This window comes from Cavia porcellus, unplaced genomic scaffold (assembly GCF_034190915.1).
Source record: "Cavia porcellus strain 051 isolate PalLab524CR breed Dunkin Hartley unplaced genomic scaffold, mCavPor4.1 scaffold_6, whole genome shotgun sequence".
Taxonomy (NCBI): domain Eukaryota; kingdom Metazoa; phylum Chordata; class Mammalia; order Rodentia; family Caviidae; genus Cavia; species Cavia porcellus.
Window position 1 is genome coordinate 43,916,194 of NW_026947489.1, and position 72,089 is coordinate 43,988,282.

Below are 72,089 nucleotides of genomic sequence, written 5' to 3' on the forward strand. Positions count from 1 at the left end.
GCTGTCCATGACAGCTGCTGTTAAGTAGGAGCACATCTAAATTGCTGGTGCTGTATAGTGATTTCACAACACTGATTCCCAGAATGCTGAAAGCAAGTCTTCTAGCTTACAAGTTGGAGATGCTATTTCCAGTTAAGTAACTGTCTGTACCTGCAGTCACATTGCTTTAGGACTCCTCACTGATAAAACGTGTATCATACCAACTCAAAAGGCAGCATCTACGCTTTAGCATGTTCTTATTGACCTCATGCCAATTCTTAACCATGAAGCAATTCTGCAATCACTGCCAATTAAATACCTAGATGTCTGGTGGATGATCAGTCAGATGATACTATTTTGACTTTCAAATTAGCAAGGCTTGACTAGGTATCCTTAAGGGTTGATGATTTTAGATTTTCAAGTTGTATTCACAATGTAGAAAATACTTATTTTCCTCCTATATGATTATTTAGCATTAATATACTGAGTATCAGAGCCCAGTCTAAGTTTCAGCTACAAATTCTCTGTGTCAAAGTTAGATGCTATTTGAAGGCTGCTGACCTGAGGCAGATTCTTCAAGCAAGGTTGGTTCTTTTAATAAATCAAAAAATTTGTGCATATAGTTATTGAAACATCTGTAGGTTTTGATCTGAGTTCTAGTTCTACTAGATAATTTTAGGTTAAAACTACTGTGACTGAGAGAGAAATTCATTAAAATGTATTAGTTATTTGGAAGTATAAAGTAAGTTTTGAAAGTTGCAGAGAATGCATTAGGTTACCATTTGTTATCAAAGTAGGAAGAGAAAGAATAAAGCCATACATTGTGACTCTAGATTTAACTTAACTGTAAGTCTATGCCAAGGATCTGAGCATTTGACATCAAAAATAAATACAAAATGTAGGAGTTTTGGTGTGTATGCATATATAATCAGAGATCTTTAATGATGAAAAACACAACTGGAAGAAATTAGTATTTTAATCCAGACCCATGTCCCTTAAATGATATTCTTTCCTATTGAAATAATCCAAGAGAATTATCAACCTCAGCAGTGTCACATGGAGAGATTTTAAAATGTACAATACTCAAGAATCAGATGTGATGGTGGTGCATGTCTATGATCCCAGTTATTTAGCAAGCTGGGCATGAGGATGGCAAGTTCAAGCCCAGTCCGATCAACTTAGTAAATTTATGGAGCCTCCCTCAAAATAAAAAAATATTAATAATAAAAATAAATAAATAAATAAATAAATAAATAAATAAATAAATGAAAAGGAGCTGGGGATGTAGCTCAGAGTGAAGGCTTTAAATTGAATTTTAAATATCTCAAAACTACTACCCAGGTATTAGCCTTGAACAGTTAAGTTATAAAAAGTTAAGATGCAGAACTCAGCCATCAGTAACTCCAAAACTGGCTTTTGATTCCAGTGTGCATCTAAAGTTGATAAACTCTGGAATACATACTGCTTACAGGTAGTTTAAGGGAAGAAAAAAATAATATACATTACTCTATCTGCTAAATAACACCTTGTTTAGTTTATTCACTAATACTGAGCTTTGCTAACGACATTGAAACTAGTAGTATAATTTTGGAAGTCTGTTATAGGGGATTCCTGTAGCTTCAGTCCTTGGACAGCTCCAATTTTATTTTATTCTTATTTATTTATTTTAAATAGAACAGAACAAAACAGTACAGTCAGAGCAAGACAATGTAAGTAACATAGGATTTCTAAACAAGAGAAAAAGAAAATTAACAGTGGCTACCATTGTATCTCTTGTTTTCTTCAAAATAGTTGTCCATACCTTATACACAATAAATTAATACAAAATAAAATAGTGTAAAACTAATCAAAGAATAAAAGCATTATTGGACTTCAAAAGAAAGTGATAGGAAATCAGTGTTGGCTACCATGATGCCTAATTTTCTTCAGTGTATTTGTTCATGCCGTATACATAGTAAAATCAATTCTTGTAAACTCTTTAGGACAGGTTCTAGGCATGTATAAGTCTACACATGTACATGTGTCCTTTCTGTATTAGAGGGAAAAACAAAACAAACAAAGTATAAGAAAAGTAAGAAACAAAAATAAGCAAATAAATAACTAACCAACAGCCTAAAACAATAACAATGTAGGCTTTCAAAACAAGGTGTTAGGAACATAACAAACTTAGTTTTCTGCATAGTTATTTTGAAAAGACTTACTTGAATTACTAGATATGGACACGCAAAATTAATCTAATCCTATAGACGTTAACTGTTTTGTTCTAAAAACTAACTGAATTGGTAATACAGTCATCTTGGTAATCTTAAGTGTATATATATACAAATTTATATCTTTTTTCTTTTCCTTCTTTTCTCCTTTTCTCTGAGTTATTTTTTCCTCTTTGAGCAGTTTCTTACTCTTTCATCATATTTACTGAAGATTTTGTATCTTTTTTATTCTTTCAGTTTCTTACACTAGGGAGACAACACAGTATTTACACATGTGAGTTTGATTTATTTCACTTATGAGTGTGGTCTCAAGTTGCATCCATTTATCTATAAAAGCCTCAATGTGGTTCTTCTTTACAGCTGAGTAGTCCTCCATTGTATAAAAATGCCACATCTTTTTTTATCCGTTTCTCAGGTGATGGGCATTTCAGTTGTTTCCAAGATCTGGCTATTACTAACTGTGCTGCTATAAACAGTGGTGCGCATATATCACTGTAGTATATATAATGTTTTCAGTTCTTCTGAAAATATGCCCAGAGGTGGAATACCTGGATCAAATGAGACCTCCAATGCCAGCTCTTTGAGGCACCTCCAGACTGATCTCCACAGAGGTTGCACCAGTCTACACTCCCACCAGCAGTGCAGGAGAGTTCCTTTTTCCTCACAGCCTCTCCAGCATTTGTTCTGGGTAGTTTTCTTGATCTTGGCCATTCTTTCTGGAGTGAGATGGAATCTCAGTGTGGTTTGAATTTGCATTTCTCCAATGGCCAATGATACTGAATGTTTTTTCATGTGTTCATTTGTCATTTCAATTTCTTCAGCTGAAAAGTGTGAATTCACCTCAGATGCCTATTTTTGGATTGGGTTTTTGAATTCTGGTGTTCTGAATTTTTTAAAATTCTTTATATGTTCTAGATAGAAGTCCTTTGTCTGAGGGACAGTTGATTAAGATTTTTTTCCCAATTCATGGGCTTTCTTTTCATTTTGCTGGAGATTTCTTTTGACATGCAAAAACTTTTTAATGAGATTAAATTCCAGGTGTTGATTCTGTGAAATATTTACCATGCAGTTTGATTTTTGTTCATGTATTCTCTGCCTACACTTACGTCTTCAAGATTTTTACCTACTTTATCTTCCAGCAGATTTAGTGTTTCTGCTTTAATATTTAGATCTTTGATCCATTTAGACTTTAGTTTAGTACACAGTGATAGACATAGATCTAGTTTTAGTTTTCGGTACATGGAGAACCAAGTTTTTCAGCATCATTTATTAAAGAGACTATCTTTCTTCCAGTGAACGTGTTTGGCCCCTTTATCAAAGATAAGGTAGCTGAGTGTGTTTGTAATTGTTGTATCTTCAGGTCTGCTTTTATTCCAGTACCATGCTGATTTTATCACAGTAGCTTTGTAGTATATTTTCAAGTCAGGGATTATGATGCTGTTGCCTTGCCTTTCTTGCACAGAATTGCCTTTGATATTCTAGATCTCTTTTGGTTTCAGATGAATTTTAGTAATGATTTCTCTAGATCTGTGAGGTACGCTAATGGTGTTTTGGTTGGAATTGCATTAAATCTGTATAACAATTTTGGGGAAATGGCCATTTCACAATGTTTGTTCTTTCTACCCATGAACAAGGAAGGTCTTCCCATTTTTGTGTCATCTTTTTCTATTTCTCTTTTCCGAGCACTGTAATTTTCACTGGATAGATCTTTTAATCTGTTACTTCCTTTGTTAGATTGATTCCTAAGTATTTCATTTGTGGGGATGCTATTGTGAAGAGTGTGTTTTTCTTATTTCTCTCTCAGTGAGTTTGTTGTTTGTGTATAAGAGTGCTATTGAGTTTTGAGTGTTGACTTTGTATTCAGCTACATTATTGAATTGAGTTCTTACACCTAGAAGTCTTTCAATGGAACTTGGGGGTCTCTTATGTAGAGTATCATGTCATCTGCAAATAATGATAACTTCTTTCTTTCCTAACCGCATTCCTTTTAGTTCTCTTGTCTAATTGCTCCAGCTAGTATTTTCAGTAGTATATTGAATAGGAGTGGTGATAGTGGAAAGTCTTGTCTTGTTCCTGATTTTAGAGTGAAAGCTTTCTAGACCATTTTATATGATGCAAGCTGCTGGTTTGTCCTATATGGCTTTTATCAAATTGAGGTAGAGACCACCTATTCTGGTTTTCTTTAAAGTTCTTATTATGAATGGGTGTTGGTATTTGTCAAAAGCTTTTTCTGCATCTACTGAGATGATCTTGTGATTCTTGACTTTGGCTCTATTGAAATCATATTACACTTATTGATTTGCATATGTTGAACCACTCCTGCATTCCTGATATGAATCCCACTTGGTTGTGGTATGTAATCTTCTTGATAAATTGTTGCATTCTGTTTGCCAGTATTTTATGAGGATTTTGCATCTAATGTTCATCAGTGTGATTGACCTACAGTTCTCTTTTTTGATTGGGTCTTTCTATGGTTTTGTTATATGGGTAATATTCACTTCCAGGAATGAATTAGGGAGACTTGCTTTCCTTTCAGTTTCTTTAAACATTTTGAGGAGTGTTGGTATTAGCTCTTCCTTGAATTTCTTGTAGAATTCAGATGTGAATCTATCTGGACCTGGGCTTTTCTTTGTTGGTAAGGTTCTAATTACATATTCAATTTCATTAATTGAAATTGGGTTATTCAACAGTTTTACATCTTTTTGATTCAGCTTTGGTAATTCATGTTTCTAGGAATCTTTTCATTTCTTCTGTGTTATCAAACCTATAAGAGTAAAAGTTTTTGAAGTACGTATTGATGATCTTCTGTATTTCCACAGTGTCTTTAGTGATTTTGCTTTTTATTCCTTGTTGCATTATTTTGAGCTTTTTTTTTCCTTTTTAGAATAAGATTCCTTAGTGACTTATCAATTTTATTCATTCTTTAAAAGAATCGTCTTTGATTTGTTAATTTTTGTATTATTTTGTTAGTCTCTATTTTTTAAATTTCTGCTTTGATTTTTACAATTTCCTCCCTTCTTTTGGCTGTGGGCTTGACTTGCTCTTCTTTTTTTAGATGTTTGAGGTATAGTATCAGGTTGTTTCTGTTTGTTCTGTTTTCCTGATGTGGGAGTTAGTCACAATAAATTTTCCTCTGAGGACTGCTTTCATTGCATCTCAAAGGTTCCAGTAAGTTGTATTTGTATTTTTGTTTACTTATTGATATTGTTTAATTTCTTCTTTAATTTGTTCTGTGACCCATTGATTGTTCAGGTGATTTTTTAATGTAATTTCTATGTGGTTTATGGGGTTTTTGCAGTTTCTTTTGTCATTAATCTCCAGTTTTATAGCACTATGACTAGATAGTATGCATGGAATTACTTCTATTCTTTTGTATTTATTTAAGCATGTTATATGAGTTAGTATCTGGTCTATTTTAGAGAATGTCTTATGTGAAGCTGGGAAGAATGTATATTCTGTTGTTGGGTAGAACAGTCTGGACACATCTATTAATTCCACTTTTTCACAAGTTTGATTCAGTTCTTTTATTTCGTTGCTGATTTTCTGTCTTGCTGATCTGTCTCTTTGTATCAATGGGATGTTAAGATCTCCCATTGTGTTATTGCTTATTTGAATTTTCATTTCTATTAATATTCGTTTTACATAGCTAGGTGCTCCTATATTTGGTGCATATATTTTTAAGATCGTTGTCTCTTCCTCTTGAAGTTTCCCCCTAACCAGTATGAAGTGATCTTATCTATCTGTTTTGATCATTCTTAGCTTGAAGTTCACACTGTCTGCAAATAGAATAGTACCTCTGCTTTTTCTGGGTTCCTGTTGCATGAAGTATTGTTTTCCATCCCTTCACTTTCAATCTATAAGTTTAATTTTAGGTTAGATGAGTTTCTTGTAAACAGCAGATGGTTGGATATTCTTTCTTTGTCCGTTTTGCCAGTTTCTTTTAGTTGGTGGATTGAGGCAACTTACATTAATGGTTATAAGTGATATTTTTGTCATGTTGTCTTTCTGCTGTTGGTTCTTTACCTTTCCCCTCTTTTTAATTCTCTTCCCTGCTTGGTGGTTTTTTTCTATTGGTGTTTTGAAGATGCAGTTATATTTATGTCTATCTAGAATATCTTTCAATATTTTTTTGCAGGTTTGGTTTGGTGGTCATGAAGTTCTTCAGCTGTTCTTTATCACGGAAGTAGCTTATGTCTCCATCCTTTAAATGATAGTTTTGCAGGGTACATCAACCTGGATTGAAAGTAATTTTCCTTTAAGATTTGAAATACTTCACTCCACGCTCCTCTTGACTTGATCGTTCATGTTGAGAAACCTGCTGTGATTCTGATGGGCTTTCCTTTATAGGTGATTTGTTTGTTTGCTCTAATAGCTTTTAATATTCTGTTCTTATGTTGAATTTCTGGGATGTTGATTATTATATGTCTGGTGTATATTTATTGCGGTTGTGGCTGAAAGGAGTTTGATATGATTCACCTATCTGTGTATCATTTCATTTTCCATGTTTCAGAAAATTTCAACCTTGCTTCTGTAAATAGTCTTTTTATATCATTTGTGTTACCTTCTTTTTCATTTAAATTTATTAATCTTATATTGCTTTTCTTTGCATCACCTTGCATTGGTTAAATTGTTATTTCCTTATTCCTTGTTATTTTAAAAACATCTTTCATTTCCTGTTCACCAGCTGTAATTTTGTCCTCCAGTTCTAAAAGTTTATCTCCACATTCATTGATGTGATTTTGCCAGCTTTCAATGGAATTTTTTATTTCCTGTATATTTCCTTGGATCTGTTTCATGCACTGTAGTTTTTTCTTATATTGTTCAAGGTTTCAATTGTTTGGCCATGTTTCTGTATTTTTTTAAACTATGTCTTCTTTAAATGTGTCCAACATTCCTTTCATTATGTTTATCATTTCTTGTTTTACTTGGGAGATTATTTCTGATCTGAATTCCTTTATAGATTCATGGCATTTTTTTTAATTTTAGTTGCTGTCATTTCAGAGGTTTCAAGTGTGCGACTTATTATTTCTTCTATGTCCAGGTCTCCTAAGCTTTGGGATGGGCTGGAGGATTGAGATTGCATTTTGCTCTTTCATTTTGTCACTTTCCTGTATTCTCCTGGAGCAATTGAATGCAAAGTCTCAATTGTTTCTTGGATTGAAGATGGCTGACTGTACTGCAGGGAGTTTTCCCAGTTGAATGGGGAATGTTAAGCAGGCCTGATTGGGTTCCCTAGTCACACTCAAAATCTCACCAAATGGAAAGAGTACATAAGGTAGACCTTCAGCACACCCCATGGGGCTCAACAAAGCTTCTCAGCTGCTTGAAGTCACTAGGCAGAGCATCATCAGGTTCTCAGTGGTGTACCAAGGCTGAGCAGTAGATAGAGTACACTAGGCAGGCCTTCAGCTAATGCCACACAATGCACCAAAGCTCCTATGGGTGGGGCCCAAGCAGGACCCAGATGATGAAGCAAAGATCCCAGGCTGTTTGGAGATGCTGGGTGGAGTCTTACCAGGTTCTGAGCAATGTCCCACAACTGCACAGCTAAAGTTCTCTGCGGAGACCTTCAGCTCACACCCTCCCCAGTTTTATACAACTATGTGTCAAACATTGCACAGTTGTTTCTTTGGTGATCAAAATCAATTTTCAAAATCTTTCCCAAGAAGTTGCTATCACAGTGCTTAAAAGAGCAAAAACTAGGGGATGGTTTCACCTATGTCTAACAAAAAGTCAGCTGACTTGTATTGTCAGAATCATATAGCTGCCCCCCTGTCCTACCTCCCTGGCCTTAAGTCAGTGAGGCAGAATTCCTGTAGACAGGGTACCACCTTTAGGTCTCTCTACACAATATGAACCAGAAGCTGAGTAAAAGCAACCGATTATGAGGAACTTTCCACACAGCTTATGTAGTTTTTAAAAGAAATGAAAATAGTTGATTTAGTTTGACCTCTCTTATTAGTGATTCATCTCTTCACAATAAAAATGATGTTAACCAAATTGAATTAGCTCCTTCCTAAGGCAAGATTGACTATAGAGTATAAATAACAGGTTCTAAGCATTTTTATACTGATGTTTCTTTTTTTTACCCTAGGTAAGAAAAAAACTAAAAACCATATTTCAATTCATTTTTGTAGTTGAAATTATAATTTTAATGTTTTCTCTGCATTACTATACAAAAGAAATCTATCAAAGACTAAGAAACTTGAAATACCTCTAGTACCTTCCTAATAAATGGAGATAAATGATCAGGGGCAACTGGCTTTATTTCCCAAATACTTTTTAAAACTAAAAGAAAAACAAAACCAACAAATTACAAATCCAAAGCAGAACTATCATGGTGGAAAGGTACAGTGCTAGAGCAGAGCCTCACGTCCTTTTAGCCAGGAAGTCGATAAGGATGAAGATTTTAGAGAGAAGAGGACCAGGGACAAGCTACAGTATCCCAAATCATGCCTCCATGACCAGATATAGTAACCTAGACATGACTACACTTACGCAGAAATATCTGGAAGTTTGCTTTACTTATATCTTGAGCGACTGTAAAATCAATCATGTTGACAATCCAGTTTAACTCTCATATTCTACCCTTTGTCAACTTGATACCAAAATACATTTCCTTAAACTGCACTTAATCTCCAAATAAAGCCAAGCTCACAATTATGTCTAACATTACTATCCCATGTACAGCCAAAAATGCACTAATGATCTCAAATTGTCAAGACTTCAAGCATTGTTCAAAAAATTCACAAAGTGTTCTCTAAGACTGAAGATATAAACTCCTGAAAATAGCAAAAGCAAGTTGTAAACTCCCAGTACATAATGGTACAAGCTAAATATTCCAACTCTGCAAAGGAAGAAAAATTAGAAAAGACACCCGCCTGGCAAGCACACGGTCCTGAGTTCTATCCCTGGTATGAAAAAAAAATATATAGAAAAGAATGAGATAATCAAGATTACTGAAACAAACTCCATCAATGCAAACTTTAAGTCCTGTAGCTCCATGTCCTGTAAGCAATACTCATGATGGTAAAATGTGAATTTCAGAGGCCTTGGGCAGCTGCCCACCCCTAAGGCCTCACTGGCTGCTGCCCACTTGCTCTCTCTCTTGGGCTACCTCTGGTTGTATCCTGTGATTTTCCTTGAAGACATTCCATGTTCCTGGCATTACTGACTGCCTGGGATCAGTTTTATTTCTACAACTTCGTATACTTCTCAGGGGCACATTGTCCGGATTACTAGATGTTAGTTTTAAATCCAGGTGGAAGCCTTTTTTGATCCCATATCTCTTGCATCCTTCATGTCTGAACAACTAGTATCTTATGGATGATGACAAAGTGTGCCACGAGCTGAAACAGAAGCTAAATGACTACAAGGACCTCTGAATGCTTGGATAACTGAGTATAGTGAAATGGACCCTGAAGCACCAATTTACCAAGTGGACTTTCTTGAGCAGGGTCCCAAAGACTTTCTTATTAAATGAAAGTTTGAATTTTTATCCCTTAGAGCCCGAAGAAGTGGTGATCTTGTCAATTTGTGTGGTGCCTTCAAGGCATCTTTCTTGTTTCAGTTTAAAATAGGTTTCTTTCTAATGGCACCAATCTCTTCGGCTCCCACACCTTCTTTGACTCCAAAGTTATGAGTATTCCTTTTCTGGATGAAGTTAAGAGGTTACACTTTTCCTGCTCTGATTTTCTCCTTTCCAGTCCTCATTATAAAAATGATTGAAAGCATCCAGTAATACCTGTGTCACACACTGAATGTTGATTGCCTTGAAATTTCAGGATCAATGAACGTACCACCTTTAAACTCCATCTCAGAATATGAGCAAAATACACACAAGCTACTTTTCAGCAGAACCTAGCATGCATGACTTCTAGCCTAATTCTAAGACAATGGTTATTCTCAGCTGAAATCTCATGGGCCTGGTCTGTATCTACTGCCTTCTTACATTCTGTTTCTGTGTTTCAGCATCAAACTATGCACACAACATTCCAGGGCTTTGGTAGCCTGAATATCAAAATGTCTCCATACTCCTCCAAATCCATTCCAAAGAAAGTGCAGGACTACCTGGAGAAGAAAGCATTTACTAAGAGCATCTGGTTATTTCTGGGTAGGAATCACTGCAGCAGCACGTAACTGGCCATTTATCTTTTAATGAGAAACTTTACTGTTTTGCCTTTCTGTCTAGCCACTAATGTGATGATCGGCTGTGGGAAATGGAAGTAGCCGCCCATCTTTAATTCTTTTTTATGAGAAACTTAAGATTTGACTCTTTTTCTATCATCTTTTTATCCTCTGGATTTAGCAATGTTTATACACTGCTTTCTCTATTGAAGTAAGTACGCAGGCCCTGGGAATATATTGCCACTTGGTGATGATTTCAATAAACTTTTCATGTCCTTGAACATCTCACACTATATTCCTTTAAGCCTGTTTCTCATGAGTTTCTTGAGAAGAAGTTTAGTGGCATCAGAATGCAGGGTTTTTCATGCTACTGTCTCCATTCCTAATACAATATTACCTATGAATATTTGGCAGCATTTCAAAATTTCAGGGATGTATCACGTATTTAAGTGTTACAATGTTGTGCATTTAACCGTGTATGACCACACAACTGTATGCTGAGAAGATGAGGGACAGTGTCCTGTAATTATGTGAATATTATTTGTCCATCACTCGGTTATTATTTATTCTTCCAACAAGATGGCCATAGAAATAAAATGCAATTTATTCAAATTAGTCATAAGAATCAGATTTTGTTTGGCCACTGATGTGTCTAGAGAGAGGAACATTTGACCAATTCTCAATAGTGACAAGAAAATTTGGGGTTTCTGGATTTTTTTCCTCCCATAGAAACATTATACAAGCACATCTATCTCTACCTTCCCTGTTTGGATACTGCTGTGTGAAAACTTGATGTGTAAGACTGCTACATTCATCTTGTGATCATGAGAGGTGGGAATCAGATTTCAGGGATGATTATTCAGAGCCTTAATATCATCAAGCCACTGAATGCTCTCTCGAATGGCTTCACTTTGTACTTCTTTATGTTTAAGAAAGTATCATTTACTTAAGTCTCTGTGAACATTATCTTTTATTTGTTTTGATTTTGATTTTCAGATAATAGAATTTGAGTGAATTCTAACTGGTCATTAATAAAAGTATATCAAGTCTTTGTCAAATAGAAAAAGGCCTCCTTATTTACTTTCTGGGCTTATTTTAGAATGTAGACTCTGCTTCCCCAAGGAAGTAAAACTTGATCCTATGTTTTGATAGGGAAGCAGATGAATGACTCTTGGCCCCAGCTCACCAAGGATGGGGAGAACAGCCTGGCTTTCTTAAGCCCTAATTAGTCTCACCTGGTTCACAGCCTCAAGCACAATTGCCTAATTGATTTTTTTTAAACCACCAAGTGCCCATGGCAATTACCATAATATTATGACAGTGTTAATACAATGCTTCCCAGCTGAAAGGCAGAGCACTCTCTGGAGAGGGAAGAAGAGAGGCTTTCGGTTGAGCATGTTCTGAGCTTTCTGTCCTACTTGACTCCATCAGAGGTCAGGGAGACCACATGATGCTCAGCACACTATTTGTTTTCAAAATTCTCCATTGTTGCTATGGTGTTGGCACACTTACTAGCTCTAGAGATGCAGCTTCTGAGATAGTGTTGCTCAAACGTACCATGACCATCTTGGCTGAGTGTGTTGATGCACAGTGACCGCTCTGTGGTCACTGTAGCCAAGGACAACTCCCCCAGCTGTGGAATTGTTGGCTTATTGAAGGCATTTTAATCTCTTTCCCTTTGTACTTTGCCATAAGTCCAGAAAGTCTTTGTGCTGGTATCTCTTTTAGGTTCACAAATTATGTGCAAAAGGCATTCTGTGGGAGTTGAGTAACCTGGGGGATGTTTATATTTTTCACCAAGAAAGGGAATAAGGATTAATAGTTTAGTCAGATTGGAGCTCTGTGGCCATACTATTAGGCTAAAATCCTTTAGATTAGGAACTTGTACCTTGTAGAGTGAAGAACAAGTGATCTCATTTGAGAAAGCTTGGAACATGAGCAGGTCAAGATGCTGTGTGGTTTTGTGAAGACATGGTATTTACACTGGGGCAATAGGGCATGGCATTGTGCATGTCATAACAATAAGTAGGGACAATGCCAGTGACTGTGTTCTATATTGGGTTCTCCAGTCATCAACTCTTACGCCAAGGTTCCTATCTCTTAACAATAGAATAAATTAGTAATTGTGTTCAACTACTGACTTAAAGTTGTAGCTTGGGGCTACCAATTCAGATTCACAACAAGCTTGGAAACGACTTGAAAAACTTATTTTTGTCTGTGATTCCAAAATTTCAAAAGATCTTTGGGAATGCTTAATATTACCTTGCCAGTTTGATGGGAATTCTGGTCTACATGATGACTGCGGTAAGTCTGAAACATTGTCTGTTTGTCTCAGGACTGGGATTTCTTCCCAAAAGACCTTTTACAGACAGAGCAAGAGGCAAAGTGAGACAACACTAGAAATTAGGATGTGGGAAGGAAAGGGATGCCTGGAGAAAAACGAGGAGGTAACTAAGACAGATTTCTACACAGTAAAGACAAGCAACTAGATTGGAAATATATCATTATTTTGGACATAGAGAATATTCATTGTGAGGCTGAGGTTTAATGTAGAAAATAGGTGGAGCAGTATTCAGGAATTTGGGGGCCTCAGTTGCAAAGCATAAGATCTCTACCACTGGGTGGTGTCCTTTGGAAAGGGTAACTGTATTTTCATGGCAATCATCCATGCCACCTGAGTCAGTGTTAGTGAGCTTGCCACACTATGAGAAATGCCCAATATAAATCACCATATAAAGAGGGAAGGGTTTATTATGACTTATAGTTTCAGAGGTTTAAGTCCCTAATTGATTGGCTGTGTTTCTTTGGGCTTGTGGCAAATCTGTACATTATATTGGAGAACATGTGGTGAAACAAATCTGTCTAGTTCGTGCCTGGAAATCAAAAGCAGGTAGCAGCAGTACAGCTATCTATTCTCTATGCTACTAGTTTCTGTTCATCAAAAATAGTTTATGTTTTCATTGTTGATCATTTTTTATGCCTAAATCTTGTAATCTGGACAACTACTTTCAAGGTAACCATATGCAATAGATTAACTAGTGTTAATTTCTTGCATCTTTTTTGAAATTCTGTATTGCTTTAGTCCTTTTTTTGTGTTTGTTTTTGAAACTAAAAAAAAGCAAGTGGCAGGAAGCAGCTAGATACCTATGATCCCCTTCAAGGAGATCCAAGTACTCCCATTAGGCCCTACCTTTTAAAGGTGCTGCTATCTGATAGTGTCAACCTGGAGACCAGACATTTGATGTGTGAGGCTTTCAGAAGCACTGCAGATGAAGCTACAGCAATTATGGTGATGACTTGGAGAGAGCAAGCTGGGAACATAAAAAAGAATGTAAGTTGGAAGTTGTGATTTTGGGGAGTGTGAGAGAGACACAGTAAAAAAAAAGACTCAGAATTTCTAAACTTTGTGTTTTATTGAATGTAGATTAAATTAATAATAAAAATCACATGATCTCAATAGACACAAAAAAAGCCTTTGACAAAATGTAACACCCTCTCATGATAAAAACCCTGATGAAAATAGTTTTAAAAACTGATAAAAGGCATGTATGATAAACCCACAGTCAACATCGCATTGCATGGAGAAAATCTGAAAATATTTCCTCTAAAATGAAAAAAGGCAAAAAGTGTCCAATTTTGCTGTTCCTATTCAATATTGTACTCAACACTCTAGCCATAGAAATCAGAAAAGATAAAGAAATAAAAGGAATATAAATAGATAAGAAAGAAGTCAAATTATCTCTGTTCACAGATGATATGATCCTTTGTACAAAAGCTCTCCAAAGCTTCACCGGAAGTCTCTAAACAAACCCAGTAAAGCATCAGACTAAAAAACCAACATACAAAAATAATAGCATTACTGTATGCCAATAACAAACCCACTGAAAAGGAAATTAGGGAAACAATTCTGTGCATGTTTGCTTAAAATAATATTAAACACCTAGAAGCAAATCTAGCCAAGAGGATGAAAGACCGCTAAACAAATATGATAGAGCTCCCTCAAGTAAACTGGACAGATTTAATTTGGTAGCAAGGAAAGTTTGATTTTTCACATCATTAAAGAAACTGTAGTAGTATTCAGGTGAGCAAACTACATCCCTGACTGAGGCTACATGGAAGTTGACTTACATGAAAGACAAATTTTATTCTGTATTCTGTTTCATTCTACATTATGTGATCGACATGCAACAAATACTTTATTTTTGATTGATTGATAAGACTGGAAAAGAGAAGGTCAGAGCTTTTGATGAGTTGATGTAATTGATTGAACTTTGACAAAAATTAAGATCATTTTTAGTGCCATTCTAAAAGTTCTTTGGGTCTCGTTTTGTTGTCCATTTATGCCATCTTTTTTGCAGACTCCATACATCCCCAATCATTTTGGTTAATACAACAGTTAGATTTTGGTCACAAAACACTTTTAGGTACAGAAGCACAGTCCTGAATGACTTAAAAGTTGAATCACATTCTCATATCACATGTTACACTTTTAACCCGTTCTGAATCTCCAGGATATAGAGGGGCTGAATCCAATGTGCTTTCTGCTGTGTTCCCCTCTTTCACTGCTCTCACTGTCTGGATCTCATATCTAGGAGGTAACCCAAGATTGGAGAGGGAGAACCTAGGGATAACAGAGCATGGAGCTGATGCTTATATAATTGATGTTTCATGAAGTTGTCTGACACTCAAATGCTGAGCTCATTTTGGGAGACTTCTATGTCCAACCCTCTTCAAATGTATCCTCTCTAAATAGCTTTATCACATAGAAAATGAATTCTGACTAAATATCCTCCCTGTTTGGATCCTGCACAAAGGAAAATAGTCTAGCATTTATCCCTTTACTATTTACTATTGGAACCAGCATCTTCACAAGGCATGTGCTACGATTTGAATGTGTCACCCAAAGTTCTTGAGAATTTATCCTCAATACAGCAGTGTTGGAAGTGGATCCTAAGAAGGTATAACAGAAAAGCTGACTGATGCACCTTGTCTTCTCTATGTAGGCTGAAGGTAGTGGATATATAATAGCAATCTACACGGTAGTAAGTTTAGTGATGATAATACTGTTAATATTTCTGGGTAACATGATGATATCAGTTGCATATTGTTTAAAGCTTTAGCTAAGAATTTAAGGTAAAACTAACATCACTCTCAATATCTTAGTATAAATTTATTCAACCAAATCATTTACTAGTTCTACCAAGTTGTGCACAGCATTCCCAGGCACTGAGTATCACAAATAAAGTCTTTGATTTCATAGAATTTACATTCTTTTTGGAGTGTTCCTCGGGGAGGAAAATTAAAAGAAAGAGGCAAGGAGCAATTAGGAGAGGAGCAAAATTCATATTCATGTTAACTATGCAGTTGAAACAAGATCCAAATAATCTGTCTTGATGAACAAGGCAAGCTACAGTGGAGAGCACAAAGCTATTGAGCGCTGATATTCACTTAACATGTTAAGAGCATTAGGAAGCACAGATAGAATCATAGTATAGGATTGGGATAGTAAACTACGATATGCAAAATTGTACTGAAACTAACATCTGTGGTGTCAGTGAAGTTTTGTTAGGCATAGTCACCCCGAGTTGCTAACATATTGCCCATGACTGCTTTCATGCAACAATTAGAGTTGAGTAAATGATACAAAGACTGCATGGTTTGCAGTGCTAACATATTTGTTTTCTGGTCCTTTGCCAATAGTTTGATCATCACTTGCAATGAGAAAAAAATGTCATGGAACGAGAATTCGCTAAGTTTCTTAATAACCTGCCAATGGAAGTTCTTAGGTGAATTTGTCATATTTACTCTTGTTGTTAATCAATCCACCATACAGTCACTGAATTCCTACTTTAATTTCCTTCATCCTGGTTATAATCATTAAATGTATTTATTGAATAGGTGTCAAGCAATCATGGGCATTTGCTTGAAATACCTGTTAGCTATATAATATATCTCACTAAGGTAGAGTACTTAGTGATTTAGATGATCCAGAATCTGTCATAAACATCAGAGCATTCCATTAAAGAGTTTCGATTCTCATTTACATTTTGCCTTTCTAATTTGTATCCTGTTACCAAATGTTTGTCAAATATTGATTTTTCTTTCCACAGTTCGGCTGGATTGCAACTGACGAGTGTTTTGTTTCCTAACTTTGATTCATGCAGCTCCTGTTGCTGTGGAAGTTCTCTTTTGTGTACTAGATTCATCCGCTGACCTCAGCTTGGCTCTGGCAACAGGGTTTATTCAGAGGCTGCAGCTGGAGCATTACACGCAACCTCTTCCTAGTATTATGAGTTATGCCACCAAAAAGCCTTTCATCTGTGATCTCAAAGCCTTCTACTAGTGTTCTAATGGAGATGACATAACAGTTCTCTTGAAGATGTAATTATGCTCCTCTGTTGTGTAGAAGCAAACAAGGAAGTAGAGGAAATTGTCTAAGTTCATTTACTAGTTCTTAGCTTTCCCCAAACCAAAGCCTAGGATCCTATTTTCTATCAAATATGCAAAGGTCATTTGCCCCTTTTTGTGGTCATAGTTATTTCTTTTATGATTCATAGCATTCTATCTGTCATTTATGTCTTTCTGGTTTATACTCACCAATCTTTTTTCACCTTGCTGGATAATTTCTTTGAAGTGACCCTAAAAGTATGTTGTTTATGCTGATTAATGTGCCTTTTATTATTGGATTATTTTCATAGATTTCTGATTATATTCAAACAGGTGTATGTGTCCAGCTTCTACCTTGTGACACAATTCAGACTCAGGATTTCTTTTCACTAATTGTCTGTAGTTGCATCAGACTCTTGTGATGTAAAGTCTCTGGTGTTTCTTTTCTGAAATTTTTGTTCTTTTATAATTTTTGGACTTCATTTATATTGATAAGCTTCTTTCTATACTCTTTCCTTTTTTCGGATTAATTCTGTGCTAACATCTATTATCACCTATATTCCTTCAAAGCATCCAATGTGTTGCCTGTCTTCAAGAGTTCTTTACATTGAATGTTCTGTAGCAACCACATTAATAAAAGAGGAATCTTGTCTGGGAATCATGAATATTCACATATCACTTGTCTGGGAATCAGAATATTCCACTTTCTGCGAGTTGCAGCTATTACTCTCTGTATTATTATGTTTTTATTGTAATAAAATGCAGATACAATTTACCATTTTAACCATTGTTATGTGTTTGGGTTGGTGGTATGAAGGACTTTCAAAATAGTGTGGAGCAGCTAACATCCATCTCTGTATCACTTTGTATTTTGTAAAACTGAAAATGAAATGCTCTACCCAGTAACTAATAACTATCCATGTACCTTTCCTCTCAGCTTCTAAAATATATCATTCTATTTTCTATGACTATGTTTTTGACTACCCTAAGTATCTCCTAGAAATCATGCAACAGTTGTCCTTTGGTGAATACCCATTTCATTAACAATGCAATCTCTGAAATTCTTTCACCTTTAAGCATGTGTCAGAATTCCCTTTGTTCTTGGCTTTAATAATGTTACACTTTTTTGCTACATTTTGCCTCTCCATTGTTTTGCAGTAAGCACTTATACTATTTCAATTCCTATGGGTAATATTGTGGTTACACAAACTGTCCTTTGCAAATTTGGTATTCTTGACACCTTTCTCAGAAATCATTTGCCCATGTGCATGAGAGTTTAGTTCTACAATGTCTCTTCTGTCTCATTGGTTTATATGTTTATCTTTATACTGTCCTTATTTTATATCATTATAGCATAATTTTAAAGCAAGAAGCAAGAATCCTCCAGCTGTGCTTTTTTTATTTTTCTGAGATAATTTTGGCTATTCAGAATCACTTGAAATTTATATGGAGCTTTGGTTGAAATTTTCTATTTCCTCAAAAAAATCATCATTGAGATATAATAGGGATTGGGCATTTCAAATTTTAAGGGATTTGAACAGATCTTTCCTTTATAGATTTTGTTAATATTATATGTTGGAAACATATTTAAAGAAAATCAATGATAGCATGAAATTATATTAATCAGATATATCTCAGAAACCAGACAAAATATAAGAAAACATAAATTATATATTTTGAAGTTCTTTTAGCTTAGAAGTATATATCATCAGGGGAGTATTAAGTTAAACCTCAGAATAATTTTTACATTTTTTATTTTACTTTCATGGTTTTGTTTTCTGTCCCAACCTCCCAATCTTTTTTAGAAATTACTTGTCTTAGTAAAATGTGGATTTTAGTTGATCATTGTTGGGTTGTTTTTCAGCTTTATAGGAGGTTTCATAAATATATTCTGGGTATTAGTTCCTTTTTAGATATCTCTTTTGCAAACATTTTCTTCCAGTCCTTTCTACCTTGCTGATATGGCTTTTGCTGCAAACTTAATACAATTAAAATGTTTTGATGCAGTACAATTTGTCTTTTTTTATAGTCTGTTATTTGGTCTCTTATTCAAGAAATGATTTCTAAATTCAATTTCATGACATTTTGCATTGAGTTTTCTTCTAAGAATTCTTAGAATGTCCATCATTCCTTCTCTGGACATTGTTCAAATGTTGAGGTCCACAACCTAAGGTTGTTAATTTGAATCGTTCATACTCTGTCCATCTTGCCTGTCTGTTTCGGACACCCTCTTTGTCTTCAATGCACCTGCCCTCTATAATTTGTAATACAGGGAGGAGCAGTTTTCATCTAACAGGATTCAGTCTGTCCATCATGTCTTCTATATCATGGTTCCCTTCTTTGTCAAAAGCAGACTATCTTTTCCCTTTTTTTTTTTTTTTTTTTTTTGCTAAAACAATGTGAAGATAAGACATAAGACTGACTTCTTTGCTCACCTAAATAGAATTATGTATTAGTAATGGGAAGCCTGGGAAAAGATCCTTGAAATCAAGTATGAGCATGGAAAACATCACACTCCAAATAAGTATTTGGCTTTAAAAGTCTTATTAGTCCATGTCACAGTACATAATAATTACATTCATTGTGAGGAGTTGGTACATGTATGTGACACATCTTATTTCATTTTTCATCTTTTGGAATGGATGAACTATGCTCAGCCCCATGATGAACTTAAAGGGTGTGTAGAATACAGATAGCTATCTTACAAATCAACCTTGTTTTATTGTTTCTAATCTAGCAAAGCCTCTTGAACTACAACCTATATGATTGCAGTACCACACAAAATATTGTGACACTAAATTATATGTCTCCTTCATTTTAGTTCCTGTTTCTCAGTTTTTGCTTGTAACAAGCCCAGATAGCACCGCTGATATCATCAGTGTCAATAACTGATGCTATAATGCTTAGTGAACTATTGGAAACTTTTTCTAAATGAAGTACTTGTAAGCAAACTGTTTTCTAGTTCAATGATAGTTGTTGTCAAACACCTTGAGACAAAGAAGTGTCCTGAAATAAGTATTATTTTTTAAATATTGAAAAGTCATTAATTTCCCCAAATACATATCCAGTGTATGATGATTTATAAACATAGAAAATATAAAAAATGGAACAGAAATAAATTAACTATTTCCTGCTCTCCTTTTCAGAAACTGGGTATTGCATTTATTTCTCTTAATAGCTTTCAGCATATTGTCTTTCTATGGAATATTTTGAAATAACTTGGGGTAATAAAAATATACTACATTTCATCTCTAGTTTCTCAATTGAGAGTCAGAATATTGAAACTAGAAGAGATTACCAAAATAATATTAATCCAAATAGTTCATTTCACTAATGGAGAAACTGTGGAATCAAAATACCACACATCTAATGAAATGTGGAGTCAGAGTTTGGTGTGTATATATAAGAAATAATTTTTGCTATGGAATTTAAAAGGATTTACAACCAAAATATTTTTTGTATTAGTCATTTTGGGTTAGCTTCAGTAACGGCATGACCTGATTAAAGAAGTACCTGTAGACTACCATGCACAAATAGAAGCCTACTATTTTTTTCAGTGTACATAAGGTTTTATTAGAGTTAGCATGTTATGCATTCATAAAATGTAGCAAAACATCTAGGGGAATATAAAAGCAAAATTCATGTTGCTTGGAAGGAAAGTTTTTTGTTTTTGTCATTTCAATAAATTGCAAGGTTGCTGTATTGGTGACAAAGGTCAAAAGAATACTTAATAGTGATGTTTCACATTTCAGAACAAAACTCAAAGGACTTCCTAGGGAAAGAACTGATCATCTCAGGGTGTTTCCAATATTAATGTTTGTATTTCTTTGTTTTTAGGTGCCAGAGTAGTCACATCATTAGGTAAGAGAGTGACAAGGATGTGACAGAGGACACTGCACAGAGGAAGTGCACCTATTGACTCTCTCATGTCTTGATGGAAACTGGAAATCTAAATCTACAAAGTAGAGTTTCCATTTAGACTTACTGCTATGTAAGCCTCTTTTTTCCAGTCAAAAATGTTTAATCTAATGGCTGCAATTTACTTACTGTGTTGTTAATCTTGATTCTCCCTTTCCCCGTCATTGATGCTTAGGTGTGTATATATAGAACCTTTCTCTCTTCCTGTCACCATCTGCTTCTCACTGAGCTCAAACTAGGTAACAACCGCCTATTTGTGATCAAACTCCAAGCCACACATCATGACAGTTGTGAACACATCAGGCTGGGGAGGAAAAGGCAGTTTATTTTAAAGAATGAAAGCTGTGATTTGGACACAAATAGGTTGTTTACAGCCCCTGAAAGTACCTACCTTTTAGATTAAAGAAAAGAAAAGCCACACAAGCACAGTAGTTAAGATATAGTTCCGATTTCAGGCTTGTGGGATGGTAAAGAACTAACAAGCATCATTTTTATGATATCATACCAGCAAGAAGTGTGACATATTGGCAGCGTGTGTGTTTATATGGTCCCTAATTTGGTACCTACTGGGCTCAGTGGAGAGGAGCTCCTCATTATGTGGTGGTTCTCCCTTTCTCCAAATGGACTTATCAAACCACAATGACTTCACTTTATGATCTCAGTTGCTGCTAGTTCCCTATATTCTCAAGACTTATATTTTAGAAGTTGAGCATATTTTGCTTTAAACCTTCCTCATGTACAAATAGGAATCCTAGCCATTTAATATAGTGTTTTGACTTCCCCAGTATAGTTAACTACCTTTAATGGACATGATATAGTACATGGGCTGTAACCAGCACCAGATTGGGACAGATCATCACATTGTCCTGGTGCATGGATGTGAATTCACAAAAGTATTCTTTTTGTTTAGTAGCCACATTATAGGATTGGATTTCATTAAACTTCTTTCCTACTAAATTATCTAAGATCATGTGTTACATCCCAAATCCATTATTTTGGCATATAATTGCTTATGTTTTATTTTATTAGGGAATTTTTGGATCAGAAACAAAAAAAAGTTGTGGGGTTTTGGAACACTCAATGATCCCAGATGATGGTGGAGATACTCGGTAGCAGACATATTGACCATCTGGAGTCTTGTTTGGGGAGAACATGTTTGCTTCTACCAGTTTTTATCAGGATACTCAATATAGTACATTTAACTCAGGGCATGATATATAAAAGCTCTTAGGGTCATAAGATCTATTAATTATAGATTTGACTGGAAATTTACTGGAAGGTTTTAAAAATATATTTGAACTTTTAAAATGTATGCAAACATGAAAGTGATGTAAGTCCAACATACCTAATTTTAAAATTCACTGGAACTCAACACTCATCAGCATGCAGCCAATCTTGTATAAGTGATACTCCTACACATTTTACTTGTATTGTTTTTAGAGCAATTCCAGATGCAATCTTTTTTTCTATGATTATTTCTGCTATATGGTTTTAAAATAAGTGTTTTGACCAAGCTACAGCATTGTTTTCATATCTGAAAAGGTATTAACTAGAGTTCCTTAGTATGATCAGTACTACAGTTTGGGTCAGAACTGACCCTCTGAGGCCTGTGTGTAAAGGCTGGTCAGCAACCTATGGTGTACTTGAGACACGGTAGAATTGCTGAAAGGTGCAGCCCCTGAAAGGAAGTCTGATCATTGGGACCCTTGTTCTCTTTCTGGCTCTCTTTGCTTCTAAGCTGCAACGAAAGAATTATTTTCCTCTGTCCACACTTCCATAATGATGTACTATGAAGTCATGGGCTTAGAAAGTGTGTTTGTTACTTTTCTCTTGTTGCTGGGACAAAATGCCTGACATCCAAAATTAGAGAAGGAAAAATTTATTTAGCTCACAGTTTATGGAGGTTTCAGTCCATAATCATCTGGCTCCAAGGCACGGTAGGGTGGCAGAGGAGCAACAGTTTATGGCAGCTAGAAGACAGCAAAAACAACAAAAGCTAAACGGAAGGAATGTGGAGAGAAGACTCTGTCTGTCCCTTATACTGTAGGTAGGCTGCCTGCCTCAGGGTGCATGTAGCACTCACACCTGTAATCCCAACACTGCCTCATCAATCAGTCACAAACTCTAGAAGCCTGCTTCCATGACTGCGAGAGACTCTGAGATGACGTCCAGATACAAACCATAATAGAAAACAACAGGCCATCTGATTATGGACTGCAACTTCTAAAATGAGCCAAAATAAATCTCTCCTCCTTAAATTGATTTATCTTAGGTATTTGTTACAATGAGGCCTAACACTATCAGCTATCCAGGTAAAGTTCACATTTCCAAAATTGTCTTTTTTGTTTGTTTGTTTGTTTGAACAACTCACAACTAACTCACGACTGTGTGCTTACAAGGCAGTCACTTATGCTGCTGAGCTAAATCCCAGGCCTCCAAGATTGTCTTTTATATTGATTTTTTCTCTTTTTCATCTTTTTACTTTCCTTTCCTTTTCTTTTTTCTTTTATTTTCCTCCCTTCTCTCCTTCCCTTCCCCCTTTTCTTCCTTTCCATTTCATTATTATTATTTCTTTGAATCAGTATGCAAATAAAGCATATATACTACAACTGGTTCAAATGTCTCCTTTGTTTCTCAAAAGTTTGTTCATCTTGATCATTTTGCGGTTTTCTTCCTTTTTCAGTATATTGTTTTAAAAGAATCCAGATGCTGATTTTCATCATGTAGTATTTCCCACAGTCTGAATTTTCTGATTGAATCCAGATGATATAATTTAATATGTTTTATATGTTTCTCTGTCTTTCAACTGTTTGCTACTTTGTTATGCGGACTTGATGAGACTCAGTTTTCTATTTATTTACTTCCTTTTGCAAGACTACTTGTAGATAATGCTGTGCTGTGTTTTTCCATCAGTATGTGTTGCCTTTTTTTCTGTAATTTTAGCAGCCATCAATGGTCATTGCACAAGTGCCTTAACCCTCTGGCCACTATGTGATGGTCAGATTCTAATCCTCTCATTCACTTTTTCATTCCACAACTGGACTACTTACAAAAAAACAAATATCTCTTCCTCAACTATTAAATTACTAAGAGGTGCACATTATTTAATTTGTCTCTTCCTTGGTTAATGGCCATTTCATCTGGCTGATCAATCCCTTTCACAGGACTCTGCCTGTCTGTAATAATGTCATTGCTTTCTGATAATCCTGTGGCTGTCTTTATGTGAAGAATGATGAAGAAATTATAAATAAATAGATCTAATAGAGGGAAATATTCAATATAACTTGTATAATGAAGTGAAAGGAAGCATTTTCATAGCCAAGGAATTTCTCAGTTTTGCTCCCTGAAAAGAAAGAGAGCTTCAATTTAATACTTGGCTCCTAAGATGAAACATGGACTGGTTCTAATTGGATGGTTCCTGCAATAATAGAATAGGTTGCACCACTAAGAAATAATATTAATAATGATAATGATGTGATACTTCACCAAGCAAATAAAGTTTTGTATTAAGCATTGTTTCTGTTTTCAATGATCCCATATTCAAACTCCATCTAGTAGCAAAATCATGTAATAAGAGCTAAGAATATGTGTAGACTGTGATAAAAATATTTTTATAACATTTGAACTTTCTAAAACTGTACCATAATATATATCATCTTCATTCAATTATAATATTTATGACAGATATTTAACAAGAAGGAGAAATTGAATGATTATACTAGTAGGCTGATGCTTTCTGTGGGAAATCTCAGTGAATGTAACTTCTGTATTATACAAACAGTGATAAAAATTGAAATATTAGACAGATACTTTCAATTTCATTGTGGGAGTCTTGGTGTTACGGCATTGAAAAAGTGAATTTAATTAGGATTATAAAATTGCAAGTCTTGCCAAATTTTTTTCTCAGTGTGCAAAAGTATAATTTTCATGAATAATATTCATACTCACACTTTTTCCACACAAAGTGTTTTGTGTCATAATGGATAGCAGCAGAGTCACACCAAAAAATGTGCTAATCTCTTGCCTTTCCAATGTATATGTTTTTCTTCGTTAGATCTCATTTAGCTCATTTTTGTATTTCTGTTTTCATTAACTCCAGTAGAAAGTCAGAGTGCTGAATATCTCTATTTTAGCCACACAACCTGAAAATAGAGGAACGACTTTTTGTGCACTGTTTGCAGATAGCTACACTCTGGATTGAGAGAAGCTCTAAAGAGCAATTTCTTATTAGCTTTACTTTATTGAACTGTCTATCACCACCTGATTTTCTAATATGGTTTGTATAGATAAACACACATTTTTCTGTCAGCAGCAAGACTGTAATTATATACCGTTACTCAACAGACAGCTGTGGAACAAAAGTGCAAGCTGTGTGTGAGGCACAACATAAGGTGATATATAAATGTTGGGGACACAAAGGTGAATGAGGCACAGTCCCTGGTCACAGGGATGCCCAATGTTGTGGCAATAGCACGAGGAGGGAGATGCACAAAGATAACCCACTACAGGCCATAACTCCTGTGGCATCCATATGTGTCATGTTACGCAAAGTGGAAGAGGAAGAGAGTAACAGACCCAAGTAAAGGCACAGGAAGAGACCACAACTTCCTCCCCTTCGGTCTTAGTGCAGTGCCTGTGAACATAAAGTAGGTGCTTATTATCTGCAGTAAAATTATGGTAAGGTTTAGCAATATTCCATAGGATTCTACTTTTCTTATCTGTTTTTGCTGAAGTGAATTTCTAAAATTTCATGCTCTTTAATAAAATAGCTGCATCAGAAATCTGTGTCAAGAAGGAGAATCACCAGTGTAGACTTGATAGAACCACCATGTATGATAAGATGCAGGAGTGTAAGAGCATCGCTTCTTTTTTAGAATCCATAGTGGATGCAGTGAGTCATGTTAAGGAGGTGGTGTCTCCTCCCTCACCACATTCCTTCCTGCCTTATGTGTGATTATCCATGATTTTTTAAACCATTGGAGAAAGAGCTACTTCTGAAACATGACCAGAAATAGTTTTAAATTCCAGCACACTGCTCAAGGGCAAGAATGCTCATGGCTCAGCACCCTTAAGGCCAGCTGGTGTCCTTTTGCTGTTAACACATGAAGTATGGGAAATTCTGCTTATTAAATCTTCCTTTCAAAGAAATTTCTGATCAAAGAACTTGTGATTAACAATAACAAATAAGCTAATGTCTACAAGGTATTGGTAAATGTCTAAATATTAATGTTTTTTGTTTTACTGTGTCACCAAAGTACTTTGTTACAGTTTCATCTTCAAACATATATAAACTATGAGGTCTGGGCTTGTGAAGGTGTTCCACTTACTTCTAGTTGCTTTTATGGCTATGTTTAGTAACATTTTTATATTGGATTAACTTATTTGAATGCTGGTAATTTCAGAAACACTGAAATTCCAAAGGTTTAAAATGTATCTTCTTTTTTGGCTAACAGTTGGCAGTTGTCAATTGATTAATGAGATCCATAAGTCATGTGACATCCTCTACCTTCCCAAGAGCTGTCACTTTTAAATTAAGGAGAATTTCACGTCTAGCCTATCCCCAAGATTCTTCAATGAATACTAAGGAGAAAGTCAAACCCAATCTCTTTTTACTCCCTTGGCTTTTCTCAGCTTCTTAAAATCACTGTTCTACCTTTAAGAAGAATGATTTTAGTTCACGCATGAGACAGACCATGCAGTAATTTTTTTCTGTTTGATTTATTTCACCTTTTTTTATTGTCTACTTGTCTATTGTTCTTTTTTTAATGTCTACTTTTCTTATGCAAATCACAAGGTTTCACTTTTCTTTGTAGCTGAATAGTATTCTAATTTGCATATTAACACTTTTACTTCATTCATCCTCCAGTTAGGTTTTTACTCTGTCTTCATAACTAACTTTATAATCAAGGTGTGAGAGAAGAAAATCTAAGTTCTTCTTTATCTGAAGTTCTTTTTGTCTGTCGTGATACATAGCTGATTATTTTGCCCAATATGGAATTCCTTGTGAAAATCATTTACATAAAGAAATCTGAAGGTATTGCTGAATTGTTTCCTAGAATTCAAGAGTTTATCATTTCTTTAAGGGACTGCTTTTCCTTTTCATAGATACTTCCAGGATCTTATTTTGTCTGTGATGCTGTGAAGTGTTAAGAAATAGTTGTAGAGATCGACTTACTCATTTGAAGCAGCTTTTAATATGTGACTGAAAAAAAATGTCAGTTCTTTGCTATTTGACAATTTTTTTGGCATTTTTCTCTTTTCGCTAGCAAGCAGGTGTCTTTCTGGATTGATTATCTGTTTTATATCATTTTCACATTTTTTTCATTTCTTTGTGTTTTTGTTTTTATATGATGCATGATTTCTTCAGTGCTGTCTTCTAAAACTTTTTTCACTGTCATATTTAATACTGCAAGAGTTTTCTTTTTCTCTGATAATTTTTTCTGAAGTTTATTTTAAGAATGAAACTAACTTTTCAAAAGAACCTGAAAAGCCTAACTAGAGGATATTTTTTAAAAAATGTTTTCTCTTCTGGATTCATCATTTTTCTTAGAACGTTTGTTCACTATTTATCTTGGTCTCCTTTGTTTTTTAGGATTTCTTCCATGAGTACTTGTTCATAGGTAAACATGAGAAATTAGAAGGTTGATGCTCCTACGTATTTCTGCTAGGTTTCTTAACTGTTGAGTGCTAGGTGGAGGACAGGGATACCCCATATTAGATTTCTAAGGGCCAAACGCAGAAACTTTGAACTCAGTTGCTGTCTTCACACTGTTCCGCAAAAGCTCACCCTCATTCTATCAACCTTACGTTGTTTTTCTTTGTGTCATCTTGCAGGTGTTGAATTGTTATTTCTTGATTTTTTGATATTTTTAAAAGGTCTTTCCTTTCCTGTTCACTGGCTGCAATCTTGTTTTCGAGGTCCAAAATTCTATCTTCGCATTCATTCAGGTGGTTTTTACAACTTTCAATGGAGTTTTTGATTTCCTGTATATCTCTTTGGATCTGTTTTATATATTCTGTTTGTTTCTTATTTTGTTCATTCAGGGATTCTATCTTTTTGTTTAGTTCCTCCAATTTTTTAGCTGTGTCTTCTTTAGATATGTTCAGCATCTCCTTCATTTCTTTTATTATTTCTTCTTTTACCTGATAGATTATTTCTAGTTTGAATTCCTTTAAAGCTTCCCGGAGTTGCTTCTTTATTTCGGTTACTATTGTTTCAGGTATTTCATGTATATGCCATGTATTTTCTTCTATGTACATGGCTCCTAGGCTTTCTTGGGATGGGTTGGATGTTTGAGATTGCATTTTGGTCTATCGTATTGTCATTTTCCTATATTACTGTGTTTCAAGTGTTGTTCCAGAGTTTCACCTGGTCGTGTTGTAAATTGACTCTTATGTCCTGGGCTCTTGGGACTCCTCTGGTAGTAGCTCCCTCCTTTGGCAGCAGAGCCCCTGGATTAAAAGAGGCTTGCCAGGCTCCTCTCAGGTAGACCTAAAGCCTCCTCAATTTGCACAGTTTCCCCTTCTGGTAGCAAAGCTCCCCTGAGGGATAAAAGGCCACCTGGTGTGGTCCAGGCAATCCCAAATCCTGTTAAGCCCAGTATAGTGAGGCTGCAAGCCCAGTGGGCCCCCAACTCCCTAGAGCAAGGATCTCATAATCTCCCAGGGATTGGTTGTTTTGTAACAATCCAGCTCCTTGGATGGCAAAACTCCCCAGGATTATGGAAGGTTCCTTTATGGCCTAAGTAGGCCTCAAACCTCCTCAGCAGGACTGCTCCTTCCTCCAGGCAGTGGCAGTAGTGCTGGTGCTCTCCAGATCATAAGAAGGTCGCAGGCGAGGTCAGAGCAGGTTTCAGCAGCTCGGCCCAGCTCCCTCCTTCCGGCCAGCAGCTGTGGTGTGCTCCTTGGCCAGAGGAGGCAGCGCATGGACCTGAGTCCCCTCCACTGGCCTGGGCCCTCTCCTCCCGGCCGGCAGCGGTGGTAGTGTGCAAGACCATATACTTTCAATCCAACTTCTTTTATTCAGTACAATTAATTTATAATTTAATTATTCATTTATTTAATCACTTATATATAAAAATGTTTATTTATAAAATTATATATATTTCTGATACTCATTGTAAAGATGAAAAATTTTGTGCAATTCTTATACTCCTACAGCTATGTCACTGAACCCTGATTTTTATTAGACAATTATGTTTATGTCATTCAGAATTACAGTGAGGTTTTCTGCCTATAATGAAGTCTACTGAGTTTCTATAAAGGTTGAGTCAGAATATTTAACTTCAAAAAACTATATTTACATCTTTATGATAAAATAATATAAGAACACCATATACAGCCTAACCATGTCATCTGGTTGCAATTACTGAAAGATATCTGTTTACATTCTGTTGCTACAAATTGAATTTGAAATGTTGACATTTTATGGATTATCTGTATGTTTATTGGGACTGAACTACTCTTTTATTTATTTATTGGTGGATTGATTAGTACCAGAGATTAAACTTACAACCTCACATTGCCATGCAAGCACTTATGCTACTGAGGTAAATCCGCGGCCCTGTGTATTTGTTTGGATAGCATATTAGCGTTATGTTTTGAGTCTTACAAAATATTGATAAAGATTATTCTCCTTCTGGTTCTTCTCTTTCTTTTCCTCTTGCCCTCCTTTTCTTCCTCTTCTTCTTCTTTTTCTCCTTCAGCCTCTCCTTCTTGTTCTGTCTTTTTACCTTTCCTGGCTAAATTTGGGGGACTTTTTGGGCACAGATTTTTAAAACCTTTCAACTGATTCTAATGTAATCCATATAATGATTCATTTGCTACTATTTCTTACATACCATGTTTCTTGCAGTTTTTGCATTTCTTCTTTTTAAAATTTATATTGAATTTTGTGCTGAAAATTCTTCCATTTTTTGTCATTCGTGAGTTTCTGAAATGTGAAAACATCTCACTTTCATCCTATTTGATTGACTTAGATGAGTGCAGATTTCTTGAGACAAGAACTCATTCATTCATCGCAGCCAGGAATAAGGATGGGAAGACCCGCTTCAGTTCCCTCTTTACTTATATAGATTGCTCTGGGTAGATTTTTTAAAAGTTTATAATATTTTCTCTTTATTCTTGGAGTTTTAAGGTTGCAATAATATGTGACATGCCTTGGTTTTCTTAGAATTAGTCTCTTTCAATATGAATACCATTATGACACTTCATTAACTCTGCAGTATATCCTCATATTTTTTGATGACTTCTGACCCTCTTTTTCCTCTCCTTTGTGGACCTCTGTTAAATCAACATTCAATAGAAATATAATGCCAAATGTATTTAACATGTACCATTTGACATCACTAAACCTTGGAAATAGCCTGGAAGCCCATCAACAGTAAAGTGTGGTTTTTACATACAATGCGGTACTGCTCTGCCAAGAAGAAGAACAAGCTTGAGACATCTTTCAGTAATTGCATGTATCTCAAGAGCATAATGCTAAGTGGAATAGTTATGGACATAAATTTACATATTTCACTGCTCTGATGTGCGTGAGAAACCCAAACAATAAATAAAGAGCAAAATGGAAGCAGACATGGGAAAACAGGAAGAGCATGTTCAGTTGGGAAGAGGGACAGGGAAAGGGAGAAGGGGAGGGGAAAGAAGGGGAAAAGAATTTTAAAAACAGAGAGTGGAAGGGAAAACTGGAAGAGAAGCTTTTGTAAACTGAAAAGAGAGGTAATTACTGTCTTGAATCTTAGCGTGTTCATTCTGCTATCTAGTTGATTTGCAGGTCTTCTTCTCTTCCTTCTGTTTCACTTCATCCCCTCCTTTCTTGTCACACTGTGTTTTTCATTTTATTCGTTTGTCAAGAATTATGTCCTATCATCCTGTTTTGTTTATAGATATAACATTGCCTGAAACCTGAGGATAACTAGTTCCTTAAAAACAATTCCTTTTTATAATTTCCATTTGTGCTCTAAATTATCTATGTTCCCCGAGCTCAGTTTTATGCAAATTCTAACTTATTTTTCATATGGGTGGCTTTCCTTAGCCATCAAGTGAATCTTGGTTTTGAACTCGTATATATGAATGGGGGCCGTCTGATTAGCATGGGTGACAGGCTGGTCTTCTGTAGGGGGAGGGTGATCATGGGCCCTGCATGAATACCAAGCCAAGTAACGGTCAGGCTTTCCTGGAGCTGCAGTGGAGTGAACAAGATCTGGCTTTTGAAGCACCGAGAATAATAGCCAGTGTGTGTATGTGAGTGTGCAGCTCCTGTCCTTTTGGGATCTCTATGTGTGGGAATATGTCATTGTCATTCTTTATTACTTAATACCCACATTGTTTTACAATACCTATCACAGAGCAGACATTCCATACTTTGAATTAAGAGATGCATTTTCGTGATAGTGGGAAATGAATCTAGGGCCTCACACATGCCCAGCAAGTACTTTCCCACTGAGAAAAATGATTTTGATTTGTTTTCTTTCTTGCCAATTCCTTTAGTTATCTCTCTTTTGTTGCTTGATCTTTTCTCTTGTATTCTTTTATCCCCCTTATTTGGAGTCCATGTCATTCTAATAATAGTCACCTTTATAATGTAAGAATCAAGTGGATTTAAAGTTATGTCAAATATAAATTTGCTTTATATGTTTTTGTGTATATATGCAGATAAATGTATAGGAGCATAATGTCATATGTAAATGTACATAATTCAACTCCTCTCATAACACAAAATAGTTTCTTTATGCCCACTTTACACTCTCATCTCTTTTTTATCAGTATGTCTGTGATGTTGGTCCCAGCCAACCAGCAGCAATTTATTATAACTAGTAAATAGATGGGCTTCTTGTAGGATATGTAAGATAAACATCTGCTTGTCTTCAATATGAGTATTGTTATTGACCCTCTCATATGTACATTTATTCAGATTTGATACACTCTGCCAGACTTTCCATTATTTAATTATTTAACCAATTAGAATTAATTTATTCTAATTCAACTTTTCATTCCAGGATTTTTCATCTTCAAGTGGGTGTGAAATGAAGGAAATATTACTGTTATAATTCCAGAGTTTTTCAACCTGTTTGTTTAGGAAAATGTCTTCCAGCTTATAATAATGTCTTCCAGCTGGAATTAAAATATAGCTGTATGCAAAATTTGTGAGTCAGTTCTCTGTTTCTTGGGACAATGTTGACCAATAAATACTCTGGGATTAACAGATCCAGGATCCAGTTTTAGTTACTTATTTTTCTTCCTGAATGACATGCAGGATTTGCCTGAATAAGTAGGAAATTAATTTTTCAGTACTGAGTTCCTGTAAACTCAAAGAGTTGTATGTTAGTACACTTTCCTTTTAATTTGATTGTTCAAGTCTTCTCTTACTTTAGGGAGTGTTATGGTTTGATAACTAGTGGTCAACTTAACACCACTTGGATTACGTCAGCACGCATTGAGAGAAGATGCTCCACCTGAGGAGGGTTGCCAGGATAAATAGGTGGAGAAGAAGAGAGGTATAGAGAGGGATTGAGGTGTGAAGGAGACATTGTGGGTTCTCTTACGAGTTGCTGTCTGAGCTGTTGGTTCTCCTGGAGAAGCTTTGGTCTTCACATCGAGCATTGCTTCCTGGCTCCAGAGGGAAGACATGTGCTGCCTGGTTTCCAGGATGAATTCATCACGCTGCTTCTTGGCACATACCCGACTGTGCTTGTCGTTAGAGGACCTCGGGGCCTCCGTGTTGCTGAGGACAGCTGTGGTTCTTTTCAGGACAGCCCAGCTTTTTGTTGTGAGTGTGACTTCTCGGCTCCAGTGTAGAACCCTCATCTCACTAGCACAGCTCCTTCATCCTGCTGGCATAGACTTTCTGGCTTCCACCACTGACCCTTGGGTCTTCCTGGCACGAATCTGTAAAAGAGACAGGCGTGAGTCTTTCTTGTGGGCTCTGGACTTCCAGTTGGACTCGTGGAGGCGTTGTTCTGAGCTCTGGGTTTTTATCTGGACTCATATGAGACATTGCTGTGGGGTTTAGACTTGACTAATTGATCTATGTCATTGGTGTTGCAGATAGATTTCCTACATTCTCCTGTATTAACTTCCGGTGACCATTATAAAAATATTATAAAATCCATGTCCTGATCTGAATTGTTCTCTTATACAACCCCTGACTACAACAGGGAGTTTTCCTTCACCCGTGTAATTGAAATTTTTCTTACTTTTTCCCAGTGTCTCTTCTCCCACAGCAATGACCTCCATTGGTCTCCAGTGTTTTTTGTTTTTTTTTTTTTTTTTTTTTTTTTATCTAATCACTGTACTCTTTTTTATCTTCTGAATTTTTTGGTATCTCTCTTGCTTTGCAAAAAAAAAAAAAAAAGAACCTTTTCTTTCTCTCACTGGGTAGGATTACTGCAATTCAATCCCTTCGTACTTTTAAATGGAGCTTCAAATATTTCTGAAATTTTAATTTTCTTTTCAGTTTCTTCATAAGTTTCTGGCTGCATTTTTCACAGCATTCTATTTTCAAATCTCTTTTGATAATGTGTATCGGCTTCATTCTCATGTATTATTTCATTCACAGACAATGTTATCTCCAAGTTCCTGTAGGATATAGAGAAATTTTTGTTTCCATTCTCTTCTTTTTCCTTTCGGTGCATTTTATAAAGTTTTTTTTTTTATGTACATTGCACTTATTTTTTAAAATTTTATTTCATGTTGTCCCATATAGATGAATGTAAGTCATCTCCACTCTTCCATTTTCTCCTAAATTTTAAAAGGAATCACTTGACGTTTTTCTTTGTCGGTCCAAATTTAAATTCTCCCCTTCAGTCCTCTGTTAGGAAAGCTGCATGAAATATACATTCTTGCTTCTGTAACTCAGCTTCATGGAACTGGGAAGGACTGGAGTGGAACAGCTCCACTCAGCTCCTGTATTTTGGCACCATTATCTTTGCATACTGTTCTCATTCTGAAGCAGGTATTATTTACCTGATCACAGCAAATAATTAAATACAACATTATGGCACAAAATAACCATCGTTAATGCATGATTGCTACAAAGCTTTCTAAGATTATTTTTCAAGTTCTGATAAACACCTCCTCCTCGATTAAACTTTTTTCTATCACTCCATGTCATAGTGATAACTGTGATGTTAGCATTACTATGAAACATCCTTCAGACTTGTCACGCATATGCATCACATTCCACTCTCTGTAGTTTTTCTTTTGTGAATTGTGACTTTCAAGACAGGGGTGATGTCTTATATTTCTCTTTTTCCATGACTCCTCAGGCATTGCCAGATCCACTGTGAGTTCCCGAGTAATGCTTCTTGATTATGAGCATTACTTAAAAAGATAAGTTTGAATCATCTTTTTGATCCAAATAATTAGGTTAGAAGGAGCAACGTGTATAAGGAATCTCCAACATCCCCGAGGTTCCTGGGAATCCTCCAACACATTGTATAATTTTATTCTTTGATAATTTAGTAAGTATCATTAACATCATTATAAAGAAGAAAAAATTGTGGTTCAGTGATGAATTAACTTCCCAGTTTCCTATACCTCATAAAAGATGAAATTAATTGAATGCATCTCTTTGACTCCAAAACTAATGATCTTCTAAAAGTGCCAGTATTCTTTTTATTTTATTTCTGTAAATTATTGTCTTCCTAACTTGAAAGATATTTCCTCAGAGTTCAGACAGTGTCTACTCAGAGCTCAGAATAAATATCCTGAAATTCATATTTTATTATAGTTAAGCTGAAGAAAGCTTCCCAATTTTCTTCCCACAGGATGCTGCTCCTTGTGAAGGACATACTTTATCCTCATTATCCAAAGTGACTGCTAGAGCTCCAGCCACCACATATATGTTACAGCAGTATTGTGGAGGAAGAGGAATAGGGAGAAGCTGATTGCCATCATTTGGCCACTCCTAGTTATTGTTTCAATAATCATTTTCAGTGTTTCATGGTGACTTCAAAAATGGACATAGAAAACAGATGGCAATTGGGATTTGGTAGAAAATTTTGTAAACATTGTAGCCCAAAAGAACTGGAAGTCAACTATATAGCTCAGCGATGAAAGAAACTACAGCAAACACCATCCTATGGATCCAGAGGATATAAAATGAAAATAACAATGATTGGCAATGTTTCATGATACAAATGAATTGTTACCAGTCTATTGATATAGGGTAATGAATCTCCCAATCTACTATATGTCTGGTACGAGTTTGTGTTTTCTAAAATTGAAGAATGAATTTTAGGAACAACAGAGGTTAAGAGCAGAATATATTTACTGAGAGAAAGAAAGTTTCTGTCTGAGGGACAGAGGGGTCCAGAGTGGATTGCCAGGAACTCTGTCTTTTCTAGGGACTTTTATAGAATAAAATTATGAAGTTAGATGGGTCCAAAGTGTGGGAGAGTGGGAACGCATAAGGTGGACGGTCAGAACTGTGATCAGCCAATAAGGTTAATTGCTCAGGTAAAATTGATTAAATCAGGAACAAATGGGGGAGCGAGTCACATAGTAAGCAGGTGTGCTTAACAGCAGGGACCTTTCCTGTAGAGGTTTGGAATGGTGATTCCTGACTTCCCTGGGGTGATAGAGAACTATTTGGACTATCAGTCCTTAAGATGTGGTTGTGTTTGCTTTGTCTTTTGTCTTGAGATCTGTCCAACATTGGGAGGTGTTTGTCTCTTCCAAGGCTGCAAGATACCTGAACTTCTGTGTTGGCTCCTTTGAGGGCCTAACCCTGTCTGACTGCCTATAATACTTCCAACTAACTCAACTGCCTGTAACATTATGACAGAAAGATCTTGTGGCACAGGTCACGTCTTGAGATGTCTCTCTTAACTAAATACCAGAGCATATGACCCTCAAGCTGATCTTTCACATTTTTTATTTATTCAACTGTATTAATAACTTTTTGAGTTGTAATTCACCAAACATAATACTCACCCATTAAAAGTGCATAATCGGGGAAAGGGGGTTGTTATGCTTTATAGTACTGGGGACTGAACCAAGATCCTTAGCACTGAACAATATTCCCAATCTTTCAAAAAAAATTATTTTGAGATAGGATTGCTGAGTCACCAAGCTGACCAGACCAGACAAAAGCTTGCGATCCTCCTGTCTCAGCCTCCCAAAGTGGTGGAATTACAGTTGTGTGCACCATGTCCAGCTATTAGGGGATTTTTAATTTTCTTACAGAGTTGCACATTCATCATGATTTAACTTTTGAATATTTCTATTGTCACAAAAAAGTCACGTTTCCATAAGAAGTTACTTGTTATCCTTCTCTTTCCTGTAACCTGAGTCAACTGGGAATTATCTATCTCTATAAATTTGTCAGTACTGGATAGTTCATATAAAAGGAATCAGCCAATATGTAGCTGGCTTATTTTTATTTATTATGTCATTTAAAGTTTCCCAGGTAGTATAGCATTGATCAGTAATTCATTCATCAATCTATTTTTTGAGTGTGACTAATGTACCAGTTCCCATAAGATATTAGGGTTATAACTACAGCATAGCATAGGGGAACATGGGACTACTTGTCATCAAGCAACCTGAAGCCTCATTGGTAAATATCTCAAGCAAATGATAACACTAACATGTATATGATTACAGTTGTGATAGCTACCTTAAAAATCCTCACAAAGACATGATTTTTGGAGAAGGTCGTACTTAAATTGAAGTTTCAACTATGAGAACAAGCAGGAGAGCAGAAGAGGCATCAACATACCACTATGAGTTCCTGCTACATGGTAGGTCAAATACAAGATCAAGCGGCAGGGAGATAAAAGAGAACCCTATAGACACAGCTAACAACAGACAAGCAGGCATCACAGAACGCCAGTACTTGGCTGTGATTATCAGCACAGACAGGTGGCACCTGCATAGGCTCAAGCAGTCATCTCGCAAAAGCTGGTGCAGTCTTTGAGGTCTAACAGAACCAAGGAGCATCCACTTGAAGAATTAGAAGGCTGCTCCGAGCAAAAGCAGCTGAACTGTGAGAGCTCTGAGATGCCAGAGTGAGCAGCCCGATTTCAGGAAGTGCATCTTGTAACAGCTTCTTGAAGTACTCGACTTCACCCAGGGACCTCTGATGGGTTCTGATCTCCCATCTTTTTTCTAATTCCACTGAGCTCTCGGCTGTCTCTGGCCTTGAGAGATAGTAGCTACTCATTGTGCTTTCTGAGACTGCAACCACTGCATCACAGGGGGCTGCTCTGCTCCGTGGCCTCTTATAATGAAGCGCTGTGTACAGCACTTACACCAGATCCTGAGATTGCTCTGTGGATCCCGATTCACCTGCACTTACTGAGTTTGGTTCACAGTATTAACATTAGTATGAAACTAAGTATGGACACATATTTTATTCTTCACTGGCAGTTACAACAGTCTAGTAAATAGCTCAAGAGGTGTTTTCAACATAATATTCCAATTATAGTCTTTAGTGCAAATATAAACCACTCTTGTGGTACCACATGTAGGATTACTCAAGTGAGTTTATTTTTATTTATTTTTATTTTTTGAGATAGTGTCTCGCTGTATAGTCCAGATGGCTTTGAACTCACTGTGCACCCTAGGCTGCCTAGAAATTTTGGCAGCTCTCCTGACTCAACCCTCGAGTACTGGGATCACAGTCATGTGCCACCATGCCTGCCCCCACTAAGATCTCTGAGGGAAGACTAAATAAGAGAACCGAGGGTTGGGGCCAAGAACTATCAGTCCAATTCTCAGCTCGCGGCAGCTGTGAGATCACAATGAAAGTCTAGGCATTGAATGAATAAGCAAATTCCTGGGCTTCAGCCTCATTTCAGGAGTTTCCTTGTGGTGCACTTTGATTCTAGATCTACTGCTGTGCTCTAGTCCTATAATATAATGTGGTAAGAGAAAAATGAGGCAAGTTTGGAAACTAAGTGGGAATGGGTACAATCCCTCTGCAGGGATGACCTGGGTTTGTCTTTATGATTCACCATATGCTGGAGGAAGATGAGAAGTTGTTGCTATTACTTTTATTTGACTAATATCTAATCTCTGAAAAATGTTTTTCTCATTAACATACCTGCTGATCAGGCGTGCTCATACTTCACCCACAAACTTTGGGAAATGTATGAGTCTCTGTTAGAGACAGACCCAGTTCTCTTGGCTGCCAGAGAAACCCTGGTTCCTATCTCATTCTTTTTGAACTTGTGCTCCTCAAATAGTTTTCTACCATTTTGTTGGTGTATTTTTTGCTACCCAGCATCTTGGACACTTTAGAGTAATAGATAATATTTATCAGGAAGAGTTAATAAAAGATCATCATATGTATAAGTACAAAGAAACGACTTCATAGGATTTACTTATTGAATAAATATTTGTTACATATCTGCTATGAGTCAGGCTTCTATTTTAAATATTGAAAATCAGGAGTGAAATAGTAAGACAAAATTCCTAATCTTATAGGAATTATGTGCTAGTATTTAATCAGAATTAGATAGATCATGGGATTAAAAAGAAGACGTTGGCCTTTAAATTGTTACTTTTTGTGTTTTTTTTTAAATTGCCCAAGTCTGTATCTCAAATTAAAGCTCTATTTTATGCAAGTAAAGAGCACATTTCTTCACAATAACCACAGATATGTGGGTGGGGGGTGGATATTGGGAAAAGGTAGAATAGAGGAATTCGTACTTTGGGCATATATTTACACTGGTTAAAAATTGCCTTAGATTCCTTGCAAATGCTGAGAAGATGAGTCTCTTACTAAAATGCTGACAAAACTTTTCTTTGACCTTATTTTGGTTTTATCCTATCTCTAAGCACCTCTCATTAAATGAGTATTTTATTATTATGTCTTTGAATTATTATAATTCGATATTGCACAGTAGAAGAGCAAATCAAAGAGTGCTCATGGTTTTCATTTAATAGATACAAAGAAGGGGCGTGAGAAGCTGCTATCACAAGCTTTGTTAGATGGCTAAATGAAATGGAAGGTTAAATGGGAAATCCATTGGATTTAAACTATTAGGACGATTTGCAGTTCAGTGGTGTTGAATAATTTACCTTCTCTTTTGAATTAAGTATTTTAAAATGCATCTGTGAGTAATGTTTTGACAGATATAGAAGGCTGAGGCCAAAAGGAGAGGAAATAACATTTTAATATGTCATGTAGGAGAGAGAGCTGATGTTAGTTACCTGGATTAGTTGGGGATATGAGTGCACGGGTTGTGTGAAATTGTGGCTGTGAAGAAGGAAAATCCAATTGGGAAATTATTCTGAAGTATCTATTATTTTTCAGGGATAAAACACGAGCAGTCTGTGTGTGAAATAAGAGACTATAAAGTACTTCAGATAATTTTTATAAGACAAGAATCACTGATGGGTCAGCTCCATTAGTAGATATTTTATTAACATTAGTAGATATTAATAGATATTTTATTAAGTGGATGTCTGTGTGCCCACCGTTCTTTACATTGTACACACTTAGTTTTCCTAGTGGTGGTAAAGATGACTCAGAATTTCCTCTTTCAAATCAGAAAGCAGTACATAATTGACAGGAAAAAACATACTTTTTAAAAAAATGTTGTGATATAAAGAATATAAAAACTGGAAAAACAGCTCTCAGGAGCGGTCATAAAAAGACAAAGTTAAAGTTTCCTTAATTTACTATGATAGAGCTAACCTCTCATACTAACACTAAAAGATTTTTTAAAATTTCCTCTGTGACTTAGACTGTGGGAATTGGATTGAATTTCAACTCTGACACACACTTAAGGGACAAGTCTCAAAGAAAGAGTCATCTTTAAGAGCCTTAGAGTGGAGTCTCCAAAGAAGCACAGGCTCCACGACTGCTTGTTTCCTTCCATTCCTACTCTTGATCGAGACTGACACCCTATTCTGCCACGTGGCTTTCTAGCTATTTAAAGTTTTTATCAGGGTTGATGTTACTGTTGCATCCATAGCCAGGTATTGGCAAGGAGATTGGAGTCTGGCAGCCTTTTACAGTAATATCCTATAATATGAGAAGGTTTAGTGCCCTGGTTATAGAAATGATTCTATTATATTCTCCTCTCCAGAACTAATGGAGCACTCAACTTATTCATGTTAAAGAAAATGATTGACTATGAAAAGCACCAGGACTCTTTTCCTTACCGGGGTTAAAACTGCTCCGTTTTTTACACTGACCGGAAAAGTTATTCTTTAATTAAATTTATTGTGATTTTTTATCTACCAGAAGTCCTATATGAAGTATATAACAGCCCATTTGTTGAAAACTATTTTAGATTCTCTTTAAAAGCCTTACTTTTGTTTTAAATATACAATAATAACAGACTGCTTGCAACATGACAGATACTCTTCCAGTTCTTTGTATGAGCCAAATCCCACAAAATCCTAAGCAATAGGTACAATTACTACCATTTCATTTCATTTGAAGTGTATAAGTAGGTAGTAGAGTAGGGGTTTAAAAATAAATTACCTGAGTTTTTAGCTATTTCACTAAACTGTTTTTCTTTTTTTTTTAATTTAAAGAGAAAAAAGAAAGGACATTAAAAAACAAAGCAGTAAAAGGGTAATGCTTGCTAAACTATTTTTCTTTTCTATTTGGCTAAAAACACAAAAGCGATTTAAGCTACTGGTCTGGAAATCAACACATTTTTTAAAAAATAAATGTTGTACTCTTTGCAATATAATCACGCAATATAAATGTTCCACTCTTTGCAATATAATCATGGTGCCGAGGTAGGCAAGATAGCCACACAGGTAAAATGTAGTTGCTAACTAAGGAAGATTTTCATCTAGCACATGAGATAGGACAGCATAAAGCTAACTGCAATGAAAGGCTGTGTAAGTTCAACTGCATTACAAGTTGTGCTGTATTACAAGCTAAGAAACACGTTCAAAAGGAGAATACCATTATATTTATGCTGTCAGACAAAACTTTATGCAGAAAGTGACATTTTTACATGAGCACTTGAATATTTGTGAAAGGTTTGGGAAAGTATAGTCATGAAGATGAATTTCAGGTTGAAGAAAAAATGTTAATGAAAGGAAAGACAGTTCAGATTTGTTTATAAATTGTTTATTTCAATAGAGATAGGACATTGGTCAGAGATGTTTACAGTGTGAAAAGTAGCTTGGCATCCTATAATACTGGGCTTGCATAAGTGTGCAGAAAGTATTTACTCTACAGAATATTCACTGATATAGAAATCAAAACTCAAATGTTATGCACCTATTTCATTTATATGAACACTACAGGAAGAATGAAGACTGCAAACAGAAGCACTATCTTGCAAAAGATAAGTTACACTTAGCTTATAGCTGAAACTGAAAGTCCAGTTTAAGGATTCAAATGTAAGTGGAGAGCCATGATTATTTTAAAGTATGTTTGGCAGTCTGTAATGGTCTCTGGACTCAGACCAATGTTTAAATTGCTCTTGCCTCTTTTACTCACTAACTCTCTAATTTGAAGCAAGTTCATTAATTTCTCAGTTGGTAATAAACCATTTTCTTCCAATATTTAGTTGAGCATGGCTTAGACATTAACTGTGAAATGTTTAGCTAATCCTCAGTTTACATCAAGTATATAATTGTCTACTCTATTAGTACATGTTTGTAGTACATAATGTTTGAACAGTTGGTACATGTACATAATACATTTTAATTTTTTTTTTCTTAAACTGGTTTCATACTTTCTCCCGCCACCCATCTTTTTATTTTTATCCTCTTTTTTATAGCAGTGTCTTGATAAAGCCAGAGTTTAGAATAATTGATAGTAACACACATTATATTTTTCAAGGTGTAGACATTGGGAGCAGGTTGCAAAAAACATAATGACCCCAGAAAGAAACGAAACTTCACTGAACTGGATAAATAAAGAAATATAAATTAAAGTTTTAATTTTAATATCAGTAGCATGTGGCCAGTGATCATGTGTTAAGAGTTCAGAAGAGAAGTATGGATGATAATCTATATTATCATAATCTATATCAAAGTCAAGAACGAGTGACTTGACATTGACTGGCACAGAAAGTGAGGGTCAAGTCACAGGTTGGGAATGAGAAGGATGAATCTGATTCCAAAATACAACTTGGGACAAGTGTTCTGAAGGTATCTGAGGGTTTAAACATCAAGGAGTCTGGAGTTAGGCATTTGGATATTATTCATGAAATTAGAATCAAAACCTTATTAGGAAATTGTTGAAGAGCAACAAAGGAAGAGGAGATAGCAAAGAAAAGTTAGGGGGTATCATGAGAGGAGATATATCAATTGAGTATTTACAATGACAGAATGACTTTTTTATACAAGAAGGTAATGCTCAATGGTGGTGCTATTGCAAAAATGGAGAAACACTCTAAGGCTTGTTATTGGCTACGTTTCTCATTTCAGAGGCAAAATACCCAACACCCAAAGTTAAAGGAAGCAAATGTACTTAGCTCATGGCTTGTAGAGGTTTCAGTCTATAACTGGCTGTCTTCAAGGCAGAATGACATGGCAGAATGCCACTGCAGGGGAGAAACAGTCCATGGTGTGGCACAATGAAGAAAGTGAATAACAGCGGCAGCTGGTCTGCCTTCCCTCTCTCCTTAACATCCCGCACAGGCTATCAGACTGTTGATTGATGCAGGGTGGGCTCCCCATTATTATACTCAGAACTATGCCGATTCCAAGCAGTGGACTAATTTAGCACATCACAGCTTTAATCCCCAGTATCACACACCCTACCTCTAACTTGCTCCAAAAAGCTCACCTATGAGCACATTAGGCTTTGGGGGCTATCTAGGTACAAGCCATAACAGGTACTCACTGATTTATGTTGGTAGCCTTTCGGAGAGCAATCCTTTTTCACAGAAAAATACTGAGGTTAAAAGCAACTTATCAAAAGTTGAAAACTGACTAGAAGGAGAAGAGTTATGAACAAAGTACACCCAATATTTTCAGGTTTTAAGTTCAGTACAGGAAACAGTGAGATGAGAGAAAATATTTCAAGTCCAATTTTATCTTTATAGGGAATTCCAGGTAAGAACCCACAGAGCAGAACAAATTGAAAATATCTAAAGACACAGGTAGATCAAGAACAAAACTTGAAGAATTTACTTTGAAAACTCATAGGTATCCATGGTCCTTTGAGATAAGAGAGAAAGCTTACAAAAAGCCAGATATAGAGATATATTGAACTTCATGGCAGGCAAGCTAAGGGAGTTCACACACCGTGAGTTCATTTTTACTAGAAGTAGGAAATGCAATAAATCGCTGGCCTGAGGAGGCAGATGCTCCATTCACGAGAGGAAAACACTGTGTAGGAAAATGCAGATTCAACAGAAAATTAATAAGTGAAATGTGTTAAATTCTACTTGATATAGAAGGCAACACAAATTTTCAGGATAGCCAAAGGCTGCATTATGTACTTATAGTCCAAGTAAATGTAAAGAGAAAGCTGCAACAGTTAAAAGGTGTCAAGGACTAGAAGTCATCATGGACATAAATCGAAGTTTTAAAACAAGATACGAAGTGGTAAAAGTGAAGTGTTGTCCATTCTGAGATAATTTTCAACATTCGAAATTTAGTAGAAAAAGATTTTGAGCTGAAGTGCAATAAATGGGTAATGATGACATAGGTGTCTTTCATGGAACTGGATAGAGAATGGGCCAATACCGTAATTGATTTGAAAAAGCTGAAAGCTTGTGTTAAACTTTATTGAGATACAATTTATATAAATTGATGATATACATCATCCTTTAAAGTGTACAATTCAATAGTTATTAGTATATTCAGAAGGTTACACAGTCACACCAAATTAATGATCATGGTCTGCCCAAAGGTCTCCTTCTCCCATAAGGGTCATTCCACTTTTTCTGCCATCGGTAACCCTAACACCAACTGCTAAGCAACAACTTATTTTATTTCACCCTTTCTGGGCTGTTTATTCTGGAATTTTAATTAAATCATGTACTGTGGAGTCTTGTCATAGTTATCTTTTACTCAGCATTACATTTAATAGGTAACTGTTATAGCATGTATCAGTATCTGATTCCTTTATATTGCCAAACAGTATTTTATTGTATGGCTTGATCATATTTTTGTATTCATTTATCAGATAATGCATATTTTCATTGCTAAAACTTTGCTTGGTACTATAAAAATGATTCTATTCACATTCATTTACACTTTCCTATTTTCTCATTTTTCTTGAGTATAGGGAAGCAAATCTTTGGATCAGATTGAAATTGTTTAATAGTATGAGGGTTTGCTATTACTATTTATAAGACAGGTGCAACATTATATTTTCTGTCTAGGAATGTAAGAGACTTCCAAATGCTTCTTGTTTTCAACAACATGTTATTGTCTTTCATTTTGGTTATAGCTATCTAAGTGCACAGGTAGGAAGCAATAGCTCATTTTGGTTCCAGTTAAACTAATGGATAAGCATTTTTAGAGCATTTAGTTATTTTTATATAGCCTTTGGAGCAATTTCAATTTAGGTATATTTCTGATTTTTAAAGTTAGGTCTTTATTTTTCATTATTGGATTATAAAGGATTTCACATATTTGGGACAGAAGTTCTTTGTCTAACTTAAAAAAGATCTGAAAATATCTTTCCTCTTATTACAGCCATGCTTTTCACTTTTTGGATGTTATAATATGCAAAATAGAAGGGTTTTCATTTTGTATTAACTTTTATAATGTTTATTTTATCTACATTTAATTTTTTCTTATATTTTGGCATTTCACGTAAAATTTATTTTTTGACCAAGATTATTAAGATTTAATTTCATGTTTTTCATCTAAGGTATTTATACATATTTCACTCTTATATTTAGGCCTATTATTTCATTGTAGCTGATTTTGTGTATGGTGTGAAACATGGCTTCAAATCCATTCTTTTGCTGTACACACTTATACAGCACAATATGTTGAAACACAATACTTTGCACAATTTATTTTTCATAGAATACTTGTCATATATCAACCATGCATAAAGATAAAGGTCTATTTTCTGAGTTATTAATCATGCGTTTGAGTGTGGGTATATCTTTTTTGATTACTGTAAGTCTGTAGTTAGCTTTGAAATTCATGTAAAATTTTCAACATCATTATTTGTTTTTTTAATATCACTATTCTTTGAACTATTTGAAATTCCTATTTCTTTATGAATTTTAGGATGATCTTTTAAATTTCTGCAAAAGCTTTTAGAATTTTTCTGTTTTTTAAATTCTCTAATTTTCATTTAATTTTTATTCATTAATTCTTTCCTAATTATTTTGCTTTTGATGTGAGTGCATTTTACTCTTGCTTTTCCAGTCTTTTATGATATAAAGTAAGATTATTGATTTAGGACTTATTTTTCTTTTAATATATGCATTTCTGAGCGCAAATTTCTTCATACTAATTCTAAAGTTTTATGTTATATCTTAATTTTTAGTCATCTCTAAATAGTTCATAGTTTTCTTGGTGATTTCTTCTGTGGTTTGTTGATTTTTTAAAAATTTTAACATATTTCTGAATTTCCTAATTTTCTTCCACAATTGAAAGCTAATTTTATTCCATGCAACAGAGAACATACTTTCTGAGTTTCTAGGATTATAAATGCATTGAGACTCATTTTAAAGGCTGTGTTGTATATGTGCTTAATAATAATGCAGTAAAGTTGAGCTGCAGTAAAGTTGGTTTTCAAAAATAAAACAACACAATGTATTAAAATGATTATCTCAATAGAGAAAACGTTTTTTAAAAATCCAACATGTTTTCATAATAAAACACTTTAAAAAAACCCTATACAGACCTTAACTTGACCACAGCTAATATTATACTTATTGTTAGCAAGATGGTTTTATGCTCATCACAAATGAGACAAAGGTATCTATGTCTGTTCTCTCTGCTTAATTACACTGGAATGTTTAGTTAGCATATTAGGGAAGAAAACCAAAATGAAAATCATCCGAATTGAAAACTTTCTCTAATTTCAGAGGGTGTGTTAATTAACCTATAAAATATCCTAAATAATTCACTAGAAAACTATGAAAATTAATTAATTCAGCAAAGTTACAATATCTGAACTCAATGTAGAAAGTTGTATTCCATATACTTGTAATGAAGAATCTGATGAACACATTAACAAGGTCAACATTCAAAAATTAATAGCCTTCTTGTATATGAATAACAAACTCACTGAGATGGAAATCAAGAAAATTATATCTCTTCCAATAGCATTCCCCAAAATGAAATACCTATGAATCAATCTAGCAAAAGATGTAAAAAAACTTCTACATTTAAAACTATAGTACTCTGATAAAGATTGATGAGGGTATTAGAAAATGAATAGTGATTCCCATGCTCTTAGGTAGAAAAATCAATATTTTGAAAATGGCCATTCCAAAACTTTTATACAAATTAAATCCAATTCCAATCAAAATTCCAATAGCATATCTTGCAGAATTAGAGAAAACAATTCTAAAATTTATCTGGAGTCAGTAGAGATCTAGAATAGCAAAGACAAATCCTGGGCAACAAAGACAAGACAGAGGGCATCACAATTCTGAGCTTTAAATTATATTATAAAGCTACTGTGATAAAAACAGTGTGGTACTGGCGATAAACTAGACCTAAAGATCAATGAAATAGTTTAAAAAATACAGAAATAACTGCAGATACACAAAGCCACCTTATCTTTGACAAAGGTGCCAAACACATCACTAGAATAATAAATAGTGTTGGAAAACTGACTTTCCACATGCTGAAGATTAAAACTGGACCCATATCCATCACCATGTACTAGGCTAAAATCAGAATGGACTAAAGATCTTAATGTTAAAACAGAAACATTAAAACAGCTGCAAGATAGAGTAGGTAAAACTCTTGAAGATACTGCTGTAGGAAAAGCCTTTATGAATAACACCCAGAGTTTCCAGAATTTATTGCATAGAATTAACAGATGGAGTTTCATCCTACTGGAAAGCTTTTGCACAGCAAGACAAATGACCAACAGAATAAAGAGACAAGAAGAAAAGATTTTCCAGCCTTTTCTCATATAAAAAATTATTATTGAGAACATAGAAAAAACTCAAAAAAATCAGTCCTCACAAATTTAAATCCAAAAATGAGCCTCTGAGATGAATACACACTTCTCAGATGAAGAAGTACAAACAGCAAATGAATATGTGAAAAAATGTTCAACAGCATTGGCCATTCAAGAGATACAAATTAAAACAACACTGAGATTTCACCTCACCCCAGAAAGAGAAGCTAATATTAAGAAATCAACCAATAACAAATGCTGGAGGGGATGTGGGGAAAAAGGAACCCTTCTCCACTGTTGGTAGGCCTGCAGACTATTGCAACCACTGTGGAAATCAGTATAAAGATTCCTCAAAAATCTAGGATTGGAGGTCCCATGAAACCTAGTTATTCTTCTGGGTAAATTCACAAAAGAATTAAAAACACAGTGATATGTGTGCACTCATGTTTATAACAGTTCAGTTTATAATAGCCAGATCTTGGAAACAACCCAAATGCTCATTAACTGAGGAATGGATAAAAAAGATGTTGTATGTCTACTAATGCAATACTATTCAGCCATAAATAATGATAAACTGGACATTTTTATAGATAAATGGATGAACCTTGAAAACATGCCTTTTAGTGAAATAAGTGCCATGCATTCATAATCATTGCATTGTTTCATTAGTATGATTAGGAAAAACATGTATTTTGTCCCGGAGAGAATGACTTCATCCAAGCAACAACTCAGGCCACATCTGCCTTCACTTTAACAACTCACTGTGAACCATTTTGAGTTGACTTTGGATGTTTTAAGAAAATTTTGATATGTTTTTTGCGTGTGGATATCCAGTTGTTTCAGTATATTTATTGAGGGTACAAACCTTTCTCCATTTAATTGCTTTTGCATCTTTGCCAGTAGTCAAATGTCTGTTATGTGGGTATCTATTTATATTGGTACTTCGGTGGTTTGTTTGTCTTGATATCAGTGCTATTCTATCATGATTGGTGTAACTTTGTGATAAGTCATGGAGTTGGGCAGGTTGGAGCTCTAATTCTGTTCCTTTATCGAAGTCATTTAGCCTATTCTGAGTCTTTTTATATTTTTACAGAAATGTAAGAATCTAATGTTGATCTATATGAAAAATGTTGAAAGTTTGATAAGGGATTGTATTTTCTGATCTTTATTATTGTCTTCTATTTGTTTTTTATTTCATTCTTTTATTTTTAATAAAAAAACAAAATCATACCAAAATATAGCTTAATGTTCTGATGTATGTTTGCATCAATATCAAAAAGGAAATTTTGATACAGTGATAATCACTTAACATTTTATTATTTTGGATTTATGCTATTTCTGTTTTCCAGAAATACCATTTTTTCTTATATGATTAAACAGTGACAAAGATGAAAAAACACATTAATAAAAATTATATTTAATTCATTAATTAATTTTGTCTTTTTCAGACAAGGTTTCATTAAGCACTTCAGGTTGGCCTTGAACTCACTTTATAGCCCAGGCTGGCCTTGAACTTGTAGCAGTTCTTCTGTCTCAGCCTTCCAAGTGCACCACTATGCCAAATTTAAAAATTCTATTTATAATAGCATTAAAATACTTAGGAATAAATTTAATAAGTGCAAAACTTTTCCTATAAAAACTGCAGAAAATTGTTGAGAGAAGGTACAATGATCTGAATAAATGAAAGCATATCTCTTATTCACAGGTTGGTAAATTTTTTTTTCTTGTATCAGGAATCAAACTCATGACCTTGTGCTTGCCAAGCAGGCACTTAAAAATATTTTTGAGTAGACTCATGCTCCAAATTGATCTTCAGATTCAATGATCCCCAATATATATGTGAATGCTTCAAATTAATCGCATCTATTTGCTTCTTCCTCCTGATGCTTTCTTATTTTCTTTTTGTGAAAATGCCAAGAATGTATAAAGTTCTGTCTTTGTCCTTTGACGTCTCATGCAAAAATGGTTTTAAGAACCCTAATGGGGTCATGACATGCAGAACTCTGTGAGAGCTCCACCACATTTCACAGTATGAAGTCGAAAATTTTAAGGAAAAATGTTATGGGAAAAGCTATTCTGCTCATTTTTCGAATATACCAATATAAAGATTCTTCATAAAAATGTAGGGGTTGAAACTTTAGCAAACATGGTCAAACAGTAATTAAGTTTAAAATATCAAAGAAAATTAAACATTAGCCCTCATCAAATATGGATCATGAACTTTAGAAAACAGAGTTAAAATTACTCAGTGAGTTTTAAAAAAATCAATAAGGATAATTTGTATACTTAAATATAATCAGAAACAAAAAGTCACAGTTGAATTTAAACAAGGGTAGAAAAGCATTTAACATGCACAATGAATTGAGGCAATATGCTTTATTAAACATATTGAACATTTTAAATAAATGAACTATAATAAATATACATGTTCTATAAATATAGTAATACACCTGTGTTCATCCCAGTATTTGATAGGAAGAAGAAAAATAAAACATACATTTCTGAAGACAGTTATATTAAATTTGTACAATATTTGTACAAGAAACAATCTGATCATATGTTGTAAGCATGTTTAAGATGCATATTTCAGTCACTTAATTCTACTTTTGGAATATATTCTAAGGAAGTCATCAAATATATACTCAAATATTATATTAATATGCATTGCAATACCATAAAATAAAATATTGGAAGTGACTTAAATATTCAAATACAGGATGGAAAACTGAACTTTCTAAACCTCAGTCTATTAAAAAAATATTGGCAAATGCCTGCAGTATGTTAAGTAACTTTTTTACTTAACATAGGATGTACCATAAAAATACTTGTTACATGAAAGTAAAATTTGAAGCATAATTAAAAGAATATGCATGAGAAACTTAACAACTTAGGTAATGGAATTTTCTCAAATTTAATGCAGGACTATCTACCTTACCAAAACATAAATATCCATTCATGGTCTCTTTGTTATGCCTGCCATTTTATTGACATGTAACATACATGTAGAATAGTGTTTCAAATCATCTGTATCGTAAGATTGAAAATTATGATTAAATATATCTAAGTAACCAATGTCCAGGTCAAAAAGTTGAACATTACAAGCGCCAGAGAAACTGCCTTTGTGCTCTTTCCTGAACGGTATAGCAGGACATTAAAAAAAAAAAAAAATCTATGTTTTTGCTGGTATGTTAATGCATGCCTGTGGTCCCAGACTAGGAAGACTGAGGCAGGAGGATTGCTGTGAATTGGAGGCCAGCCTGGGCTAAACAGTGATTTCAAGGCCTGCCTGCATAGTGGGACTTTGTCTCAAATACACACACACACACACACACACACACACACACACACACACATGCACGCACGCACACACACAAATTATTTTTCCATATAACCAATGAGAATGCTAGGAAAAAATAGCATAATAAATAGTTTCGAATTTCTAAAAAATAGCTAAAGAGTTGCAACAAGGAAAGAATAACTCAAGGGAAAAAGTTCAATTTTGCTAAGAAACATAGTCTATGCTCTTTATCTTGTCCTAGTCATATTCTATTTCCCATCATCTCCATTGTAACCTTGAAAACCACAGCATCACATCTAGGATGATCACTAGGAAGTGAGAATGAATGTGGAGCAGTCCAAAAGCCCCTTCCCATTAATGTGTCTCTATTTGGCCTGTCAAAAAAAGGTCCATCTTCAGAGATTTTCTGTAACTGACCTGGGATCCTCTTTGGAGCAAGCTATCCAGAGTATTTTAACAAATGTTTAGCATTATAGCTTCTTGAGGAAACATTAACAGTTGGAGTTAAGAAAACTTTAAATGCAAAAATTGAGGAATATGATGTCCTTAAGAGGTTCTGAAAAACTAGGATCTATTCTGTGGAATCTGGAAGTTCACACAAATGTGCAAAACTGTACCCATGCCAATCATTTCTGATGCCCGGGCAGACCTGTCAAGGCAGTTATCTCGGCTCTGGCTGACTGCTTCTTAGTCTCTGGGAAAACAAAATGTAAAGGAGCAAAATATAAGTGCTTTTTGGAGCATGGAACTCAAGAACAACATATAATTAAATACATAAACCAGCTCAGCAAGGTTGCAGGATAGAAAAATCAATATACAAATATCAATTGTATTTCTGTTTACTAGCAACAGACAATCTGAAAATGAAATGAAGAAAATAATTCAGTTTAAACAGAATGCAGTCTCTATCAAAAACTTATCCCACTTTTTGGCAGAAGTTAATGCGGTGGTCCTTAATTCTATATGGAAATTTAAGAATTCTGAATACTCAAATCAATTTTAGTAAGTCCTTGAGTTATGAACATTTGAGTTATAAAGATTCACACATGTATGGTGCAAAACTCACTGTGACTATTTACAAACAAATCCAACCTATGACAAATTCTGGTACAGAGCATGTTCATAAATCAGAGATTTACTGTATTGAAACAGATGACCATAGTAGGAGAACTCATGTGTCACAATTGCAAAGCCGTAGTATATCCACGTGCTGCCTTAACATCAGTGTATCCTTTTCCTTGCTACTGTCCTGCTGATTGCATTATCTGGACGGGCTGGCTAGATATCTCTCATCTAACTGGCCCTAAGGGGGAAGTTATACTATTCTGTTGACTTACATTTGCATTTATCATTATATACAGCCCCCCAGATCTTCTTGGAGTCCCTTATGTTATCCTCTACAGCTGAGAATCCTGCTAAATACTCTAGGTGCTCACCCACTTTGCTCATTCAAGATGATATCTTTGTGTGGCAGGGGCAGTTGTAGAAACCATCTTGCAGCTCACGATAGTCAAGGTAGTGAGTATTCCTATGCCAGTTATGACCACTCACAGCTACAGATGCTCTCACTAGCCACAGCCAAGGAAATATCTTATCAGATGTAACTCACAGCCAATGGTCTGAATGTCAAACTGCTCCCATTGCCATGGTATTAGACAACTGCATGGACTTGCTCTTGGCTAGTTGGTTCTTCAGCTAATACCTTCTACTAATTATGGAAAAAAGACATTTACCAGACATTGAAAGCAGTCCAGGACCACAACTGTAGGTATCACTCAGCTCATTACTTGCATTCAAGAAACAGCTTTACAGTCTTTTGATTTACTGTTTTGTTTCTCCAGAACACTTTATTCTCATTTGTTTAGAGGTTTTCTTATTCCTCCTAGTGTTCTTCATATTGTGACTCCCTTTTATGTGAGTTTCATTTTCCAAAGTTTCACTAAATCAGGGGACACTGTATAATTTTAAGCTCGGATAGTTTCAATTATTGACCTCTTCTGAGAAAGAGGATTGAGGAAAATAGATTAATATGTGCATCATGGCTATTTGAGACTATACAACTGACCAAAAAGCTTACTTAATTGTTTCTCAGGGCCAACACTATGGGGTTACCCATCCTAACGATTCCCAGGGATAAAGACCACCTCAATACAGATGAAACTTTTAGGAAAGATAAAATGAAGTCTAACCATACATGAGTAGTTTAAAATTCTATTACCTAAGAAGTACTTGATAACTCACCTGGACTGAATACTGGCAATAAAAGAGTATAATTCTCTAAATTTGAAAACAGTGTCTGGTTGGAGATCTTTATTTTTAGTCATTCATCTGCCTGTATCTGGTCCATGATGCCACCCACCCTGCTCCTATTGTCCGTCTTGTAAGAGCTCAGCCAGAACAAACTGATCATCATCAGATAAGATCTAAAGTATTTCTTTGATAAAGATCAAACAAAAGAGGGACTGTCACCCTAGGAAGCAGACCAACTGGTATCACCTGGAATCAGTAAACACAAAGTAGCATTATCAGGAAAGTATGAGGTGACATAGGATAGATATATAGATCCATGGAATATAATTACTACTAAAAAATAAATTCACATTTATGATTAATTGATTTCAGAAAAGGGGACTTAGAGCAATAAGTGTAGAAAGTATGGACTGTCAACAAATAATTCTAAGAAAAATGGATAGCCATACGTAAAAGAATGGGTCTTTAGCTCACATCATATGCAAAAATCAATTCAAAAGGGTAAAAGTCATAAATGTAAGAGTTACATCTATGAAATTCTTAGAAAAAACACAAAAGTAAATATTGGTGACCTTAGATAAAACAGTTTCTTCAAAATACATGAAATATAAATTGTTATTTGTGAAATATAAAAGTTTGTATATTTCAAATAATACTATCAAAAGTTAAGATAGGTTCAGACTAGGAGAAAATATTTGCAAATACAATACTTGACTTACAACACACACACACACACACACACACACACACATACACACACACGCCCTTCAATAACACAGGCCAATTACAAGTGGACAAAAAATGCAAACTAAAGTTTGAAGGACACAAAATATATCCAATTCAGCAGAATTAAAAGCACAAGGAGAAAATTCACCTCCAATTACATAGCTATAATAAACAAACTGGCCTGGGACAAAAATATTTTGTTGAGGATGTAGAGAAATTAGGCCTTTCATATATTGCTGGTGGAAGTATAAAATGTAGCTTGTTTGTAAAGAGTTTGGCAGTTCTTCCAAATGTTAAACCTTCTTTATGATCCAGCAATTCTACTTTCATGTAGTGTTATGCATTAAAAACTGGTGGTCAACACCTGCTGAATTAAGTCTGTATGGTCTGAGTGTGTATGTCCCACCTGAGGAACGTTGCTAGCATAAATAGAGACATAGAGAAGAAGAGCTAGGCATTGTGGGTTCTCCTAAGTGATACTGTTTTGAGCTGGTGATTCTCCTGGAAGAGCTCATTGCTGCTAACTTCCCTGATAGGAATGTGGCTATCACCATCGGAAGAGCTTGGGACCTTGTCCGTTAGAGTGGTTGTGGTTCACTTTGGGAGAGCTCTGCTTTTACAGTGAGCATCACTTCCTGGCTCTGGAGGGCTCTCTGTGCAATTTAATCTCCAGGAGAAGCTCAGCCATGCTGGCTTCCTGGCATATACGCTACTGGTCTCATTATTGGGAGAGCTTGGGACCTCATTGTCATTGAGGATGGCTATTGTACTTTTTTAGGGCCGCCCTGGTCCTTATTTTGAGCATGACTTCTCAGCTCTAGTGTGTAACCCTCAACCTAGTGGAACAGCTCCTTCATCCAGCTGGTATAGACTTTCTGGCTTCCACCACTGATGTCCCGGCAGATCTGTAAAATAGACTAGTCTTTGTTGTGGGCTCTAAACAGTTCTATGTCCTGTCTGTAATTGTTCTCCTCATGATCTCTGACTACAAGATGTACACTAAAGAATTGGATTCATATGTCCCAGAATATACATATTTGAATGCTCAGAGCAACACTATTTCTAATAGTGTAATGTAGAAACAAATGTCCTTAAACAGCTAAATGAGTAAAATAATGTAGATATCTATATAACAATATTACAAAGTAATACAAAGTAATGATATAATGTGAATGATTCTTTAAAATCATATATTAAGTGAAAGAGACCAAATTCAAAAGACGACATATTTTATCTTCCATTTACATAAAATGTCTGGGAAGTTAAAAATACATAGAGACAAAAAGTGGATGAGGAGCTGTAATGGGTTAGCAGGTTAACTGGGATTCATAATGAGGATATGGATCTTCTTTTAGGGGAGAAGAATACATTCTGGTTTTTAAATGTGATTTAGAAAGTCATAGAATTTAAAAGCATTAACTGCATTGCCTGTGAACTATGCTTCAAAAAAGTTGTTACTAGAGCAAATATTTTAATTTTGACACTTATTGTCTTAGTTTAAGTTTTCTGAGCAATGATCATAAAGTAATGAACTACATGCAGAATATGGGAACTCACGTGTGTACTATCTAGAGTATTCATATGTGTACTCTCTAGAGTACAAAAGGAACTCACATGGGAACTCTGAAGGACAAAAGGAAAACTGGCTTCATCCAGTCCCTTAGGGACTTCTGAGGCTGGGGATGACCCTTCAGGTTGTTCCAGCTGAGACCAAAGATCATTTACTTATACTTCCATATACAGTAAAACTTTGGACTGCAAATGACATGTTGTGTGAGTGTTCCGTAAGATAAGCAAACATTTCTAATCAATGTTAACTTGATAAACATGCAATGTCTGGTATATATGTAGTACATAATGCTGAACATCACATGATCACAACTGAGTCTAAGATTCTCTTTGTCTTGCCTTGCCTTGCCTTGCCCTGCCTTGCCCTTCCCTTCCCCCTTCCCTTCCCTTCCCTTCCCTTCCCTTCCCTTCCCTTCCCTTCCCTTCCCTTCCCTCCCCTCCCCTCCCCTCCCCTTCCCTTCCCTTCCCTCCCCTCCCCTCCCCTCCCCTCCCCTCCCCTCCCCTCCCCTCCCCTTCCCTTCCCTTCCCTCCCCTCCCCTCCCCTCCCCTTCCCTTCCCTTCCCTTTCCTTCCCTCTCCTCCCTTTACCCCTCCTCTCTCCTCTCTCCCCTCCCCTCCACTACCCTTCCCTTCCTTTCCTCATGGAATTGAGGATTGAGCTCAGGATCTTGTGCATGCTAGGCAAGCACTGTACCACTGAGCTACAGTCCCAGCACTCACTGTCTTTCTTTCTCCCTCTCTGTTGTTTCCCTCCCCTTTTCTCTCTCTCTCACTCTGGGATTGTGGGTGATTTCTCTCAACAGCAACAATTTCTCTCATTTGCAGAGGAGGAAGATAAAAAAACAGAGAAATCCCTTACTTCAAATGAGATTAACGAGATGTGTAAAATGTGGGAAATATTGCAAAATTTTGTAGAATAGCACCACCCAAATAAAGCTGTAGCAGTGTGAGTAATGAATCTATTTAATGACAGTTTAATGTCACATTTCCTCGGAATCCTCAAAAGGAAAAAGTAACTGCATTGAATAGATTCCTTGATCAATATGCATGTAAAGAAAAAGATTTCATTGAGGCAATAGATATCAGTGATAGTGAAAGTCTGATTCACAACAACCTTCCTCTCTCTTGTCTCCCTCACAACAGTCATGAAGATTTTTAAAGGGAAGAGTTCAATTTATTTTTCTTTATATTTGTATTTTCTTAATTATTTTGTATTATGTTCCAGTGTTGTAATCATTTTACATGAACGTTTTTTAACAAATCATCTGAGTACTCATTATTTCTTTTGGTGAAACTTGTTTGATACACAAGTGCTTTGCACTACAAGCATGTTTCTAGAATGAACTATGTTCACAAACCTAGGTTTTACTAGAGTTAGTCATTTTAGGTGGCCTGCCTCTGGGGAATGGACTTTACAGGAGGCAGGTCCCTCTAGCTAAGGGAAATTCCTGGACAGCTACTCAGCAGTGAGCCTTCACTAGGCAGCACTTGGATATTCAGGGGCAATGAGTTCTCTTTGTCCTAGAGGTGGGGGAGTGTGTGTGATTTCTACAACACTGTCTACAACTCACACTGTAACAGTCAGTTTCATTAGGGAGAAATCCTCTACGAAGTTGCTCAGTTTCTTTTCCTGGTAAAAATGTAAAGGAGGAACATTTCCTGGAGAAACTATTGTCACTACTTCAGAAGATAATTGATACCCAACATTTTTTCCTATATTACCCTTTGTGGATTCCTATCACCCTGAGCCAATACCATGTCATGGAAACTTCTATAATGGGTGACAGTTTGAGAGGTCTGATCTTTTGGTCACTGTATCCTTCTCATTCAGTAGCACTTAAACTTGTCAATTGCCATTAAACTTAGGAGTAGAGCACTAAGAAATATTCTTGTGCATTTCTTGGTACCAGACATATTCTTTCCTTTCCTCACTGTGCAATTTCAGAATTGTCTTTGCTGTTTAAATCACTCACTTCTTCCCAGGTAGAAATTCCTTCCCTCTCATGCTTGTCTCCTGGCACATGAAGCTTTCAGTCCAGAGCAGCCCTGGCTTAAGGTTTCGGGGTACCCTTGCTGTATCTTAGGTAAAAAACTTTATACCTTCTGTGAATCAAGATTGGTAAACACACAAATTTCAGGTTGATGGGAAAAAAAGATCTTTAACTGAAAGATACATTTTTCTGAATAGATTACAAGAATGTTAGGATGGGAATGTCTACTTCTACCTGTTGTTTCTGAACTCATGCATTCTTTTCATTAGGAACACAGCACTATGTAATAGCATTGATTTAAGATCTCTTCTGTGCCTTGGAAGATGGAATCCTATTTCCAAAGAGTTTTTTTCTCCAAGCCTGTGTTTCAGCTATACATTCATCATGCAGTTTCGGTGCTCACTAACAATGTTTGCTAACTTTAGGACTACGCACATGGTTAGATCACCTGTTCCTTTGTTTTCAGGCTTTCATGATTATTGTAAAATATTTACCACCATCCCTGTCTTCTATGCTTTTGTGAAGAACAAAGAAAGCCATCCCCAAACATTTGTATATGTCCCTGAGGGAGTAAAGCTGCCCCTGATCAAGAGGCACCAGTACAGAGGTTTGTAATAATGTCCTGTAACTTTATAAATAGATACTACTTACAATCACAGATAAGTTTTCCAGACCTCATCATCTTGTATTTGTAACTTTTTAAATTAAGTTTAATAACCCAAATTTCATAAGATCTTTACTCATCTACTCATGTAAAATCTTAACGTCTAGTCCTCCATGTTTTTAGGTGTGTGATCCATACATTGTAGTTGATGAGGAAGACAATTGTGTTTGAAAGGAGTCATATGATAGATATTAGCCAATAATATTGGTCATATCCAATCTGAAAATTTTGTCAGTGAATCTCTTGAGTTCTTTCTTTTTAACTGACTAATGGTACAGCCAGAGGAAGCTGAAGGCTTCACAATTTGAAGCATGGACAGTTGCCTTGGAGAACTGGTCTAAACTCCTATGGATTTTTAATGAATGAGAAATACATTTTTGCAGTGTTAAATCAATGAACATTTTCATTCATTACTTACCACAGTATAACATCATCTATTCTGATGGGAACTTCTTACTAAAGATGTGCCCTGCATATAGCTATTTTTATGACATATGTTATATTTTTATTGTTAAATCAATGTCATCTCTTACCATGTAGTATTTACTGAGCACTGCTGTTGCTTTTGGGAGGCATCACATTATGGCCTGAGTAATGCATCACTAATCCTTTTAAGTGAAGTATTCATTTTTAGCTAATACTGCATTCACCCGTCTGGCTCCGGTTTTGTTTTTGTACTTGAGATACTAAAAGAATTGTAATACAAAATGGGGGAAAACAAGTCTCTTTTAGCTACCCTCATCCCTTTCCTCATCACCCACTTACATTTCTTTCTGTCATTCAAAACAATGACCTTGTACCACTCTGTGTTTTCCTGTCAGGAAAATTACTTAATTTTTTCCTTCTATTTTTGACCTGCATCATGATCTTTTACACAAGGACAAAAACATGAGGTAGGATGGTAATCATCTATATGACAGATATGAAACTGTATACTGAAGTGTTTCTACTTTACAATGTTTTATTATGAGAATAATGTTTTTCTGGCTCTGTTTTTATGCAAATCTATTATCGGCAGTCTGTTTTCATCAATACAGCAAGTAAAGTCAGACTCTTATTTTAAATTCATCAATAAATCCTATCCTGTGTTGGCTCAAGTTGTAGATTGATTTAAATTGATTTAAAATTTTACAGAAAATACAGATATCATCCAAAGGTCAAAATAATGTAGTTTTATGAGATGAAATTCTGCCTACTTTTCTTTTATCGTCCTAGCAATGAATGAGTGAGATGATCAAACACATAAATGACTTTATATAAGTATTTTCCAAATAGGTTAGCTATTCAAAGCACATAGCATAAGGTGGAAAAAAAGGTAAAGAAAAACACAGCTGTCTTAGCTGCTGTCTTGTTCCTGGGACACAATATCTCAAGGAGAGATTTGCTGTGACTCATGTTTAAAGTCCAGGTTGACTGGTCCCATGGTAGAAGCAGCATGGTGGAAAGGGCTGGAGGAGGGTAGCCGCTCACATTATGGTGGCCAGGAAGCAGAGGAAGGGAGGAGCCCAACTGGGGAGGGAAATGTACTGTTCCAGGCCACACCCCCAGTAACTTCTGACCAACCCCACTTCCTAACATCACATTTCTCTATAGTCCCCATGATCCAACTGCCTCCCCAAAGCGGGACATCTGAGCACATATGAGTCTTGGGGATCATTCTTAGTCTAACCCATAATATCAACAAAGTATTTATGTAGGCACATACAATTTTTGTATATGTGGTATTATTGGGAAGACAAACTCCAAAATAAACACAGTCTTTAGAAGTATTCAGTAGTAACTTAAAATCTATATGTGCAGAAAGAAGAGAAACAGTGATGAACCCACCATATGTGACATGATTACTTGTTAGATGATGATTTCTTTGGAGAGGAGGCAGGATTTAGCACCCAAAAGCCATGATCCTCTGCTTGTCATGAAGGGGAAATTTAAAGTCAGCAGAGACCTTTTCTAAGGGAAGCATAGTGAAATTATGCCAGCCACATAATATGGGAGATGTGCAGGCAGAAGAAACAATTACCACAAAGGAGCCTCTGCCATCCTTCACAACCTGGAGATAAAACGCAGAGCAAAGGATTTGCTATGGAGGAATGTTTCCCTTCGACACAGAAGGAGCTTTTTGCCCACTAGGGAGCAGAAAGAGAAGAATGCAGAGACCACATGCTGAGCTTCTCTGTTTGTTATCTATTTCACACAAAACCAGAAGATTACGATTTTGATTGAGCCTGGTTTTTCCTATGTGTGTTCATACATGTGCAGTATGTGTTTGTGTCATTGTTTGAAAACAGTCTTCCCTACTTTATTGTCAATTCCATGAGAGAAGACATTATATGATGATTTGTTTTCATCCAATTCCTAGATACAGATAGCTGTCATCTCAGAGATGCATATGAGCCAGATGATGGTTCTAAGTGCCAACTAGGAAATACACATGAAAACTAATTCCAAAGTTGGGCATGGTGGCACATCCCCGCTCTCAGCATGGAAGTTGGTGCCAGAGCCCTGTAATCCCAGTTTTCTGGGAGGCTGAGGTAAGGATGCTGGCAAGTTTCAGCCCAACATTAGCAATTCAGTGGCTTAGCATGATCCTGTCTAAAAAATGAATGAATGAATGAAAGAAGGAAGGAAGGAGGAAAGAAAGAAAGAAAGAAAGAAAGAAAGAAAGGAAGGAAGAAAGAAGGAAAGAAAGAAAGAAAGAAAGAAAGAAAGAAAGAAAGAAAGAAAGAAAGAAAGAAAGAAAGAAAGAAAAGAAAAGAAAAGAAAGAAAGAAATGCAAGGTAGTTCAGTGTGAGAACCCTGCCTGGGCTCCACCCCTCTTGCAGGAGGGAAAAATGTGCCGCTCCACAAGATATGGCTTCCAATGCAAAGAATTAACTTTTCATCTACTGCAGCTTTTTTCTTTCTAGCCCCAAAATAAGAAGCATAAAAAGGTTGATTATTTTTAAAGGAATCAGGATGGAAATAACATCTGACCTGAAGAACCCAAATGGGGCTTTCTGAAGTAACTATCACAACCTACAGTGCAGAAAGGCAAAAATATTGTGCACCATCAGCAGAAACTCAGAATGAATGCAAAATCGTGGCCACACTAGAAGAGGATTTATAAATGACTTCAGGATAATCAGAATTGGACTGGAGAAATGTATTTGAAGTATTGGAAAAGGTAACTATGGTACCTTTCTTCCATTTTTCAACCCTTACCTCCAAATTACAAGGGCCACGTGGACCAGAAAGTTGGACAGCTACTAGGATTTCTGCACAGACTTTTTGAAGCAGTCAGCTGATTACCCTCTTGTGCCTTAAGCATCCCTTTCAGCCCAAGAGGACATGTGATCTTACAGAAAAGAATCATGTTAGAAGGAGGGTGTTAGACTGAAGTGCATTCCACACATAGGAGGTTACAGAAAGAGCCTTCAGAGCACACTGTAAACTGTAGTTTTGTTTAACTTTTATTGTTTTTCTCTGAGTTTTTTGACACTATCCAGTGAATATTGGAGAGTTTTCATTTTGGTCATGTGGACTATATGAAAACTAGCTATATTTTGCAAGGTGCAATTTATTATTCAACTGTATATCTGAAAATCAGCTATTATATAGTTAAACAATCACACAAGGGTCTAAATAAAATATACAATAAAATATACAATACAAACATATATGAAGAAAATCACATTTTTAAGAATCACAAGAATAAAGAAACAATAAAGGTAGCATATTTGATGTAAAGTTGTACAAAAGAGTGTGTGGGATGGCCTATATAAGCACATAAGAAATTCCTTGTTATTAGTCCTTTCCAAGTAAAAACAACTGAATTAAATCAATAAAGTAAGTAGAGCACTATGGAAAACTACAGAATAAAATGAAAATGGAGGTGGGAAAGAACTGAAAGAAAATTATAAGTATGATAGGACTACATTTATTGGAATAGAAATTTAGGTATTATAAAATGAGTATAAATTAAACCATAAATACAATTCTGAAAGTAGTTACACAAATCTTTGAAGAACTTATGCATGTATATGAATATGAAGAGTCCAAAATAATCCTGTTGAATTATAATTTGCTGAAATTATAATTTGCTGACATCAATAACCAAAGATATGGTTAAAAATTACCCTAAACATTGAGATTAGAGGATAATGAACCAAAGGGACTAGGGAATATCAGTAAAATAATTGCTATGATGCCACATATTGTCAAAGCTTATAAATGCAGAGATAAAGATAAAAAATCAATGCAGACACAGCAGAATGTTACCTTCAGTGTAATCACAACATCATCAGAAAACCAAAAACAGTTATCATCCTTCCACTGTTGGATTTTAATGAATTAAATTGTCTGTTGAATTTTTCTATGCCTTCCACAGTTGTCATTGATGTTTCTATAAGTCAAAGTTTAGACAAGACATTACAGTGGATGTAACTTACAATAGTTTCTACAATTTTTATGTTTTGAATAGCTGTGTATGTTTATCTATTATACATCAAAGCACCCATAATGGTACAATTGAAGGAAAAATATAAATTTATTTTCCTTTATATACTTTTGTAAATAATCCGGATTTATTTTTCTTATGAAACAATTTTCATTTTTGAAATGTGAAATGTCTTTCATTGTATGAGACAAATTTTGAAGAATTAAAAATGTACATTTATGAGTCTTGGAAAAAATCTGAAAACCTGTAAGAACAATTTTGTATGGGTGAAAACTTCACCAAGACCAGATACCTAAAGCCATAAAAGGCAAATGATATATTTTTCTACATAATACTTAGATTTTTGTTGGCCAAAGTTATTATAAAGAAAAAAGAGACAAATGTTATATATGAGAAATATTTTGCTGCAAGATGACAAAGATTTAACACTGGCAATATATGTATCTTTATAAACTGATAAAAAATGACAAATAGCTCAATAGAAAAATAAGTAACTTAGTAAAACTCTACAGTCCATGAAAGAGCAGAGATGAATGCATAATAAACACATGAAGAATGCTCAGATTCAATCATTAGCAGGGAAATGCAATTTAGAGTAACAGTGAGCACTAGATTAGAAAACATTCGGATGAACAATAATATCTTTCTACTGGCAGAATACGAGGAAAAGACTTGTTCAGTAGTGTATTGCTGGGGTAAATGTGGGAGGTTTTTTGGAGGACTTTCTAAAAGCAGCTCAGCAGCATCTGTTAAATTGTATCATTTGGCCTAGCAACTCCATCACTATATATTTATGCAATTATACTAAAGTAAACATTATAGCCTATAATGATATTTACGCAAAGACATACTATACTCAGTGGCAAAGAGAAAAGAGAGAGAAAGAAGAAAATAAAATAGCAAAATTGCATCAAAGGATAGGTAAATTAGAAAAAAATCACACCAGAAGTATACGTAGCCTTTAGGAATGAATTAGAGAAATGGGAGTTGCTTTGAGAAATTGGTAAATGAGGGGGAAGAAAAAATGGTCTCACTTCCAAACCCACACGTTCTCAGGTATGTCATAACAAAATAACATAACAAAGTGATTCTGTAGTTGCTGCCCCCAGTAAATGACTCAAATAAAGAATAAGGGTACAGATGTATCTGGACCCCTCAAAGCAGTGCTTCTCAGTGGAAGTTCTTGGGAACTGGGGGTGAATATGCCAAATATTCACTATACGCTGTGAGTATGCCTCCGAGAAAGCCCCACCAGAACTCTAAACCACTGCTTGACATCACTTATGACCTTTAAGTGTCCTCAAGATTATTGTAGTGATAAAAATTTCTGATCATCATCTAAACTTAGCATCTAACATTGTGCATCAAAAGTCTCAAGCTGTATTTGCAAGAGATTAATGATATACCAAATTTTCAAGAGATAAAAATGCTACATATAAAATGAAAACAACATACTTGGGTTTTTTTTTTTTTTCATACATTTACCAGGTGCTGTTCATAATTTCTGAGAAATATGTCACTGGTATCTATGCCATTCATTCATTTTTTTTGCCTGCACTTGAGTCTGATACATTAGAAGAGATTTTATTTATAGGTGTTATCACATCTATTCTTTACTGTAACTAACCCTGAAGTTTTATACAAGTGTTCATGCATGAAAGGTGATGAAAATATATGGTGAATATTTAAATATTTTAAATAATTATTATAGCAAAGATCATGCTATTTCTTCTCAAAATGCCCTCTCTCTTCTCTCACTTTCAGCACAATCAGCTCATTGTTCTTGTCAGTGTCTGAAGCAGTCCTGGAGTCCGCTTGTGTGACTATCTTTATAAAATGTCATCGAAAATACTGCGAATGCTGCTTTGAGTGCTGCTCAGCAGGCAGTCTGTATCCACACTGTGACGGGTCCTCAGAGACTTTATTTACTGAACCTGGCACCGTGCAGCTCCTGGCTCTTCCCAAAGTCAACATGAGAATAAAATGTAAATGTTTTGAATTGATTCAAGACATCAAAGCAGCAATGGCCACACAGCTAAAGACCTCACAAAAGAGAACTTCCAGACCTGCTTCAGAAACTGGTGAGAAAGATGAGAAGAGTATGAACAACGTGAGCGGACTTATTTTGAAGTAGATTAATGACAAAGGGTCTTTTATAATAAATATTTTAAAAATATAAAGTCATGATTATGAATATCTTTTGTTGAAATACATATTATATTCTTTTGTATTAGCTTTTAAAAAGTATCATTTATATTTCATTTAAAATATCACATTTATTTTTTGAAATTATTCTTACAGGATTCTAATTTTCTATTAATGTACTTTGAATATAGTAGAGAGAAGATTACAAAATCAGTTTTAAAACCGAGGTGTAAAATCATCTAGGGTTGAAAAGAGGTGCTACAAATATCTGTTTTATCTATAAAATATTCAATGTCCTACAGAATTTAGAATTATAATGAACTTAATAATCTGTAGTATAATAACAATAAATCTAGAATATAAGGAAAACGTCAGCTGTTTGAGGATGAAAAGACTAAGAGGAAAATTTACCAAAAGTGTTTCAGTTACTGTTATGGATTAAGAACTAGTGGTCAACTTAACGCCAGCTGGATTACATCAGCATGGCATTAAGTGAAGATGCTCCGCCTGAGGAAAGTTGCCAGCATAAATAGGTGGAGAAGAAGGGAGGTGTGGAGGGTAGAGGTATTAATGCGTTGTTGCGTGGGGGCATAGTGGGTTCTCCTACCAGTTGCTATCTGAGCTATTGGTTCTCCTGGAGAAGCTTTGGTCCTCACATAGAGCATTGCTTCCTGGCTCTGGGGGGGAAGACCTGTGCCACGTGGTCTCCAGCATGAACTCCTCACACTGTTTCCTGGCACGTATGGGACTGTGCTTGTCGTCGGGGGAGCTCGGGGCCTCCGTGTCATCCAGGACGGCTGTGGTGCCTTTCAGGATAGCCCTGGTCTTTGTTGTGAGTGTGACTTTTCAGCTCCAGCGTCAAACCCTCATCCCACTAGCACAGCTCCTTCATCCTTCTGGCATAGACTTTCTGGTTTCCATCGCTGACCCTTGGGTCTTCCCTGCACGGATCCGTAAAAGAGACTGGCGTGAGTCCTTCTTGTGGACTCTGGACCTTCAGTTGAACTCGTGGGAGGCATTGTCCCGAGCTCTGGGTTTTTATCTGGACTCGCATTGCTGCGGGGTTTAGGCTCTTGACTAAATAATCTATGTCTTTGGTGTTGCAGATAAATTTCCTGCATTTTCCTGTGTTAACTTCCAGTGACCATTATAAAAATATTATAAACTCCATGTCCTAATCCTAATTGTTCTCTGTGGACAACCCCTGACTACAACACTTAGCAAGTATTGTATTTGTTAATTCCACACAATTTCTCTCATCTTTTCTTGTCATTGACAATAACCTGGTTAGGTAGATCTGTTTCACCAAAGAAACAGACTCAGAGAATTTAAGGGATTTATGCCCCCCCCAAAAAATGCCATTGTGGTATGAACACAGAATTCACAGAATTCTACTTACCTTTAACGCCCAATTTCTTAACCAATGTATAAGAACGTGTCCACAGAAAAATAGCTCGCTGCAGTAGTTGAGGAGCCTGAGTCTTTCTGAAGGCTATGTAGCCCTAAATAGCAAAAGAAGCTGAACAACCCAATTTAAAGAACTTTATCACAGCTGGTATTCCTCTAGCTATCTAGTCAGTTTCCAGAAGTACTGACTAAAAAGGAAGCTAGGAAACAATAAAAGTCAGTATTGATGACCATATTTCAGAATTATATCCAGGAGTTTTCTTCATTTGAGCAAGATGTGTTTCTAAGATTTAGTGATACTCTTCTACATGAAATTTCCATCTATAACACCCCACCATGTGGTTATGGAGCCAAATAACTTACCAAATTCAAGCAATAAGAAGTCTATGATCTCCTTTATATTCTTGGGTATGTACATAATTCATAAAACTTTCTAATTATTTATTTGTATTTAAATTCTACCATAAATTACTTTTAGAGTCAGATAGTAAACATGTTTCCACACAGAGTTAATGTCTTAGACACAGATGAAAGACCAGACAGCACAAAAGATCTGAAAATAATTTTTATTATGTTGAGTTTATTTTCCCTATTGGTTGTATAAATATTTGAAGCCAAGAACTATGTTTTCAGTAGCTTTGATAATGAGAAATTTCTCATTTTACATGGCTTTCTATTTTTTTCCATTCCTCTCTGGATGTTATTGTGGTTTTTGTTATTATTATTATTGTTGTTGTTGTTGTTGTTATTCACTTTATGTGATGGGCTTCAGGATAAAACAGCAGTATATACCATCTTCAGAGCTAGTTCCCTGAACATGTCAACTCTGATTTATTTGCTAGGGAATATAGAGAACCTACCTAATGGGGTAAACCCCTAAAGTATAAAAAGTCTCATTATATCAAAAAAGTATGCATTAAATACTGACTGGTAGAATTAAAATCCTTCCAAAGACCACTGTCATGATTATTAATCAATACAGCTATGAGTCTTGGGTGGTTGATTTTTCAATCCCCAAACATGAATTTTAAAAAGGTTAGAGATTTTTAAACTCTTGGAGGGGTTGCCTGTAATACCTTGTAGATTTTGGCAAAATCAAACCCAAGGAAAAACTGTTTGGGGCACTGGTCTAGATGTCAGCATTATCCAACTGTACATTTCACAGCTTTGAGCCTTGATGACATTTGCTTGTTTGTCTGGAATTTTCCTTTTTGTATTGAGTGCAATGGAAAATAATAGAAGCTTCCACTCAGTTAACCATAGATATGGGTCAAATAAAGGGTATTTGTGGGAAATTAAGCCATGTATAGCACATATTTAAAAATTCTGTAATTATAAGCTGAATATTGAAGCTCAAAAGAATTACTAGTGGGCTGGGGTTTTAGCTCAGCAGCCTGGCAAGTGCAAGGTCATGAGTTCAATCTCCGGTACCAAAAAAAAAAAAAAAAAAAAAAAAAAGAATCACCAGTATCTTGATTTTCTAAATTCTTACTGCCACTGTAAAATATAAAACAAAAAACAAAACAAAAATATCAGTCTGACAAACTATAATGTTCAGAAATATAGGTGATTTTTTAAATAAAATCATGTTTTATAACTGCATATTTCTACAGTTTAAAATTATTCTTTCAATATGAATATATTATATCATAAGAAAAAAACAATTATTTTGGAGTCTTTGCATACCAATGAAGTCTCCATTATATTCCCATCATGTAATGTCCAGTGAAAAATGGTTTTCCAAGATCACAGCCTACTTATTAACACATATTGACCTAAAAATGGCATCTGACAACCAGCGCAGTGCTTTTCCCGTGTTTCTATATAATTGTGAGATGCTAGAGCAGAGGATCCACTTGCTAGTCTTTCACTGCCTTATGTTCCTGTCAAGATACCTTAAACTCCAGAGGCCTCTTTTATGCAGATTTTGAATTATATAGATACCACTTGTTTTCTGCTGGCTCAAACTTTTATTCCCAGTAGGCTTCTCTGACATTATTCTTTTCCTTCCTAAGTTTTTCATTTCCATGAGAAAAGCTATCCTTATAAAAAGAATATAAATGATAAGAAAATGAGAGCCTGAGTGGGATTCTTCTCATTATTATCATAGTGTGAATTTACTAGTCCCTTAACTAATCGAGAGGAGTAAACATTGCAAGATAAGTAAGTCTCAGTTGAAGGGTGAAAGTAATTATTTCTGACAGGTTGTTGAACCTAAGGTGCAGGTAGTGGGATATACGTGGGTGATCATATAATTTATGTGTGTAGTGTTTACAGTAAAATCTGTATTGTCTAGAATACCAGATAATCATTCCAGGTATATATAAATGACCTAGAAGGAATTTCAGTCCTCTGACAATACAAGAAATCAGTGTCCAAAGCCTGCCCTACAGAACTGAGTTGTGAGTTTGGACCCTTAAAATGGGAACAAAATAGATTCAGACAATGAAAAATTTGCTTAATCCACAATGTCATCCAGAGATGTGGGTATTTTGAATTAAATCTTTAAGACCAAAAAATCTAACACAAGCAGGTAGGTTGAACAGCTTAGCACCACTTTGTTTACACCCATAAATATCAGAGCAAACTCTGTTTGCACTTCATCTTCCAACCTACTTGCAAATGATGTCATTATGCAGCCCCAGCTTTGGCATGAAGACATAATTAGTATTCAGTCTGACAGAAAACCATTTCATTTAATTCCACTGGCTGAGAGCCAAGCGACACTCTATGTATGACAGCATACGAAGCAGGCACTTTGGGTAAAAGCAGGCTTGGCATTAGTATGCCAAACAGTGACCTGGACTGGGAATAGGGACGGAGCAAGGTTGGAAGAAGCAAAGGAGCAGAAGGAGCTGTCATTCGATTTCAGAAACCCACTGAGTTTGTGCTCTGGATACGGAGAATAAGGCTTATTTAATAAAGATTCTTATGTTCTATTAGCCCTGCTGTCTGACAAATTTATGAACATAGCCACGATTAACTTTTAACCTGGAAAAAATTACAAAATTCTCCCAGGAATTTACCTGGAATGAAAATTTGATTTCATATATTATGTGTCTTTTGGGGAGGGGCAATGGAAACTGAAAGCTGTGTTTGCCTTAACATGCTAAAGCTACCTCCTTGATCTTAGCATTTTGATTGAACGGAGAATCATCTTGGTAAAGTACTTAATTGATTTAAAAGATTGCAATTAGCCAATGATGATGTTTAATACTTAAATCCATCTTCACTTTTCTCTTTCCCATTCTATGTATTGGGAAAATTTAAAGAGACTTCACCAGCAGACTTCCCTGTCTAGGGCTTTGGTTAGATTTTGGTAATGACAGATACCAACAAGAGATACAAAAGTTGGAATTTATTTTCTGTCCTGTAGCTGACCCTCCTTACAGAGTACTATATCTTGTTGGTACGCTACGCTTGCATCTTGTTTTTCCCAGATTTGAGGTAATCTTCCCATTTCAGTAACTCTGGGTTATTGTGCATAACAATTTCTCCTAATCTCCACCCATATCCTTGAAAATGGCCCTTAATCTATGTAGTTTCAGTTTGTCATTTGCTTCCTTCCAGATATTACTGAATAACAGCTGACATTATTAGGAAAATGAAAGAATTATCCTGAGGAAAAAAAATGTAAGCAGAGAAGTCCAGGAGAAATCTTGTTCACAGAAATGAAAACTAATAGTATCAACTGGTAGGATTATGCACGGTAAAAAGTCTCAAGAGTCATTGTTATAAAATTTCTATTCAAGAATATTTCACCATCAGTAGAATGAGTGCTTTGATAATTGTTACAGAAATGAGTATAATTTTGAATGGATTTTTTACCTTATTCTTAACATCAAAGGTATAGACTTCATGACCATGAACCAAAATAATAGTTTTTAGTTGATACTATCGGCCTTAAATTTTTCCGAGACTTCATAACATCCTTTTAAGGTCCATACCCGTGTTTCCCTTTTTAGGTAGGGTTTTTGATGCTTCCACCATTATAACAGGAAAGAAAGCAAAGTTCAAATATCAGTTATGTGAATAGATGTGTGGTGGGAGACTGAAAATCTTCTTTGACTAGTTTCTTGATTAAAGGGAAGGAAAGTCACCAACTGAACATAAATCTAGGGGAGAAGGTATAAGAGATTTGAAAATAGGATAGTTTATGAAAATGTTTTTTATGAACAAATGCTACAAGAGTGTTATGAATAGTCTACCTGAGGTCAATTAGTATTGGCCAGAATGGCTAATTTTTCTCTAACCATTTATCACCTGGATAATATTAAAAAATGGACTTAAGTTTGTGGAAATAATAAAGGGACAAAAGATTTGAGGGAAATGCAAGAGATGATTTTAACTTAGATCATCGCATCTAAACTCGTTGGCTGAGGCATTAAAGGCATGTTATAAGGAGACAAGATGTACAGTGATGAAGCTGAAGATTGTAAAAGTTGAGCCACCATAGCAAAGGATCTAGAAAGGTGGTAGATGGTAAATAGCAGGATACATAGAAGTGAGTTTTGAGGAAAGATTGTAGGTTTTGGTCATAGCTACCATAAAATGAGAAATAAATCACCTGCATAGAATTTAGAAAGTAAGAGGCTGAGTTTTGAAACAATTATTTACATGGAAATTTAAGCCATTAAGAATAATCACAGAAAGTGACAGGACCTAAAGTAATTAAGAATATGTATATAGTGACAAATACCTCATCCAGGGAATAGGGAGAGAGGGAGTAAGGAGGAGAGTCATCAATCGGCAGGGATTCTAGGAAAGTTCAGCTTCAGTAGAAAAGGAAATTGAAGAAAAGATGGCATATCTGTAGGCTTTTGCTAATGGTGGTCTATGAATTTCAAAGGGCTTGGGGAGTTGGGAAGAAGTGAGAGGAAGACATAAAGAGTTCCTCGGAAATTAGAGTTGGATGTGCAGGGATAACGTGGGAGTTGTGATCTTCTTCTCAATGACTAAGAAAAAACATGTACAGTGAGGACAATAGAGCTCAGAGTGATTGAAAAATGACTAAGGTGAACTGATGGGAGGATAGCAGCAGTAAGGTCAGGAGCAGGCAGTTACAGATTCTATGTTCTTCCTCCTGAGAGCTATGTGGATGGAAAGATGAAGGGATAATAGTCATTTAAATGACTGGACCTCAGTGCTTTAAGTGACAATCTAATGAACCAATGTTATTGTCTTAGAAGTTAAATATTCACTCTTCCCCTCACCTTCTTCTTTCTCTTTATCTTCAGTATTACGTCATCTGCAACTAAGATATGTCAAAACTTACTCTGTGTCAGGTAATACAGTTGGTATCTACATGTACTTTCTATTGTCAACATCTCACAAAATGGCATTGCAGATTTTATTTTAAAGTTTCATTACAGTATATCTTTAATGGGCAAGTACATTTGTATACATTTACAGTATGCAACATATTTTGATAAATATATGCATTGTTCAATGACTAGTTCAGACTATTTAAGATACCGTGTTGGTTCTCTTTCCTATTACTGGGGCAAAATATCTGATATACAAATGCCAAAGGAGGTGAGGAACACTACAGTTTCTGATTGGCTGGGTCCAGGGCACTAATATCATGGTGGAATAAAACGTGCTTACTGGTGATAGGAAGGAAGCAGAGAGCAGGAAAATGGCACCCGAGAGGAAGGGCTCAGAAACAAGCACAAAAGCCTTAAGGTCACACATTCAGGACACACCCAGATACACAGTGAAGTGTGCTTTATTAACTACCCAGGTGATTTTCCAGCCAATCCAACTGCTGATCAAGTTTAACTGTCACAGGTACCTTAAATACTTATTTTTGTAGTAAGAACATTCAAGCTCTATTTTCTCACTGATTTTTAAATGTATCACATTGTTTCTACTGTAGTCAGCATGCTGTACAATTGATTTCCTGAACATATTTCTCCGACTTTACTAAATTTTGTGTCCAGCATCTTCTCAAGCACATTCTCTTCCTGACTCTGATAACCACCACTGTTGTACTTTGTACTTCTATGGTTTTAGTATTTTAAAGTTTGACTCACAAAGGAAGTCGTGATATTCCTTTCAGTGTCTCATTTCTTTTAGCATAAGGTCCTCTACATTCATCTGTGTTATCCAAAATAATACAATTTCTTCTTCTAGCTTTGAAGCTGAGTATTTTCATACTACGTATGAGATATTACCTATTCATCTGTTATTGGCAGCTTATGTTTATTGATATTTTGACTATCATGACTAGTACTGCAATGAAAATGGGACTGCAGATATCTCTTTAACATCCTGATTCCATATCCTTGGGGTATATACTTACTAGGGAGGGTGTAGAATAATATGGTGATTTCCATCTTTAATTTTTGAGAAAATCTCATACTCATGTTTTCTATTAATTTCATGTTAATTTACATCTTTACCAATGGTATACCAGAATTCTTTTCTATAGCTGAGTCAATGTTTCAGTCTGTCTTAAAAGGACCATTTTAATAGGTATGAAGTGACATCTTGTTGTGATTTTAATTTGTGTTTCCCTGATGATTAGTAATATTTAACTTTTTTCATATTCTGTTGGTTGTTTGTCTTTTTTTAGAATAATATGCAAACAAGTTCTTTGCTCATTTTTAGTTTTTTTTTTACTATTGAACTGCTTGAATTCTTTATGTATTTTGAATATTAACACCTAATACATTTTCCTACTCCAAAGGTTGTGTACCCTGCTGATTGTTTTCTTTCCTGTGGAGAAACATTTTAGTTTGACATAATTCCATTTGTCTATTTTGCCTTTTTGTGTATACTTGCAGGACATATCCAAAGTATTACCCAAACCAACGGTAAGATTTTCTGTACATTCCCTTCCAGTAGTTTTTCAGTTTTCATACTTATACCTAAGTAATCTATTTAATTTGGTTTTTATATATGGTAGGAGAAGACAGTTCCATTTAATACTTCTGCAAATATATGCAGGTATTTACCAGCAACACTTGTGGAAGAGACAGTCTTTTCCCCATTG